The following is a 72,089-nucleotide window of genomic DNA, read 5'->3' on the forward strand; positions in this document are numbered from 1 at the left end:
ATGTGCTCTCGGGTCCTGTTCTGTTTAGTATGTGTATATATTATACAGGTTTGAGGGTTTTCCAGGTGCCCGGCAGGATACCTGGAGCGATAAAAGGTTTTTCCGAGCGATCTGTTATGTCCGAAAACGTCTGGTGTATTCCTATCCGGGTTTTATTTACTTTGAGCGGACTAAAGTATTTTCTATTATAGTCTTCTTTTGTACATTATTTTTTATGTTATTTCTTTTAGCTCGCAACAGTGTTATAACTTACGAGTAAGGCAGGACAGACCCATATAATGTAGGGTATTTTTAAAAATGGACCCTGTATTTAGGGACAAAAATTTGTCGGTATTTTTAATGACATCTTTGGTCAATGAACAGGTAGTAAGGTAGAAAATATGTGAGTGGGCATCGTGTTATTATTGTTATTATCCTCGGACCATTTGGAATCCTAGAGTAGCTTTTAAAATTGCTTCCGTCGAAATTCTTTTCAAATTTCAGAGTCCACCTGACTATGACGGTATTAATGTTTGGTGGATGTGTGAGTGTAGAAATCCCTTGAGTTTTATCTGCTTGAAGTTATGTTGGTTTAATTTGCGGGGATCGAATAAATTGACCGTGAGGGAGGCTACCCTCCATACCAATGGGACTTAGGGAGTAAAGTTATTAATGTGATTAAATTTGTTTATTCTGCTACTTTTCAGGGGAATAATTAGACTTATTTCTTGAAGAAGGAGAAGATTTTTTTTTTACGTAAAAAAATGAATGAAACGCGAAGAAAAGAACGTGACAGAAAGAATTATGAGGAAGACTATAAATACGAATGTTTGATCAATGGCTTTAGAAATATGTGTATGAACTGTAGCAATTGTCTTTTGGCAAATAATATTTGTTTCAAGTTTTTGCATAAAAAAATTTTTGAAAATGAAAATCGTTTTGAAATGTTGAATTTTTTAACTTTGAATTTATATTCTGTCCTAAATATGAAAGATACGAAAAAATTGTAAGTGATCATTAGGAAAGAAAATTTATTAATTTTCTACAAAAAACCTCAGTTACAATTTTTTCATATTTTCACGGAAAAAAGAAAACTCGAAAAATTACAGTATAAAATGTAAAATCGGTCCCGTCGTAATCAAAACTAGAAAAATTACAGTTTGAAATAACATTTTTCTAAATTCAATTTTTGAATTTAATTTTCAGAGCTTTCAATGTAAATATTACACTTTACAATGTAATTCTTATAAAATCTGTAATAATTACAATCTGAAACTGTAATTTCTCGAGTTTTATTTTTTCCGTGTTCAATATCTCATTCGAAATTTTGATTTCAAACTTAAAAATGACATCTTAAACTAAATGATCATTTTTAAATATTTTGTTTTTATAACTTTGAATTAAAATTCTATCTAAGATATTTAAGATACAAAAAAATCATAAAAGACTAATTTTATAGCGAATTAATTTTTCTAAAATAATTATCTCGTGCAAAATCACAATTTTAAATTTGTACAATATTTATTTTAAAAAATTAAGAGCTTAATGGAATGATTTCACAATTAATTGAAATATTCTCTCAAAATCACGAAACAAATATGCAAATTCAAAAATTTTCTTATGCAATATGTTGTAAATCTCGCTCCATTGTTCATTGCATGACCAATAAGACAAACACTTCCATTGAGTCCCCCAAAAATAAATAAACTAATCTAACATAAAATTAAAAAAAAAAATTACTTACTCTGCGCAGAGAAGACAAAGTTGAAGAGTAGTAAAACAAGTAGCATGTTGAATTCTATTGTCTTACAACAATAACAATCTAACAATTCTAATAACACTCAGCACTTAAATTTAACCGCAAAAACACAATTATGTTAAATGTTAAAGCCACTCGTTGGATAAATAATGTAACTGCATTCCTTATTAACCCACAGTACTGTAAAATGAGGATTTATTTTATTAACTATAACTGCCCGTCTAACAAGTTTAAGTAGCCGGCAAACGTCTAGACGTCGCGGAAAACTCGCGAGTTATTTCTACTCCTTGGCTGCATTAAAATTGATATGTCTGATATGAGAATGTTGAATAATAAATAATTTAATTTTTTATAAAATGTAAAAAAAAAACATCCAAAGAATTAATTGTAAGGAAGAGGACACGGGCGTAACTATAAGCCTACGACGTGAAACGGAGCGTGTAGAACTTTCCACAGTACAACGTTGTGTGGTTAATATATCTTCTGAATTATATTATGAGAAGACGATAGTTAAGTAAATAAGTACCGTTTTTTATAAGTCACTTAATTGTTCTACTGTCTTTCACTGGGTAATTGCCGCTGTCTTGGAAAATTACTCCGTTGACAGTCGAATTATTTTGTTATTTTTATAATTTTAATTTTTTAACAACACACATGGATTGTGTAAAAATGATTAATTAAATAATTATGTTAATAGGCAGATAAGATAAGATAGCTATCTACCTATTGGTGTTGATGTTACACTGATGCACAATCCACCTGCGATGAAAGATAGACCTCACGGTGTTGAGGCTCGCGAGTGAATGCCGATCGACGAAAACGTGAATGAAGTTGCCAGCCGGCAGCCGGCAGCGGCGTGTGGTAGGTGTAAGAGGGAAGAAGCTAGTATTGGGGGTAGGGATGCTCTAGAGTGTGTACATGGTAGTTTCGCGGTGGTCCCCACCAACACGTGCTAGGTAGACGTAATCCAAGTATGTATGAGTAAAGGTTTATTGTATCTGGAGCACTGTACACTACTATGCACCGTAGGGTGGATTTTTAGTTTATAGAATGGAAGACCTGGAACTACGAGTATATTGGGAGAGAAATGTCCTAGACAGAGTGACAGATAGATTGGATGACAGTGTGACAGTATGAGAATAGCGGAACGCCTTCATCCCTCTGGAGCGTGCGCATTGTTATTTCGAAAAGAGGATTGTGGGTGTTTAGCAGCAATTGAGCATGGATTTACGAATTCGTTTTCATTTTTTGGTCATGTGTTACTTTGCGTACGAGTATTTTTGGAGAGAAAATTGGGAAAGTGTTTCTGAATTAACAGCTCTCCAAAAAAATGCAAATTTTCATAATACTAAAGTTAGCCGACGTTTTTAATTTTTTGATATTTTTTTCATTTATTAAATAATAACTAAAAAATATTTTTTATAAATTGCACTTACAGTTTTTCAAGTTTTTTTTACAAGTGAAAATATTTTTTTATTATTTTGTAATAAGTTTGTCAATAAAAAAAATTCTAAAAATTTTTAGATGTCGGCAAACTTAATTTTCATAAATTTTCACTTTTTTTTTTTGAATTGAGGTTTATATAGAAGATACATATGAAAAAAGTAATTTTTCTGTGCCATTGATTTCAGATAAAAATTGTGGCTTCTAATATCGTGTACACCAACTGCTAAGTCGGATGACAACTTACGATATCAGCTGATATCTCCGCTACTTTTCAAGTTATATTGTTATAAAATATGAAAAAATACTTTTAAATATATATAAAATACCCTAATAGTTTAAATAAATAACATTAATTTTTTATTCCTTACAAAAATTAATGAAAATCAGCATAAAAACGTCTACAAGTATTTTCCCTCTTAATAGCTTGAACATATTTTGTAAGATTGTTATGTTATTAATGTTCTGGAGCTTTTGAAATAAAATAAAATTATTTTGTAAAATTATGATATTATTTGTACATTTTTTAAACTTTTAGATGGAAAATGTTTTGAGAAATTACGATATTATTTTGTAATACTAAAATTAGCAGATATTTAACGATATTAAAAAGATTTTTTTTTATTAATTAAATAACATCTAAAAAAATAGTTTTAAAAAATTTCACGTAAAGTGAAATGAAGACTGTATTATCTGGCTGAAGACTGTATTATCTGGCTTGTTTATTTTTCAAATTAATAACGACGGGTGAACCGAAATTTCTACGTAGATTATTCATAGAAGAAGATCCTGAAATTAGGCGATCAGATAGGCTGGCAGCTAAGAATAATATTTCCTTTAAGATGCCAAATTTTGCTACTACGTCCTATGAGCATTCATTTGTAATAACAGCTATTCGGTTATGGAACGACTTACCTTCTGAGATTGTAAATGCTCTTAGTTTGGAGACTTTCAAAATTAAATTGTTCGATTTTCTAATGAGTAACGAATAGTTAGAAATTAGTATGCTGGAAAATAACATAATATTGTGATGTATATAAACATTTGGATTTACACTCTTGTTTTAATTGCAATCTGTTTTATGTACTCTATCAATGCTTCAAAATTTATTGTACTTATTTGAACATTATCTTTGTATGTAAAATTTGCCATTCGGCTTAACGCCTTGGCATTAAAACTAAATAAATAAATAAAAAATAAAATAAAGTCGAGTCTCGTTATGAGTCCTATTAGTGTCTCTCTCGTATTAACGCGAGTCTGGTTAAAAAAAAAAAAAAAAAAAACAGAAAACAAATAGGACTCATAACGAGATTCGACTGTATTTTTTTTTAATTTTCGACATGTAGAATTTATTTTTATTTTTTTGTAATAAATTTTATAATAAAAAAAAACTTCTTATTTTTATGAATACTTTTGTAAAACTCTTGAATTAAGTCATTTCTAAATTACTACATCACTTTTGTACAGTTTTTAACTAATTGATAGAAAGAATTTAGTAAAATTGGGATATTACTTTTGTAGAATTTTTAAACTTGTAGATTAAAAGTAATTTGAAAAATTAAAATATTATTGTTTGTAAAATTATTGAATTGATGAAAAGTATTTTGTAAGATTACAATATAATTATTGTAAAATTTTTGAATTGATTGATAAAAAATATATAAATATAAAATCCTCCAACTAATCAATTGAAAATATCCTATAAAATAACTTAAACATTTTATTAAATTTGCGGATGACTATAAAAATATTTTCATTTTATGATTCATGGAGATACTTTCTAAGAGACAAATAAAGTAAATTTTCATTGAAATAAATTCACGGACGAAGATAAATAGAATCCAATAAAAACATATTTAAAAATGAAAAAAAAAAAACCATAGATGATGAAAATTTGATCACGGATTAATACAGTAAATTACTTTTGCATAGATTGATCAGAAAGAAAATTCTCACTCTTAATGTTTTGAATCTTTAGGTGGAATCGTTACCATCGCTCAGAGGGAAGCTCTCTGCATCACAGTTAGAAAGTTCTCAAGGAAGCTAACAGATGATGTGAACATTGATTTCAAACTGTAATAAAAAGACAGAGTTTTGAAAATTTATGGCAAACAAAATTCAATTTTCCACTATTTTTTCAAAAAAAGATTTATAATAAAAATAAATACTACTCATAAATTGATTGAACTGTGAGTTATTAATTTTCACTTTTATTATTACATTTTTTTCAATAATTAATCTTGATCATGAACAAAAATACTTAAATTATACTTATTATTATACAACGAGCAAAAATTATTTATCATCATTAATCATTGTATTGTTATAAAAAACTTACGAAGTTTTAAAAATCAAAGTAAAAAAGAAAATTAAATAGTTTTGAATATAAATATAAATTTTTCATAATCATAGATAGATCAAAATAATCTACATTTCTTCCTCGAGTAATACATTCACATGATTGGCGATAAAAATCAAAGATTGTTGGCGTACAATTGGTAATTTATAAGTCCTGGATATTTCCAATAGTGATAGAACATTCTCAGATGTTAAAAGTCTACTCAACAATACGTCACAGACACGTTTTAAGTCAGATATCAAATACATGTCAGCAGCTTTTACTAATTCCAACAAAATAGCGCTTTTATCACTAGCTTTATCCAATTTACCATAATATAAGAAGTGAAGTAATTCGGTAACAGTATCAGAATCTAATTCTGGAAGATTGATACACTTATCTCTCGATTCTTTCATGTCTGTTGTTAACATTTTCTTAAATACAGAACTGCTTGAAGCTAAAAAGACTTTATGAGCTGGAAATTCTTCATTATTTTTCACTCGAATTTTTACGTCACTAAATTCGACATTTTTCAAATAAGTTTCCATATTTTTATTCATTCTGGCATTCAATAAGTCATCATTAAAACCATACCAAGTTATGTCACCACTTATCGTTACTCTGTATGTATGAAATTTTTTTAGTGATTGGTTACAATAAATATCCGAGCAACCATCGTCTTTAGGACGCACATCATTGTCAAACAAAAGTGAAAAATTTTCAAAGATAACATCGTATGTCCAATTAGTAATATATTGTCTTTTTATTTGACAGTTAATTGTTAATTCAATGAGTGCAGTCGCTGGTTTACTGAATAATTTGGTAACTTTAACGTTAAATATGTGGTCAGTAATTCGTTGAATGGAAAAGTTAAAAACAACTTCTGGACAGCAATCTATTTTGATATATTTAGAAGAAAACCATTCATTTTTCACATTAATATCTATTTTTTCTTCGAAGAACATTTTTTTAAATGATTGGACGATTTCTTCACTCATTTTGACTTCTAGTATCTTTCAGGTTCTGGATTACTAACCTGTAAAATGAAAAATGTAACTAAAAGAAAGCCGATTACTGATTACATTGTATTTACCCGGCAATAAAAATTTTTTCGATCATATTAGAATAAGCAAATAAAGAAATAAAAAAAAATATTTTGACCAAATAGAAGGAAAAACTTTTTGGTTAATGTACGATGATATTTAATTAAATATAAAATAATCGATAATTATATAAATTAAAAATATTCACCTTTCATAAAATATAAAATTGGCTATCTTATATAATGACAACTGATGTTATCTACAATCTTGAAATAATAACGAAAGATGCTTTTTTTTTATATTCTTTAGTATTCAAAGCGTTGTAAAGTTTTATAGGTTAGTTAGTAGTTTTGCGGAATTTTCTTGCAGTTTGACTAAGATCTTATATATTATCTTAAGTTTGACCCACGCGAGCGTAATTTATTAGGGCCGTATTCCCGAGAGCGCATGCTTATCAAATTACATACTACGCATGTCTCAATTTAATTTAAAAATATTTATTCAAGTGATGGGGTCAAAATTCGACATCAAACACTGTGTTGATTTATAGTAAGTTTTTTTTTGTTTTTACCATAAATCATGGGCCAGTTTTTCAATCCAGGATAAAATTTTATCCGAGATAAAAGTACCGGCAATATAATAAAAAAAAATAAATAATTCAGCGACGTGATATTACTCTCAGTTAGTTCTCCATGAATTTGGTCATTTATTTATATAAAAATAAATAAATATATCATAAAAATAATAATAACCTCTTAGTGTCAATTTCAACAATATACTCTTATAACTTAATGTTGAAATTATTATAAAATATTAATATTAAAGTGATTTGCAAAAACGTCAGATGATGCATCACATAAGTAAGAGAGAGACTTTCGCAAAAAACATGAACAGTCTTCTTCGAGCTTATATATCACGGGAGGTAGTTCTAAAATATGTTCCATTGCAGATCTCCAATATTAACGAGACAAAAAAAAATTTTTAAAACATTAAAGTTTTATACTTCGATTGAAGGTGCGTTATTTTACTGTAATTTTTATCAATTTTATCGAATACATGTGTTAACTATTGAAAATTAACTTTTTTAAATTATTTTAGATGTTATAACAAAAAAATTAAGCTCAAATTCCACTCAAGCTGTTGATAAGTCGGAGATATTAAACGCTTTGAAGTTAGCGTTGCGAGAGGCTCGTGATTGAGGTGGACATGGACTTCTTCGAATAATAAATAGAGCCAAGAACTGTGACGGAATAAAAAAAAATGTTAACAAAAAATTTACTTTAGTTATAAAAATGTAACTCTCAAAAGTTATTTTTTATAATGAGAGTTAATAGTCTAATGATTTATTAATTTATTATTTTTCATTATGTTGATAAGCGTATCAGATGAGATTTTAATTTTCTATGATATAATTTTAACTCAAAAAGTTATTTTTTTATAACGGTAAGGCTATTCGGACACTGTGAGTCGTTTCAGCGTGAGGCTAGCGTGAATATTAGAAATTTCACACCATGCTATTGGTTGAAAAAATCTTATATTCACGCTACAGTGTCCGAATAGTCTCTGCTTTTTAATGACAGTTAACTAGTCTGATGATTTAGTCATTTTTCATTTTTTAATTTTATTGCCAAACATATCAAATGGCTTAAAAGGTTATTTTATTACAATTACAGTTAACTAGTCTAATAATTTAATCATTTATTATTTAATATTTAATTAACACAAATGCACCAAATGAAAATAATTTAATGTAATATTCATTTATATCATTTAGACTTTCAATAAGGCTTATAAGATAAGTCAAAAATTGTTCTATGAAGGTTATTTTTAATGATAATTATACATTCAATTAAAATTTCAATAATAATCCCGAAAGTAATTAATATGAACTCAGATTTATAAAGTCTGTTGTACTTACCCGTTTATTAAATAAATGAATAAATAAATAAATAAATTTGTAGATTAAAAGTAATTTGTAGAATTAAATTATTATTATTTGTAAAATTTTTGAATTGATGTAAATCATTTTGTAAAATAAAATTACTAATATTACTTTTGTAAAGTTTTTGAATTATTTGATGAAAAATATTTTTTAAAATTACTATATCGCTTTATAAAATTATTACACTTGTAGATAGACAATAATTTATAAAATGTCTGTAAGGTAGAAGCCCCAATTATTGACGGGGGTCTAAATATTGATACCCTAAATTATCTTTAAATATATTAAATTATCTGTAATAAGAATAACGATCAAATAAAATTTTATTAAATTCTAATTAATTAAAAAATTGAAAAAAAAAACACTTTCAGTTCAAAATATTAGATATTAATTATTAAAAAAAAATAAAGTTAGCACCAGTTCATCAAATCAGCTTACGAGCGTCTATTTTCTTAACAACTACGGTTAGAAAAGTATTTTTTTAACTGTCGAGTTTAAATTAATTTTTTCATGTAATTATATGATCTATTTTTTTTTTAATTAACAGTTCATGAAATATTTATAAAATTAAATAATCGAAATTAATTGTATGCTTTATAATATTTCAATCATGGGAGTCAATAAGTAGTTCATAATTTTTATGGTGAATCCCATATTGACAGCCAGTCGACAGCGCTATGAGGCCTTTTTTTTTTAAGTATAAAATACGTTACGCGATTATATACAAGGCTTTTAACTGTCAAATAACTCGGCGTGTTTTGGTGTTAAATAAGTTTTTGAATAAAATAATATTATGTGTCATTGATTGGCAATGTCATTAATTTTTAACCAATTATTACGGTATACGTGGTATACCACACCAACTTCTGAAAAATTACTTGAGCAATAGAACACAATGTGTTAAATTAAATAACTATAAAAGTGAAACTAAAACTATTAAAGTTGGGGTTCCGCAAGGCACGATTCTTGGGCCTTTGCTGTTTTTATTATACATAAATGATATTTTTAAAGTGATACCAAGCAATGCTATAGTTTCCTATGCTGACGACACAGCTATTTCTTGTACTGGAAATAGCTGGAATGAAGTCCAATATAAATTAACTGAGTGGCATAATAAAATAGATATATGGCTCAGGGAAAACCAACTATCTCTTAATGTAGAAAAATCTACTTTTATTACCTTTGGAAGCTACATAGACAGTATTCCAAATAAGTTTGATTTACAAAGAAATGGTAAGCCTCTGAGAAGAGTTGATAATTGTAAATATTTAGGGATATATTTTGATAAACACTTGAAGTGGGATAAACATGCCTACGAATTATCTAAGAAGCTTAACTATTTCACTTTCCTTTTTTACAAGCTTAGCCAGGTACTTAATTCTTCTATTTTAAAAACTATTTATCATGGACTGTTTGAAAGCATAATAAACTATGGCATTGTTGCATGGGGAGGAGCCTATAACAATTCAATTAAACCTGCCACATCTCTTCAACATAAAATAATTAAAAAGCTATGTAAAAATAATTACAACAATATCCCCTTGACAATTAGAAACTCATTTATAATAAATGCATTAACTTACTACTATCAAGAATGTAAAAGCCTATTCTATGAAAAATGTACAAATACAAGATCTAAGTTGTTAGTTCTACCAAAAATAAACAAAACTATTAGTACTCAGAATGCTTATTATGTAGTAATTAAATATTATAACAAACTCCCTGCTGATATGAAAACTATAGTCTGTAGTAAAAAATTGTTAAAAAAAAAGTTAAGTTACTGGATAAGAAACCTTAATGGTTAACATGCTTAAAAAATGTAATGGAAAATGCGAGTATTTGATTGGATATTTCTTTTTATGATAATTATCTATAATTATGTATTTCTTTCTATGTAAATTTATTACTTTTGTACTTATTATCTCTTTGCATTGTATTATCGACAAAAATTTTGTAAAAATTATATGTATTGTAAAATTGGTATTTTTGTACTGGTTCTATAAACAGGTGTCTTTACACCTCGATAGAATTCTTGACCAGATAAATAAATAAATAAATAAATAAAATAAATAAATGTTTTAATTAATTAATAAAAATTTGGTTTTTGATGATTTTGTGTAGGAATATTGCAGTAAAGAAAAATAAAAAGTAATGTAATTATAAATATATTTATAGATGATAAGAATTTGATCACAGATTAATATATTAAATTACTTTTGCATAGATTGATCAAAAAGAAAATTCTCAGTCTTAATGTTCTGAATCTTTAGGTGGAATCGTTACCATCGCTCAGAGGGAAGCTCTCTGCATCACAGTTAGAAAGTTCTCAAGGGAGCTAACAGATGATGTGAACATTGATTTCAAACTGTAATAAAAAGTCAGAGTTTTGAAAATTTATGGCAAACAAAATTCAATTTTCCACTATTTTTTCAAAAAAAGATTTATAATAAAAATAAATACTACTCATAAATTGATTGAACCGTGAGTTACTAATTTTCACTTATATTATTGCATTTTTTTCAATAATTAATCTTGATCATGAACAAAAATACTTAAATTATACTTATTATTATACAACGAGCAAAAATTATTTATCATCATTAATCATTGTATTGTTATAAAAAACTTACGAAGTTTTAAAAATCAAAGTAAAAAAGAAAATTAAATAGTTTTGAATATAAATATAAATTTTTCATAATCATAGATAGATCAAAATAATCTACATTTCTTCCTCGAGTAATACATTCACATGATTGGCGATAAAAATCAAAGATTGTTGGCGTACAATTGGTAATTTATAAGTCCTGGATATTTCCAATAGTGATAGAACATTCTCAGATGTTAAAAGTCTACTCAACAATACGTCACAGACACGTTTTAAGTCAGATATCAAATACATGTCAGCAGCTTTTACTAATTCCAACAAAATAGCGCTTTTATCACTAGCTTTATCCAATTTACCATAATATAAGAAGTGAAGTAATTCGGTAACAGTATCAGAATCTAATTCTGGAAGATTGATACACTTATCTCTCGATTCTTTCATGTCTGTTGTTAACATTTTCTTAAATACAGAACTGCTTGAAGCTAAAAAGACTTTATTAGCTGGAAATTCTTCATTATTTTTCACTCGAATTTTTACGTCACTAAATTCGACATTTTTCAAATAAGTTTCCATATTTTTATTCATTCTGGCATTCAATAAGTCATCATTAAAACCATACCAAGTTATGTCACCACTTATCGTTACTCTGTATGTAAGAAATTTTTTTAGTGATTGGTTACAATAAATATCCAAGCAACCATCGTCTTTAGGACGCACATCATTCTCAAACAAAAGTGAAAAATTTTCAAAGATAACATCGGATGTCCAATTAGTAATATATTGTCTTTTTATTTGACAGTTAATTGTTAATTCAATGAGTGCAGTCGCTGGTTTACTGAATAATTTGGTAACTTTAACGTTAAATATGTGGTCAGTAATTCGTTGAATGGAAAAGTTAAAAACAACTTCTGGACAGCAATCTAATTTGATATATTCAGAAGAAAACCATTTATATTTCTCATCAATATCTATTTTTTCTTCGAAGAACATTTTTTTAAATGATTGGACGATTTCTTCACTCATTTTGACTTCTAGTATCTTTCAGGTTCTGAATTACTAACCTGTTAAATGAAAAATGTAACTAAAAGAAAGCCGATTACTGATTACATTTTATTTACCCGGCAATAAAAATTTTTTCGATCATATTAGAATAAGCAAATAAAGAAATAAAAAAAAATATTTTGACCAAATAGAAGGAAAAACTTTTTGGTTAATGTACGATGATATTTAATTAAATATAAAATAATCGATAATTATATAAATTAAAAATATTCACCTTTCATAAAATATAAAATTGGCTATCTTATATAATGACAACTGATGTTATCTACAATCTTGAAATAATAACGAAAGATGCTTTTTTTTTATATTCTTTAGTATTCAAAGCGTTGTAAAGTTTTATAGGTTAGTTAGTAGTTTTGCGGAATTTTCTTGCAGTTTGACTAAGATAATATATAAGAAGGTATTCCAATCCTGCAATGCATGATGGGAAATGTGTCAATCGGTCGCGCCACCACGAGTGTGTCAGACACACTAACCGGCAACTAAAGTATTTTCATGCTAACTCTCGCAATAATAATAAATTTTATGTAATAAATAATCATTGCATAAAAAAATTATTTTCACCCTCTAACAATAATAATAAATAATAATAATTAAATAAAAACCTTTAAATAGCTTTTTTATTGCATTCGTAAATTCTCCGGTTTAACCGGTTTTTCCTAAATGCAGTTTATAATTTGCCTCTTATATTAATTCGTTAAGTTCTATTGTGGTGTCTATATTTTTTGATAACTTTACATTTACCAAGTCCGGGTTCGAAACTCGGCAATTCTAAATTTTTTTTTTTTTTTTTTTTTTTTACAATTATTCTATAGTTTTATTATAATTTTTACTATTCCAATAGATTGTCAGGTCTTATACTGAATGTATTATTATTATTTATTAATTAATAGTAAAAATAATTAGATTAGAGCTCGTCTAATAACAGGTAAGTAATTAGTATGTACACAGTCATTTTAATTTATTGAAATTTTTATCAAAATGTTATAATAAATATAATGAACAATATCGGGTTATATTAACAATAAAATTTTTCACAATTCAAATGCTACTGGTGGGAAATTTGGAATTCAACGTTACCCTTATGAGGTATCTGATTGTACTTATTAATTGCAAATTATTTCTTATCCTAATTAATTTATATTTTTATAGAAATTATAATGACAATTATTTATTCTTAAAAATATTTTGTAACGGGGTGGTTAGCCCTGTCCAATTGGTCACCCCTTTCCTCTTTGAAAAGGGCGCCACTGGGATTTTATACTCGGTGTCCCAGAAACCGGGGAGCATGAGAAGGAAAGATCGGGTCGTGAGAAGTTGAGAAAGGCTGAAAAATTAATACTGAGAAACAATTATTAACAATTAACAATTCAATTATTTATTTAATATAAACAATTTAATTTTAACAAAATTCCTTAATAATATTACCCTTAAAATTAACTTATCAATTACTTAATTGTGAGGACCTCTCACCTACGCAGGCACTTGCCAAAACTTACAACTAAATATCCTTAAATTCTTTCAACTATAGATCATTACGCATCTAGATTCCTAAATTCTAAATTTAATCATAGACCATTACGCATCTAGATTCCTAATTTCTAAATTTAATCATAGACCATTACGCATCTAGATTCTTAATTTCTTAAACCCTCGTCCAACTGACGGAATAACAAACAACATATTTTACCCAATAAAAACTTCTTAATTATTCAATTATCTGAACTAATTTCACATAAACAACCTCGTCTACCTGACGGAATACCATATAATCTTACTAAATTCCATATAAAATCATCCACCGGACGTTAACTTCATTTCTCAAATTTTCTTAAATAAAATTTTAACCAATTTTCCTTAAATAAATTTAATCTCCAGATTAACTAAATTTACCAAATTCACCAAATTTTCTTATCGAATTTATCTAATAAATTATCCTTAATTCAATCAATTATTTAATAATTGATTTAGCACTTTTCTAACTTAAACAATTCAATTACATTTATCCACCGGCCTAAATTTAATTTTCCAAAACTTTACAATACTATCATAATCTACTAAATTTTACGCCAACACTTGTTTACTGCAAATAAATTTTACTACATTACATAATCACTAAATTTCTGTACTAGTTCACTTACTAAATTTTCTACTAATATTTTCAATTAATAAATTCTACTGAATTTATTACAGGATTTACTAATTTTAATCTTCCTAAACAAAATTCTAAACATCAACTATTCGAATCCTAAGCGTCTCAATACAACTCTTAACTACATACATTCTAGAATGACCTTCACTGACTTAATTACGCATTTTCATTTCTTATTCAAATTTACTTTTCTTTATATCCCGAAAATTATTAACTAAATTAATTTATTATAGCCAGCAGGCCTATAATAAATTACTGATTAAATTATCTACAGTAAATTCACAAATAAACTATTAATCTCATTCTTTTAAAATAAATATCCAATAACAAAACTAGCTAAATGACCTTGGCGCATGAATCTCTAAAGTACAAAACTTGCTAATATAAAAATGACCGCTCGAGAAATTAATTTAAATTATTTCAGCCTCTTAATTAAATTAATAATCAATTTTGGCCTAAATTAATCGAAAATACCTAGAGACTCAATTATTGTTTTATCCAACGACGACTGATACTCCGGTCCAACTTGGCTGGCTCCGCCGCTTGGCGTCTTGTCGTCTCAAACCACTATGTTAGCTTCCGGTCAGGGCTTGTCCAATTCCAAATACCGTAATAAACTCCTCAGTAGTTGCTTTCTATCGTTGGCGTTCAAAACTGCACTCTCTTGACTTATCTAATCTCAACAAGGTCACTGATTCACAAAAGGCAAAAGGCCACTGGCTTCCAGAAGGGAAAAAGCCTCGATGTTTTTCGTGCTCGCTCTTTTATAACCCTCAGCTCAGGCTCTCGAACTTTCCTATTGTTACGCCCCGCTTCATTTTCCGGGAACAGTAGTGGGGAATCTTGATTAGCACGCCCGGTGACAAGTCGAAACTCTTGTCAAAAATCGAAAAGTAAGGGAAAACCCTTACCTACCGTGCGTCAATTATCGGGGTCGATAATGACCCCGGGAAGTTCGATTTTCCCTGTTACAATTTATTTATGTATGTGTATAGTCAAATGAAAATTTTTAATTTATTTGATAGATACAAGTAGTATAGAATTTCGCGATTGTCATTTTTTTAAAAATGTCAATTTGTTTTTTCTTAACGTTTTGTTGTTGAAAGTGTGTATTGAAGAGCTAAATTAAGTAAGTATGGTTATTTATTTTTAATAAATCTGCATTTGGATAACTTTTTATTGTATGTAACAATATCTAAACTAATATTTATTAACGCAGATCATGGGTGGATGTAGCTTTCCTGACTGTCATAACAGCAGTGAAAAGGGTTTTAAAATGCTGAGGTTTTCTCGTTCAGTTGAGATGAGAAGTAAATGGGCATCTACTTGTAAAATTTCAAAACCCATTACTGAGAATTCTCGTTTGTGTGAGGTATTTACCACCATGATAAAAAAAAGTAACTTGCCTGACGAAAAAAAATCTTGAACCAAAAAAGAAATCTATTTGGAAAAGAATAATTTTTCTAAGTGAAGAGAAAAAATTTTTAATCTAAGATAATACTCTTCGTTTCAGTACATTTTTCTAAATTCAAAAAATTTTTCCCATTTTTGTTAATATTACCCACGTTCGACAGCTTGTAGAGTACCAATCACTTGGTGGACCTGTTCTAATAAAAGGTCTCACCACTGCTATTTTAGACCCACCACAGTTCGATAAAATGCACGTTGGACTGGCTAGAAAAATTTTTAGCTATGAAATGGGACATGCATTAATTCTAGCGGCGCAAACTGGTCTTCTTCCGCAAACAGCTATGACCACTGGGTGGTTTATTTTATTATGTAGTCAGTGGTATGAGTTCATGGTTTGTCGGCACAAAAGTAACTCACGGAACTTATGGCGCATCGTTAGAACGAGTAGAGTTTCTGCAGAGCTTTATTGAGATTTTCAGAGAACTACAAGTTAGCTCTGATAATAGATGGAAACCGATACAACGGGGCATCATTCTGGCTATTACTACTGCGTTAAAATTACGAGAAGATCTAGTTCTGACAAAAAAATTGGAGTACCTTCTTACGGGGCGTCAGACTTCTAGTTCTGGAGAAAATTTATTTTCTCAGGTTCGAGCTGGTGGTGATATTCACCCTAAACTTCGCCAATATTACGCTACCGAATGCGCTTGATTGCAGTGGCTCAGTATTTATGTGTCCCTGCGTCTGTATCATATGAAGACGATGATGAGCCGTACTACATTGAATTTCTCAAGCAAAAAAAAACTGAACTCCAAACTACTAATGATGATTCACAAAATTTCCTTGAAATTCCGGTAAATTGTAAATTATCCGAAATACAAAACTATGGGCTTTATTACCTTTGTGGTTGGGCAGTGTTTACTTGTGCGAACGGTTGTAATGATTGTGAGGCAGCAATAATCTCTTCAGTTCCTTTGCCTAACGCGAGTACGGCTTGGACGGATGCAATAAATCGAGGAAACTTGAAACATCCGACAGAGGCAGTATATACACTTTTGAAGACTGCGGAAGAAGTTTTTGCTACTTACAGAAAATCTCTTCTCCATTTGCAATCTGTGCATGAAAAAGTAATGAAGAGTGTCCTGGAAACTGCCGATCAATCATTAGTCTTCCCAAAATGTCATGGTATTCGCGACAAAATACTCGGAAAATTTATCTCATTGCGACTCCATGTTCTCGCAAAAGACATTACAGTGCAACCTGATAATCCCAATGTTGCAGTCTTCAGCTCTAAGAGCGCATATATGCGCACGTCAACAAAACCGTCCGTAAATAAGTTAATTATACTACATTATTTATTCTTTCTTTCTCAATAAAATTGAGGCTTTCAATTTTAAAAGTTACTTGTTGGTGACAATATTTTATACATATATTAGTCCTTGGAATAAATATATTTTATCTATATATACTGTCCATCATATTTTCTATTGTAATACGTTGAATTTGTTGATTTGATCAATAATAATTTCATATATTTTACACAATAAACTTAAAAAAAAGTACTTGTTTCAATAAATTAAAATGACTGTATACATACTAATTACTTACCTGTTATTAGACGAGCTCTAATCTAATTATTTTTACTAATAATTAATAAATAATAATAATACATTCAGTATAAGACCTGAGAATCTATTGGAATAATAAAAATTATAATAAAAATATAGAATAATTGTAAAAAAAAAAAAAAAAAAAAAAAAAAATTAGAATTGTCGAGTTTCGAACCCGGACTTGGTAAATGAAAAGTTATCAAAAAGTGTCGGCGCCACAATAGAGCTTAACGTACTGATGTGAGAGGTAAATCATAAACTGCGTTTAAGAAAAACCGGTTTAACCGGAGAATTTACGGATGCAATAAAAAAAGTTATTTAAAGGTTTTTATTTAATTATGATTATTTATTATTATTGTTAGAGGGTGAAAATAATTTTTTTATGCAATGATTATTTATTAAATAAAATTTATTATTATTGCGAGAGTTAGCATGAAAATACTTTAGTTGCCGGTTAGTGTGTCTGACACACTCGTGGTGGCGCGACCGCTTGACACATTTCCCATCATGCATTGTAGGATTGGAATACCTTCTTATATATTGGCTGCGTTCAGGTTTACTAAGTTCTGAGCAGGGCTAACTTTATCTACCAAAAAATTAATTTTAGACATACTTAAATAAATATACCTTCCATTGTTTTATTATAGATTAAAAAAAAAAATAATATAGTTACTTTAAGTTGCTGCTACAAGACATGCTAAGATCTGCCAAGAACTTAGTAAACTTGAACGCAGCCATTATCTTAAGTTTGACCCACGCGAGCGTAATTTATTAGGGCCGTATTCCCGAGAGCGCATGCTTATCAAATTACATACTACGCATGTCTCAATTTAATTTAAAAATATTTATTCAAGTGATGTGGTCAAAATTCGACATCAAACACTGTGTTGATTTATAGTAAGTTTTTTTTTGTTTTTACCATAAATCATGGGCCAGTTTTTCAATCCAGGATAAAATTTTATCCGAGATAAAAGTACCGGCAATATAATAAAAAAAAATAAATAATTCAGCGACGTGATATTACTCTCAGTTAGTTCTCCATGAATTTGGTCATTTATTTATATAAAAATAAATAAATATATCATAAAAATAATAATAACCTCTTAGTGTCAATTTCAACAATATACTCTTATAACTTAATGTTGAAATTATTATAAAATATTAATATTAAAGTGATTTGCAAAAACGTCAGATGATGCATCACATAAGTAAGAGAGAGACTTTCGCAAAAAACATAATAATAATTTTATTTCATTGCATGTCCTTACAGGATATTTGCAATTTGCAATAATACACAGAGTTACATTTTATCTTATTCCCTAAGATAACAACAGAACATACATTAAATATCAACGCTCATCTTACATTTTGACAGGACACTCATTTACAGTCTTTTAATTTATTTTCAATCACTCTTATAAACGTACATAATTCTTCAATTATTTCACCTCTCAGTGTTTTTACAAGCAAACTACGCATCTCACTATCTATCCGATTACCTTTCCATGTTTCCATAAAACATTTGGTTTCATCTGTTTGTAGTCTCCAAGCTTCACTACAGGTGCAGATGTGTGCTAAAGTTTCCTCCCCTCCCCCACATAGTCTACAGCTCCAATCTTTATATCCCTTTTTGCCAGCCCTGCCTATGTTTCCACATCTAATTCTTGCCCATGTTTCTTTGTCCATTTTCCGCTTAACTTTCATGCTCAAGTACGCTGCTCCGTTTGCACCCGGTAGGATCTCTTTATACAGTCTGTTATACTTTGATTCTACTATTTTGCTCCATTCCGCCTCCAATTCTTTTTCCCACCAGTTGTTTAGACTTTCCATGAGCTTAATATGGACTTCCTCGTCTCTGCCACCCTTCCAAATCCACTCACAAACTTCTTCTGCTTTCCAGTTCTGTAGGATTCCCGCCATCTGAGCACCCCACTTTGATGGGTTGCCATTTATCACAGCTCTCATCTCTTCAGCCAGGCATATTCGCGGCCACCTGTCTTCTTCCATGTTTAGGATGTCCTTCACATAGCTGATCGCTCTTTTCCTAATGGTATATTGAATACTCTCCACTCCCATTTCACCTCTCCATATGTACATCGGGGTGTTTCTAGCGACACCTAAAGCCATTTTTACATATCTCCCCTGCATCTTCACCATATTATCTACATTGTCCCACCCCCAAACTTCTACACCATATAGTGCCACTGATCTCACCAACGAATTCATTAGACCAACTCTATCTTTTCTCATATCTCGTCCAGCTCTTTTTATCAGGCCCCATGCCGCATTTGCTGCCTTTTGCGCTTTTTCGCAAAAAACATGAACAGTCTTCTTTGAGCTTATATATCACGGGAGGTAGTTCTAAAATATGTTCCATTGCAGATCTCCAATGTTAACGAGACAAAAAAAAAAATTTTTTAAACATTAAAGTCTTATACTTCGATTGAAGGTGCGTTATTTTACTGTAATTTTTATCAATTTTATCGAATACATGTGTTAACTATTGAAAATTAACTTTTTTAAATTATTTTAGATGTTATAACAAAAAAATTAAGCTCAAATTCCACTCAAGCTGTTGATAAGTCGGAGATATTAAACGCTTTGAAGTTAGCGTTGCGAGAGGCTCGTGATTGAGGTGGACATGGACTTCTTCGAATAATAAATAGAGCCAAGAACTGTGACGGAATAAAAAAAAATGTTAACAAAAAATTTACTTTAGTTATAAAAATGTAACTCTCAAAAGTTATTTTTTATAATGAGAGTTAATAGTCTAATGATTTAATAATTTATTATTTTTCATTATGTTGATAAGCGTATCAGATGAGATTTTAATTTTCTATGAGATAATTTTAACTCAAAAAGTTATTTTTTTATAACGGTAAGGCTATTCGGACACTGTGAGTCGTTTCAGCGTGAGGCTAGCGTGAATATTAGAAATTTCACACCACGCTATTGGTTGAAAAAATCATATATTCACGCTACAGTGTCCGAATAGTCTCTGCTTTTTAATGACAGTTAACTAGTCTGATGATTTAGTCATTTTTCATTTTTTAATTTTATTGCCAAACATATCAAATGACTTAAAAGGTTATTTTATTACAATTACAGTTAACTAGCCTAATAATTTAATCATTTATTATTTAATATTTAATTAACACAAATGCACCAAATGAAAATAATTTAATGTAATATTCATTTATATCATTTAGACTTTCAATAAGGCTTATAAGATAAGTCAAAAATTGTTCTATGAAGGTTATTTTTAATGATAATTATACGTTCAATTAAAATTTCAATAATAATCCCGAAAGTAATTAATATGAACTCAGATTTATAAAGTCTGTTGTACTTACCCGTTTATTAAATAAATGAATAAATAAATAAATAAATTTGTAGATTAAAAGTAATTTGTAGAATTAAATTATTATTATTTGTAAAATTTTTGAATTGATGTAAATCATTTTGTAAAATAAAATTACTAATATTACTTTTGTAAAGTTTTTGAATTATTTGATGAAAAATATTTTTTAAAATTACTATATCGCTTTATAAAATTATTACACTTGTAGATAGACAATAATTTATAAAATGTCTGTAAGGTAGAAGCCCCAATTATTGACGGGGGTCTAAATATTGATACCCTAAATTATCTTTAAATATATTAAATTATCTGTAATAAGAATAACGATCAAATAAAATTTTATTAAATTCTAATTAATTAAAAAATTGAAAAAAAAAACACTTTCAGTTCAAAATATTAGATATTAATTATTAAAAAAAAATAAAGTTAGCACCAGTTCATCAAATCAGCTTACGAGCGTCTATTTTCTTAACAACTACGGTTAGAAAAGTATTTTTTTAACTGTCGAGTTTAAATTAATTTTTTCATGTAATTATATGATCTATTTTTTTTTTAATTAACAGTTCATGAAATATTTATAAAATTAAATAATCGAAATTAATTGTATGCTTTATAATATTTCAATCATGGGAGTCAATAAGTAGTTCATAATTTTTATGGTGAATCCCATATTGACAGCCAGTCGACAGCGCTATGAGGCCTTTTTTTTTTAAGTATAAAATACGTTACGCGATTATATACAAGGCTTTTAACTGTCAAATAACTCGGCGTGTTTTGGTGTTAAATAAGTTTTTGAATAAAATAATATTATGTGTCATTGATTGGCAATGTCATTAATTTTTAACCAATTATTACGGTATACGTGGTATACCACACCAACTTCTGAAAAATTACTTGAGCAATAGAACACAATGTGTTAAATTAAATAACTATAAAAGTGAAACTAAAACTATTAAAGTTGGGGTTCCGCAAGGCACGATTCTTGGGCCTTTGCTGTTTTTATTATACATAAATGATATTTTTAAAGTGATACCAAGCAATGCTATAGTTTCCTATGCTGACGCCCCAGCTATTTCTTTGTACTGGAAATAGCTGGAATGAAGTCCAATATAAATTAACTGAGTGGCTTAATAAAATAGATATATGGCTCAGGGAAAACCAACTATCTCTTAATGTAGAAAAATCTACTTTTATTACCTTTGGAAGCTACATAGACAGTATTCCAAATAAGTTTGATTTACAAAGAAATGGTAAGCCTCTGAGAAGAGTTGATAATTGTAAATATTTAGGGATATATTTTGATAAACACTTGAAGTGGGATAAACATGCCTACGAATTATCTAAGAAGCTTAACTATTTCACTTTCCTTTTTTACAAGCTTAGCCAGGTACTTAATTCTTCTATTTTAAAAACTATTTATCATGGACTGTTTGAAAGCATAATAAACTATGGCATTGTTGCATGGGGAGGAGCCTATAACAATTCAATTAAACCTGCCACATCTCTTCAACATAAAATAATTAAAAAGCTATGTAAAAATAATTACAACAATATCCCCTTGATAATTAGAAACTCATTTATAATAAATGCATTAACTTACTACTATCAAGAATGTAAAAGCCTATTCTATGAAAAATGTACAAATACAAGATCTAAGTTGTTAGTTCTACCAAAAATAAACAAAACTATTAGTACTCAGAATGCTTATTATGTAGCAATTAAATATTATAACAAACTCCCTGCTGATATGAAAACTATAGTCTGTAGTAAAAAATTGTTAAAAAAAAAGTTAAGTTACTGGATAAGAAACCTTAATGGTTAACATGCTTAAAAAATGTAATGGAAAATGCGAGTATTTGATTGGATATTTCTTTTTATGATAATTATCTATAATTTTGTATTTCTTTCTATGTAAATTTATTACTTTTGTACTTATTATCTCTTTGCATTGTATTATCGACAAAAATTTTGTAAAAATTATATGTATTGTAAAATTGGTATTTTTGTACTGGTTCTATAAACAGGTGTCTTTACACCTCGATAGAATTCTTGACCAGATAAATAAATAAATAAATAAAATAAATAAATGTTTTAATTAATTAATAAAAATTTGGTTTTTGATGATTTTGTGTAGGAATATTGCAGTAAAGAAAAATAAAAAGTAATGTAATTATAAATATATTTATAGATGATAAGAATTTGATCACAGATTAATATATTAAATTACTTTTGCATAGATTGATCAAAAAGAAAATTCTCAGTCTTAATGTTCTGAATCTTTAGGTGGAATCGTTACCATCGCTCAGAGGGAAGCTCTCTGCATCACAGTTAGAAAGTTCTCAAGGGAGCTAACAGATGATGTGAACATTGATTTCAAACTGTAATAAAAAGTCAGAGTTTTGAAAATTTATGGCAAACAAAATTCAATTTTCCACTATTTTTTCAAAAAAAGATTTATAATAAAAATAAATACTACTCATAAATTGATTGAACCGTGAGTTACTAATTTTCACTTATATTATTGCATTTTTTTCAATAATTAATCTTGATCATGAACAAAAATACTTAAATTATACTTATTATTATACAACGAGCAAAAATTATTTATCATCATTAATCATTGTATTGTTATAAAAAACTTACGAAGTTTTAAAAATCAAAGTAAAAAAGAAAATTAAATAGTTTTGAATGTAAATATAAATTTTTCATAATCATAGATAGATCAAAATAATCTAAATTTCTTCCTCGAATAATACATCCACATGATTGGCGATAAAAATCAAAGATTGTTGGCGTACAATTGGTAATTTATAAGTCCCGGATATTTCCAATAGTGATATTACATTCTCAGATGTTAAAAGTCTACTCAACAATACGTCACAGACACGTTTTAAGTCAGATATCAAATACATGTCAGCAGCTTTTACTAATTCGAACAAAATAGCGCCGTTATCACTAGCTTTATCCAATTTACCATAATATAAGAAATGAAGTAATTCGTTAACAGTATCAGAATCTAATTCTGGAAGATTGATACACTTATCTCTCGATTCTTTCATGTCTGTTGTTAACATTTTCTTAAATACAGAACTGCTTGAAGCTAAAAAGACTTTATGAGCTGGAAATTCTTCATTATTTTTCACTCGAATTTTTACGTCACTAAATTCGACATTTTTTAAATAAGTTTCCATATTTTTATTCATTTTGGCATTCAATAAGTCATCATTAAAACCATACCAAGTTATGTCACCACTTATCGTTACTCTGTATGTACGAATTCTTGATTGGTAACGATAATTATTCAAGAAACCCTCTTTTTGAGGACGCACATCATTGTCAAACGAAAGTGAAAAATTTTCAAAGATAACATCGTCTGTCCAATTAGTAATGTATTGTCTTCTTATTTGAGAGTTAATTGTTAATTCAATGAGTGCAGTCGCTGGTTTAGTGAAAAATTTGGTAACTTTAACGTTAAATATGTAGTCAGTAATTCGTTGAATGGAAATGTTAAAAATAACTTCTGGACAGCAATCTATTTTGAGATATTTAGAAGAAAACCATTTATTTTTCACATTAATATCTATTTTTTCTTCGAACATTTTTTTAAATGATTGGACGATTTCTTCACTCATTTTGACTTCTAGTATCTTTCAGGTTCTGGATTACTAACCTGTAAAATGAAAAATGTAACTAAAAGAAAGCCGATTACTGATTACATTTTATTTACCCGGCAATAAAAATTTTTTCGATCATATTAGAATAAGCAAATAAAGAAATAAAAAAAAATATTTTGACCAAATAGAAGGAAAAACTTTTTGGTTAATGTACGATGATATTTAATTAAATATGAAATAATCGATAATTATATAAATTAAAAATATTCACCTTTCATAAAATATAAAATTGGCTATCTTATATAATGACAACTGATGTTATCTACAATCTTGAAATAATAACGAAAGATGCTTTTTTTTATATTCTTTATAATATTTTATATTCGTTGTAAAGTTTTATAGGTTAGTAGTTTTGCGGAATTTTCTTGCAGTTTGACCACGAAGCCTGAATAGAGTCTATCTAGGCTTCGTGAGTTTGACCCACGCGAGCGTAATTTATTAGGGCCGTATTCCTGAGAGCGCATGCTTATCAAATTACATACTACGCATGTCTCAATTTAATTTTAAAATATTTATTCAAGTGATGGGGTCAAAATTCGACATCAAACACTGTGTTGATTTATAGTAAGTTTTTTTTTGTTTTTACCATAAATCATGGGCCAGTTTTTCAATCCAGGATAAAATTCTATCCGAGATAAAAGTACCGGCAATATAATAAAAAAAAATGAGTGAGCCTCACAGACATAAGGTCACAATAGAAGTGAAACTTTTTTAAGCCACTTTAAATAAATAAACAGATCAATATATATAAATATATATTATAGCATTTCATTTATTCTCAAACAAAATAAATTTATTGGATTAATTATTCGGTTTTTAAGAATTAAAACAATTACACATTTTTTAATTAAAATTTAAATGAATTTATTTCTAAGAATATTATGTTTACAACAAATGTAAGTTTTATTTTTCCTTTTATTTTTAGAATTATCATCTTATTTATTCTTTATTATTACTTGAATTATCAACAAATGTTATCAGCGGCTTGTGATAGCTAAAATGTGAAATAAATATTTTTGTCTGTATTCTATTTAAGTATCTCGAAAAAACCGCATCTATTGTTGTCCCATGTTTTGTCGTTGGTTCATTTGGATTATTATTTATCGCTAAATCAAATTTGGTCTTTAAAAAATCAACCAAAACGGCCGATGACTCCGATGAAAAATTTACGTTAAAATCTCCACTAAGGATTATAGGTTTTTTTTCTAAGTCTTGATTAAGTTCTTCCGCAACAGCAGCCGAAAATGGTAGTAGTGCACGATGAATAAATTTTATTATGTCTGTGATATACTTATTCGGTGATATATAAATTGATACTAGTAAAATTGACTGGCCATTTTCCGTTGTACATTCAGCGGCACAGATTTCTGCTACTGCACTGAGTTGTATTCCAAGTGCCTGTATATTATGTACTGAAATGTCCATTGATGGTGTTACAATGTGTGTTGTATCGTTATCATTTTGATAAATAGCTCCACCTCCAGATCTTATATTAGGGTGTTTATATTTAACTACACAATTAAAATTAGGAATGGAAATGTCTTCATCATTATGAGTCCACGTTTCAGACAAAAGTAGAATATTTGAATTAGCAGCTACTTTGTCGATAATGTCATTGTTATGGGCTTGTAAACTTTGAATATTCAAACTATAAATTGACAAACCAGGCTTTTTAGTGATAAATTCAAGTAATTGTGATTCTAATGTCACTAATGGGTTTAATGACAGTCTTTGAAGCTCAAGTTTTAACGGACGAAGTGCAGCTGGCTCTGTTCGCCCATGATAAAAAGTAGCCGTATTATTTTTTGTAACGATATATAATTTTTCAATCGTAGTAACTCTCGATAAAGCAACCTACAATAATTATCATTTACTTACCAGGATTAAGAAAATATAATGATGAAATTATTAACACGAATGTATAAACAGGAATTGAGAAATTTATATTTGAGTCAACACGTGTAAATATATATACACCCCACTATACCCCAAAACTATTTACACAAAATAATTAAAAAATATAATGAAAAATAATTTTCCAGGAATAAATTTTAATAAATATATCAAATAAAGGTATTTTTCATGTATTTATAAGTATTTACGTATTAATTTAATCATATACCTGTACTAAAACGTTTTAAATAAGAACGGTTTGCGACAGCTGATATACGCATATACATATAGCTGATATACGCATATACATATAATATATACACACATTATATATATATATATATATATATATATATATATATATATATATATATATATATATAAGTAACGTGGTGGAATTACGACGCACGCGCACTGCACTCGTCCACTCTACTTGACTCTCCTTAACTCTCCCCACTCTTTAAAATATATAAGGCTTGCTCGGCTTGCTATACAAGCGATTCCCCCACTCGCCTACTCTAAACTTTCACTCAATGCTTCTCCTCTAGCGCTACTTCCCCTTTTCCGCCTCAAATCGTTCAATTTTACCCTCCGTAAAGAAGTTTCACTTCAAAAATAAATAATTCAGCGACGTGATGTTACTCTCAGTTAGTTCTCCATGAATTTGGTCATTTATTTATATAAAAATAAATAAATATATCATAAAAATAATAATAACCTCTTAGTGTCAATTTCAACAATATACTCTTATAACTTAATGTTGAAATTATTATAAAATATTAATATTAAAGTGATTTGCAAAAACGTCAGATGATACATCACATAAGTAAGAGAGAGACTTTCGCAAAAAACATGAACAGGCCTTTGAGCTTATATATCACGGGAGGTAGCTCTAAAATATGTTCCATTGCAGATCTCCAATGTTAACGAGACAAAAAAAAAATTTTTTAAACATTAAAGTCTTATACTTCGATTGAAGGTGCGTTATTTTACTGTAATTTTTATCAATTTTATCGAATACATGTGTTAACTATTGAAAATTAACTTTTTTAAATTATTTCAGATGTTATAACAAAAAAATTAAGCTCAAATTCCACTCAAGCTGTTGATAAGTCGGAGATATTAAACGCTTTGAAGTTAGCGTTGCGAGAGGCTCGTGATTGAGGTGGACAAGGACTTCTTCGAATAATAAATAGAGCCAAAAACTGTGACGGAATAAAAAAAAATGTTAACAAAAAATTTACTTTAGTTATAAAAATGTAACTCTAAAAAGTTATTTTTTATAATGAGAGTTAATAGTCTAATGATTTAATCATTTATTATTGCACGCCTCTTAGCGCGAAGCGCGTGAGGTTGTGCTTTATACTCGACTAGTCAAGGTCAAGCAATTTTGTGATCTTTAAATGCCTCTATCCCAATCATATTACACTTATACAATGATATAAGTAGATGTACACTGGAAAAACACTTAAATTAAACCATCTTTTACTTTCTAAAATCATTTCATGTTGCTATTTTGGAAAAAAAAACGTTTTGAAAAAAATTTTACGTGGACGTCCGGATGTCACCCCATTTTGGATGTACCAACGATTACTCCCGAACAAATTGATATTTCAAGACCGGACTTTTTTTATTAGTTTAAGAATTCGATTAACTGGGTCCGTATTTCATATCTGGTCTAGTTTACGTATTTTTTTTTAAATTGAATTTTTATTAAAATTCACTACGCGATACAACCGTACAAAGCCAAACGAACTTTTATTATTTGTCACGTGGAAACTATGGCGCCACTTGATCAAGCTAGATTTTTTTAGACTGCGTGCGCATATGACAAGAAAAAAGGGCGCCGATATTTAAAAAAAAAATATAAAATGCTCTGTAAGAAACTACTTAATAATTTTTTTAACTTCCCGCTACGAAAATCGAAGATTTTCAAAAATCGGGAAGTTATTGTTTTCACCCCGTTTTGCAAAAACCGAGTTTTCATCAGATATCGACGTTTGAAGGTCACAGGAAGCTTCCCTGACTATCCCCGCAAGGTTGTCACGGCGTCTGTATGTGTGTGTGTGTGTGTGTGTGTGTGTGTGTGTGTGTGTGTGTGTGTGTGTGTGTGAAAGTATGTGAACCGCTTATAACTTTTGAACGGCTTGACCGATTTCATCGCGGTTGGTGCCATTCGAAAGGGCTTGACCAAACTTAGATTTTAAAAACTATTTGGACCGATTCAGATCAATAGATTTTGAGAAATCTTAAAAAAACTGAAAAAAAATTTTTTTTCAAATGTGGTTTTTTTGGAATAACTTTTAAACGGCTTGATGGTTCAATTCCAAAAACTAATCAGCTCTTAACCTCAAAAAACCACGTCGATCGCCACCAGTCCGGTCAAAATCGGTTGATTCGTTCGAGAGATATCGTGAACGAAAGAAAACCGAAAAAAGTGTTTTTTCGGAATAACTCCGAAATTCCTAGCGCGATCAATTAAAAATTTAAGATTCTTTGTGAGGCTTAAAAAACTGTGTCGAATGCTGCCAACCGCGTGAAAATCGGTTTATTCATTCAAAAGTTATTGCGGTTTAAAAATTCAAAAAATAGTGTCTTATCAAATCTCTATCAGACTTTTGAGCTCGAAGAGCTCAAAAGCATAGGAAAGCAATCTCTTTGAGCTTGGAGAGCTCAAAATAACCCATACATTGTAATTTTACGCTCGAAGAGCTCAAAAACGTCATTGGTGCAATTTTAAGCGCCTAAGTATGGAATCAGCGGGAAGTTGCATGGATGGCCTTCAGGGTCAACCGTTTTTCTAATTTTTATTTTAATCAATTACACAATTAATTTTTTTCTTAAAAAATGAATGAGCGTCATGAGGCGTGCACTTTTGGATTTTCCAAACTTTTTTTCATTATGTTGATAAGCGTATCAGATGAGATTTTAATTTTCTATGATATAATTTTAACTCAAAAAGTTATTTTTTTATAACGGTAAGGCTATTCGGACACTGTGAGTCGTTTCAGCGTGAGGCTAGCGTGAATATTAGAAATTTCACACCATGCTATTGGTTGAAAAAATCTTATATTCACGCTACAGTGTCCGAATAGTCTCTGCTTTTTAATGACAGTTAACTAGTCTGATGATTTAGTCATTTTTCATTTTTTAATTTTATTGCCAAACATATCAAATGACTTAAAAGGTTATTTTATTACAATTATAGTTAACTAGTCTAATAATTTAATCATTTATTATTTAATATTTAATTAACACAAATGCACCAAATGAAAATAATTTAATGTAATATTCATTTATATCATTTAGACTTTCAATAAGGCTTATAAGATAAGTCAAAAATTGTTCTATGAAGGTTATTTTTAATGATAATTATACGTTCAATTAAAATTTTAATAAAAATCCCGAAAGTAATTAATATGAACTCAGATTTGTAAAGTCTGTTGTACTTACCCGTTTATTAAATAAATGAATAAATAAATAAATAAATTTGTAGATTAAAAGTAATTTGTAGAGTTAAATTATTATTATTTGTAAAATTTTTGAATTGATGTAAATCATTTTGTAAAATAAAATTACTAATATTACTTTTGTAAAGTTTTTGAATTATTTGATGAAAAATATTTTTTAAAATTACTATATCGCTTTATAAAATTATTACACTTGTAGATAGACAATAATTTGTAAAATGTCTGTAAGGTAGAAGCCCCAATAATTGACGGGGGTCTAAATATTGACACCCTAAATTATCTTTAAATATATTAAATTATCTGTAATAAGAATAACGATAAAATAAAATTTTATTAAATTCTAATTAATTAAAAAATTGAAAAAAAAACACTTTCAGTTCAAAATATTAGATATTAATTATTAAAAAAAAATAAAGTTAGCACCAGTTCATCAAATCAGCTTATGAGCGTCTATTTTCTTAACAACTTTGATTAGAAAAGTATTTTTTTTTACTGTCGAGTTTAAATTAATTTTTTCATGTAATTATATGATCTATTGTTTTTTAAATTAACAGTACATGAAATATTTATAAAATTAAATAATCGAAATTAATTGTATGCTTTATAATATTTAAATAATGGGAGTCAATAACTAGTTCATAATTTTTATGGTGAATCCCATATTGACAACCAGTCGACAGCGCTATGACGCCTTTTTTTTTTAAGTATAAAATACGTTACGCGATTATATACAAGGCTTTTAACTGTCAAATAACTCGGCGTGTTTTGGTGTTAAATAAGTTTTTGAATAAAATAATATTATGTGTCATTGATTGGTAATGTCATTAATTTTTAACCAATTATGTTTTAATTAATTAATAAAAATTTGGTTTCTGATGATTTTGTGTAAGAATATTGCAGTAAAGAAAAATAAAAAGTAATGTAATTATAAATATATTTATAGATGATAAGAATTTGATCACAGATTAATATATTAAATTACTTTTGCATAGATTGATCAAAAAGAAAATTCTCAGTCTTAATGTTCTGAAACTTTAGGTGGAATCGTTACTATCGCTCAGAGGGAAGCTCTCTGCATCACAGTTAGAAAATTCTCAAGGAAGCTAACAGATGATGTAAACATTGATTTCAAACTGTAATAAAAAGACAGAGTTTTGAAAATTTATGGCAAACAAAATTCAATTTTCCACTATTTTTTCAAAAAAAGATTTATAATAAAAATAAATACTACTCACAAATTGATTGAACTGTGAGTTATTAATGTTCACTTTTATTATTACATTTTTCTTAATAATTAATCTTGATCATGAACAAAAATACTTATATTATACTTATTATTATATAACGAACAAAAATTATTTATCATTATGTTGATATAAAAAATTTATGAAGTTTTAAAAATCAAAGTGATGGAAGTAAGAAAAAAAGTTGAATTGGTTTGAATATAAATATAAATATAAAAATATGTTTATGTGAATATAAATTTTGAATAATTATGGATAGATCAAAATGATCTACATTTCTTCTGAGAATAATAATTCCACATTATTGGCTATAAAAATCAAAGATTATTGGCGTACAATTAGTAAGTTATGAGTCCCGGATATTTCCAATAGTGAGAGAACATTTTTAGATGTTAAAAGTCTACTCAACAATGCGTCACAGACATGTTTTAAGTCAGATATCAAATACATGTCAGCAACTTTTACTAATTCTAACAAAATAGCGCTGTTATCACTAGCTTTATCCAATTTACCATAATATAAGAAGTGAAGCAATTCGTTAACAGTATCAGAATCTAATTCTGGAAGATTGATACAACTTTCTTTCGATTCTTTCATGTCTGTTGTTAACATTTTCTTAAATATAGAACTGTTTGAAGTTAAAACAACTTTATGAGCCGTAAATTCTTCATTATTTTTCACTCGAATTTTTACGTCACTAAATTCGACATTTTTCAAATAAGTTTTTATATTTTTATTTATTCTGGCACTCAATAAGTCATCATTCAAACCATACCAAGTGATGTTACCCTCTATCATTATTCTGTATTTATGAAGTGCGTTTAATGATCGTTCACAATAAAAATCCAAGTAATCATCATCTTTAAGACGCACATCATCGTCAACCGAAATTGAAAAATTTTCAAAGATAACATCGTCTGTCCAATTAGTAATGTATTGTTTTCTTATTTGAGAGTTAATTGTTAATTCAATGAGTGCACTCGCTGGTTAACGGAAATATTTGGTAACTTTAACGTCAAATGTGTCGTTAGCAGTTCGTTGAACGGACATGGTAAAGACAACGTCTGGACAGCAATTTATATTGAGATATTTAGGATTAACCCATTTATTTTTCACATCAATATTTATTATTTTTAAGGACATTTTTTTAAATGATTGGACGATTTCTTCACTCATCTTGACTTATAGTGTCTATCAGGTTCTGGACTACTAATCTGTAAAATGAAAAAATATAACTAAAAGAAAGCTGATTACTGAATACGTTTTATTCACCCGGCGATAAAAATTTGGTAATTATTTACCAAAGTGGAGTCCGCCATTTTCTTTTTCATTTTTTTGAACGTAAATAAGGTAATATAAGGTAAAAGACCTCATTAATGGCACCTTTAACCCCTATTAGTGAGACTTTTTCCTTCAATGAAAAAATGTTCTACTTGGAATAAAAATTAAAAATTTTTTTAATCTAAAGGTCTTAAAGATTAGAAATAATATATTCATTATTAAAATTAATGATTTCATCAATTGAATAAGTACCAAAATCAAAGAAAGTGTCAGTGATAGGGTCCCCGTCACTAATGAAGTCTTTTACCCGATTTGTTTTTTGAAAAATACTTAAAAAATGAACAATAAAAAAAAAAGTTGATTATCACAATTTTAACAAATTTTCAAAAAAATTTATAAATTTAAAAATAAATTGTAATGATCAACTTTTTTTTTTCAAATTGTTTTTCTAAGTACTTTTAAAAAAAATATATATCAAAAATATCATAAAAAGATAAAATAGAAATTTTATCTCAAAACATGAGACCTAAAATTTTTTCCAACTTTTGAAGACAAAAAAGCTATCGAAATAGCTTCATTTTTTTCTTTCACGACATTTTTATCATAAATGTGTCGCAAAAACAAGCAGAACTAAAAAAAAATTAAAAAATGTTCATTTTTCTTCTAAATATGGCCATAAATAGAGTGGACCCAAATTGTAAATAATTTTATCAAAAATTTTTTCAATCACATTAGAATAAGCAAATAAAGAAATAGAAACAAATATTTTGACCAAATAGAAGAAAAATTTTTTAGTTAATGTACGATGATATTTAATTAAACATGGAATTATCGATAATTATATAAACAAAAAAATTTACCTTTCATGAAATATAAAATTCGCTATCTTTTATAATAACAGCTGATGTTATTATAAATGTTTATAATGGACAGCTGATTATATATCTACAATCTTGAAATAATAATGGAAAATGCTTTTTTTTCTGTTCTTTAATGTTTATAATTTAATAAAGCGTTTATTTTTCCACTGTATAAAGTTTTATAGGTTTGTTAGTAGTTTTGCGGGATTTTCTTGCAGTGTGACCAACGCAAGATTAATTTATTATGGCCGCATTCTCGAGAGCGGATGCTCATCAAGTTGTGCAGAAAATTCTGCCTTTCTTTCAGCCTTTCCTTATCACCTTTACCTTTTCTTCTTTCTTTTATGCATTCTCTTATTATTCCATTCTCTCTGGACTTCAGGATTCTTTCTTCATAATTTATTGCTCTCTTAGCGAATTTAAGGTGCATTTTCTCTCTATTTATCTCCCCGTATAGAATAGCATCTGGGGTACAACTCTCTACTCCTAGTGCCCATTTGAAGTATTTCTTCTGGACTTTTTCCAGATCTGGAATCTCCACCCACCCCCATATTTCCGCACCATAAGACATAACTCCTCCTACCAGACTGTCAAATATCTTAGCCCTTCTTTCAAAATTATTTTTAAATATCTCTTCACCCAACCCCCAGGTGTGTCTCATTGCAATATTTGCTTTTTTGACCAGATTCTTAATATGCTCCCTTTTCTTTCCACTACTTACGAAATGATAACCCAAGTATGTAAATTCTTTAACCTCCTCTATGTGGAATCCTTTCCAAAGCCAGTCTATCTTCTTTTTTCTTCCTTCACCTTTTTTGAACACCATGACTTTGGATTTCTCTTCATTAAGGACCAACTTCTTCTTTTCCAAATACCTCTCCAGTCTCTTCATTAACTCTTTCAATTCTCCCTCAGATGTTGCCAATATTGCTATATCGTCTGTGTATGCTAAGCTCCAAAATTTTTCTTTGGCAACAATAACTCCACCTGTTTGACCTTTTTTTAGCTCGTCTTCTAGATCTGAAATTAAAATCGTAAACAGTGTTGGGCTCAGTGGGCACCCCTGACGAACTCCCTCTTTGGTCCAAAACACCTCTGATAACTTATTACCAACTTTCACTATTTCTTGTCTCTTTGTATATTTTTTTTTACTCTTTCAATCAAACCTTTTCTACTTCCAGCCTTCTCCATGGCTCTCCATAACTCGCCCCTGTCAACCGAGTCAAACGCCGCTCTCAAATCAATAAAAAATTAGTATAATTTTCCTTTTTCTTTGATGAGCTCCTTCTCTACTACATGGTTTGAAATATAAATGTTGTCGATGGTGCTTCTCCCCTTTCTGAACCCTGCCTGAGTATCAGGCAGTATCTTTTTGGCTTCCAGGTCTTTACTTATCCTCTCATTTAATATTGAAGCGTACAATTTGTAACCTGTAGAGAGTAGACTAATTCCTCTGTAATTACTGACGCTGTCCCTGTCTCCTTTTTTGTACAGTGGCGATATCAGTGCTTCCTTCCAATCATCAGGGGTTCCTTCTCCTTTCCACACCTGTTTTACCAGGTTGCATAGCTCTTAATCCGTTTGCCCTTGTGCAAAAATCCAAGCTTCGTTTGGAATTCCGTCGATTCCTGGGGCTTTACCTTTTTTCAATTTCCTTATATGTTGTCTGATCTCTTCGTCCGTCATCTCCTCTTCTTCTTCTTCTCTTGCGACCTCTTCCCGTTTCCAGGTCCCCATTATACTGTTTCCATCTCCTTTCAACAGCTTTATAAAATGCTCTTTCCATTCTTCTAGGATATTGCCAGCCTTAAATATTAAGTATATTATTACATTTTTTATTGGTGCATAAAATAATAATTATAAATAAATTTCCTTATAACCTTATATGAAGTTGTCAAAATCAAAACTTATAAAATTGATTAAAAAAAAACTAGTTTTAAGGTAGTTCTTCCATGAAAAGCATATTTCAAGAAACTTATGAAACTTTTTTTATTGAAAAATAAATATATTAATAATTTACTACCAAAATTTCAGATCAATTGACCGCACCGGTTTTGAGTAATCAATTTTTGAAATTGCATCTTTTACACGTATAGGTATAGAGAGATGGTAAAGTAAGTATGAAATCTCCCGTACCACTTGAGTAGGCCAAAGATTTCATACTAACCTTACCATCTTACTATACCTCTACGTGTAAAAGATGCAATTTCGAAAATGAATTACTCAAAATCGGTGCGGTGAATTGATCTGAAATTTTGGTGGTGAATTATTAATATATTTATCTTTCGATAAAAAAAATTCCATAAGTTTCTTGAAGTATGCTTTTCGTGGAGGTACTACCTTAAGTAGAAAAATTAAAAAAAAAAAAAACTTTATCTACCAGAGAATAAAACAATAATTTACTTTTCCTGTGAACATAATGAATTTATATTATTGGCGATGTAAATCAAAGCCCGTTGTTGCAAAATAGGTAATTTATAAGTTTCAGATAATTTCAATAATGACATAACATTATCAATTGATAATTTGTTACTGAGTGATAAGTCACAGACACGCTTTAACTCAGATATGCAGTACATATCAGCAACTTTTACTAACTCCGATAAAATAGCACTGATGTCACCAGCCTTGTCCAATTTTTCGTGATATAAAAAGTAAAGTAACTCCTTAACAATATCAGCATCGAGTTCCAGAAAATTAATACAGTCTTCTTTTTTTTCTTTCATATCTGTTGTTAATATTTGTTTGAATACTGAACTGTTGGAAGCTAAAATAATTTTATGAGCTGGAAATTCTTCATTATTTTTTGCTCGGATTTTCACGTCGTTGAATTCTGAATTTTTGAAATAAGCTTCCATATTTTTGTATAGCTTTGCGTTCAATGTGTCATCGGTAAATGCATGCCAAACTATTGAACAAGTTATTGGTATCTCATATTCATGACACGTTGATTTCTTATTACACATTTCCCAAGTATTTTTTTGACGATTGTTATAACTATTACTTGAAATACACTTATGACAGTTCAATGGGATCATCAAATTTTCAAATATAACATCAGCTGTCCAATTACTAACGTCTTTTCTGATTGGCATCATATCATCTATTGTTAATTCGATGATTGCAATCGCTTATTTAGTAGGAAATTTTGTTACTTTAATGTCTAATCTGGATATTGTATTTTTTCGAGCGGAAATATTGAATTTGAAATCCAAACTTTGTTGAATACTAAAAATCTCAGAAATAGTCCACACATTCATTTCTTGAATGACCAATGTGCATTCGTGGTTGATCTTTTCATTTAGATTAACTACTTCTCCACTCATCTTTAATACAGAATAGTTCTAGGACTTAGATTTCTAACCTATAAGTTGAAAAAATTAAACAATAGAATAGGTATTCAATAAAAAAATATTTAAATCAATCATGTTTGACTAACTCTAATTTCATATGAATGATTCTTATCGTCTCCAAATAATATTTAATATTATAATTTAAAAAAGAAATACTTACATAAAATATAAAACATCTACAGTCTCAAAATGTTTTTTTTTTCCCCAGTTATTTTATCGATTTTCTCCAGAACGTTTTTATTTTTTTCACTCCAACAAAATTTTTTGTTATTTATTTTCTTTAAAAATCAATCAGCTCTGGTTCATCTGTCAATTTATGAAGGCCGTTTTTATGCAACTTCAGTCGCTGGCATGTTCTTACTCATAACACAGTCGCTTGGAATTTTATAGTGCGCATATCGCAGTTCAATTTTTAAATTCAAAAATAATTATTTGAACGCATATGGTTAAAAACAATACTACAGTGTAAATTAATACTAATATAATTAATTACTTCATATTATTATGGTAAACATGATGTACATAAAATTTGTAATTTATTGAAGCAACAAGACCAAAAAAAATATTCAAATAGAATTTGTGTATTTTTTCTAAGCTTGAATAAATATTCATATTTTTGTACACGCTTGGATCAAGCACATGCTAATAAAAGTTTCTTTTATTGATAATCATCATTTATTAATTTTTGACACTAAAATTGACAGAAACTAGATAATTTTTTGATTTTTCTTAAAAATCGAACTAGTTCTAGAAAATTATTTTTAAGAAATTGCATTTATAATTTTTTAGAGCTTGTAAATTGAATTTTTTAAATAGATTTTTTAGGCTATAATTTATATGTTTATATTTCACTCAATTGCAATATCGTATTAATTTTCAAGAAAACTACATTTCAATTTTTTATCAGAGAATTATTTTATATTTAGTCATTATCAGTAACATTTAAAGTATTAATCTTTGCTGTAAAGTTAAAAATTTTATTTTTTAATTTTTCTTTCTTTTTGTTTTTTAATTGAATTTTCAATGAGCCTTGGTAATTAAATTGATTATTTGATGTCGTTGATTCTTCATCCATCTTGAGTGTAAATGTACAACCGCAGTCTCTATCTCTACCCTATAAATAAAAAAAAAGCTTTAACAAAAGCTAGAAAATTTATTATATCGTTGAATTTGTTAACATTTTCGAAAGTTTTGAGGAGGTACTCTGATTAGAAGCTTGAATTTAATAAGTTTTTTAATAAAACTTAGATTATAAAAAATTTTTTTAAATGAAAAAATTAAAAAGTTATAGACAAGAGAAGTAGAGTCTAAAAAAATTCCTAAAGAAAGAATAGTATATTACACACCTAGGGGAGTAAAGTAAGAAATGTCTCAGATCACATGTAATTGTCGGCCGAGGCGAAGCCGAGGTTGACAAACATGTGATCTGAGGCTTTCTTATTTACTTCCCGTGGAGTGTATACTATTTTTTTGCTCGACGAAGGCGGAAAGCGGCAACTTTGTTTAGCGCAGCGGGACGAAAGTTGCCACTTTCCGCCCGGAGGGCAAAAAAGAAAATTTTTTTCCCGCAAAGGCGAATGTTAGAAAAAAAATGGACTTTTTTCACTATTCGAGATTTTTTAAAAATAGCAGTCAAAATTTTGATTTAATTCTGGTAGAGTCAAAAAAGGATCTTTAGAAACAGTTTATACTGTTTCAAATAAATTAGTTAATTAGAACTTGAGATGTCATGTAAACTTTTCGTTAAGAAAAATAGTTTAGAAAAGAAAAACTTTTGAATATAAATACTCGAGTTCCACTCGAACTGGTCTACTTGACGTCGTTAAATCGCTATTATTTTATAAATTATTGAAACTTTAAAAAACCGTAAGAATTTTTTGATATCCTTGATTATGTAAATTTTGAAAATATACAACAAAAAATTTCGATGTTTTTTTTATCTAGGCTAGAATATCTAAGATAAAGTCGGTAGTCAAAAATTTTTTGTTTAATTAAAAATATGTTAAGAATTTCAGTCAAAAATTTTTTACTTCCATGTTTTAAATTTATTTGGAATAAAATAATGATTGCTTATAACTTACTTGTCATTAAATCGGAATAAATTATTTGTCCTGAAGGTAAATTTTGTTCACACTAGTTGTAAATATTGACTTGATTCAATTGTACATAGAGTCTATATCTACATATTGATAGATCAATATTAAAAAATCAACTGCAAACTCAATTGTTATAATCAAGAAAATCAGCCTCTAAATTTTGATCAAAATTACATTTTGTGTAAACTTTAATTTCAAAGAATCATTCTTAATGCAATTAAAGAATCTTATATTATTGTGTATACAAAAGTTGTATCAGAGATAAAATAACGAATGGCAACTAACTGAATTGAACGATAGGAGCTGAATGAAAAGAAGAATGAAGTAATGATAAAGAAAGTGGGGGTAAAAATTAAGTGGGATAGAAATGGCCATGAAAGTTCGTTTTGTCACATCAGAGGATGTTTGCGACACATATATTGGGTATGTTTCGATATATACTGTGACCACTGTGATATCTGACATCAATTTGGTATACTGGGAACTCCTTTCTTTATAACCAGATACACCAGTTACTGTATAATTAAAACGAAACGCACTTTAGTGTGCTGCTTACTAACTCTGCGGTACTACTGCTTTCAAATCAAAATCATTTCACCGTTCAGAGTAACAATTGTATTAAAGATACAGACCTGTAATTTTAAAAATTAAAGTTACATCTATTTTCTTTGAAAAAAATATTCAATTAATAATATCAACCCGTAAATTTAGTCATAAAATATTTATTTTTTATCAAGTACAGATCGGTACGAATCTAGATTGAAAAATTAAGCATAGTCACATACGAGAAGTTTTGTGTAACAATAATTATATATTTTTATAATTAAAAATTAAATATTAAGAATATTGTTACATTTTTTGTTCATACATAAAATAATAATTATATATCAATTTCCTCATAACCTTACATGAAGTTTTGACAATCAAAATTTGTGAAATTAATAAAAAAAAAAAAATAGTTTTGAGGAGAAAAAATAAAAAAAAAAAAATTTATCTGCCAAAGAATGAAACAATAATTTACATTTCCTGTAAACATAATGAATTCACATTATTGGTGATGTAAATCAAAGCTCGTTGTTTCAAAATAAGTAATTTATAAGCTTGGGACACTTCCAATAATGAGATAACATTATCAAGTGATAAATTGTTACTCAGTGATAAGTCACAGACACGCTTCAACTCAGATATGCAGTACATATCAGCAACTTTTACTAATTCCAATAAAATAGCGTTATTCTCACTAGCCTTGTCCAATTTTCCGTGATATAAAAAGTAAAGTAACTCCTTAATAATATCAGCATCGAGTTCCGGAAGATTAATAAAGTTTTCTTTTTTTTCTTTCATATCTATTGTTAACATTTGTTTGAATACTGAACTGTTGGAAGATAAAATAATTTTATGAGCTGGAAATTCTTCATTATTTTTTGCTCGGATTTTCACGTCACTGAATTCTGAATTTTTGAAATAAGCTTCCATATTTTTGTATGACTTTGCGCTCAATGTGTCATCGGTAAATGCTTGCCAAATTATTGAACAATTTATTAGTATATCATATTCATGAAGAGCCGTCGATTCTTTATTACATGTATCCAAATTCCTGAATCTTATCATCGGCGAATTGTTTAACTTGCACCTATGACTGTTCGATGGGATCACTAAATCTTCAAACATAATATCATCTGTCCAATTAGTAATGTCTTTTCTGATTGGTATCATATTATCTATTGTTAATTCGATGATTGCAATCGCTGATTTAGTAAAAAATTTTGTTACTTTAATGTCTAATCTGTATTTTTCATTTTTTCGAGCGGAAATATTGAATTTGAAATCCAGACCATGTTGAATACTAAAAAAATCAGAATTACTTCACTGATTCTTTTCTTGAATGACTAATGAGCATTCGTAGTTGATCTTTTCATTTAGAATAACTGCTTCTTCACTCATCTTGAATACTGAATGGTACTAGGACCTTGATTTCTAATCTATAAGTTGAAAAAATTAAACAATATAATGGATATTCAATTACATAAATATATAAATAAATCATATTTGACTAATTGTAATTTCATATAAATGACTCTTATCGTCTTCAAATAATATTTAATACTATAATTTAAAGAACAAATACTTACATAAAATATAAAACATCTACAATGAGCGTGTTCAGCCAAACTAAGTCCTGAGCAGTGTTGCCGTCAGGATTTAGCTCAAGGTGCGATTTCACGATGACGCTTGACGCCAGCTTCGAGCGTCGAATTCGATCACACTGTATAATTTCGATCAAAGCGCCATCTAGATAAAGAGCAGTGATAAAGCTGAAAATTCTGAGCTTTATTTAATTGACGCTTATGTACTATTTAATTAAATTAAAAATATTATTTATTGTTTATGAAACATTAAAATAAAAAAAATATAATGGATTTCGATGAGGTAAAATCTATAGCTATTCTTTATTTTAACCTATTGATATCTATAAAAATATTAATAAATATTCCAATATTCATTAAATTATAACACTAAAGTTGACAAATGTTATAAATTTTTTTAGAATTTTATAACAGTGAAATTATTATGAAAAAAATTTAATAAAAAAATACCGCATGTGAAAATTGAAAAAAGTTATTAGCGGAAATTTTTTAAATCATTTTTTTTGTTGTGATTGATTTGTCATAAAAATTATGTGTTGTTGTTGTTGTTGTTGTTATTGTTGATCCAAATAGGTTAGGGTATAACATAGGCTGATAAGTAAACTTTCGATTTTTCTTACTTGTAAAACTAGGGTCGTTTATTTCGTCAAAATGACGCTTGACGCTAAAAGTTTGACGCTGCTTTTTATCTAGATGGCACTCTAATCGAAATTATACAGTGTGATCAAATTTGACGCTCGAAGCTGGCGTCAAGCGTCGTCGTGAAATCGCACCTTCACATTCCCACAAGCAAAGATAAAATTCCCCACATTTCCCACTAGTAATTTAAAAAATTCCCACTCATTCCCTAATCTCTATAATAGCGCGATAATTCAAATTTAACAGTATTATCAACTTAATTTAACGAAAAATAATGATACTCATTAAAGAAATAAAATAAAGATGTTGATAACTATTAATTATTTTATTAAGAACAATTAAATTGTTACAAAATGTGACAAAATAAATTTAATTAAAAAAATATTATAATATAACTTATTTTGGAATCTTACAATTAATCATTTTTTTTGATGGTTCAAATTTAACGCAACCGCTATTTTTTAAAAGACTATTCTTAGTTATCATAAGAGTACTAACAGTTTCGGTATTTAATTTATTTCTGTTATCTGTCTTGATGTTTTTTAAATTACTAAATACGCGTTCTACAGAAGCGTTAGAGAACGGGAGGGACAACAATGCAGTAATTACAAATTTGATGTTTGGAAATAAACAGACATTACTTTTGTTTTTTAAATTAAATACATCGGTCCAATATTCATCTGCTGGTTTTTATGCATCTAAATTTAATTCATCGTAGTTTAATAAAGCATGATCTCGCCATTCTACATCCACTTGTTGTTGGTCAACATTATTACATAAAATCGGAAATCAATCAAAAACACCATTTAATGATTTTACTTCAAATTTTTGAGCCACTTTTGGATTAACTATCTTTATTATATCAAATATAGAATCGCTAAAATCAAATCTAACTACGCAATATCCGTAACAAGTTCTATATAAAATGCGCGGCAAGTTCTCAAAAAATCTACGATAGATGAATCAGGTATATTTGAATTTTCTCTAATCTCTTTCAAACTATTATCAGCCTGTATTCCTAAATATATATTTTTGATATCGATAAAATTATCTAAATTTGTAAAATCAGCTTTTAGAATTTCGGCTTTAAAATGTGCAAAAGAGGCTTTTCTGACTGAAATAAGGTATTAAAATCAGTTGTTAGTCCAAGAACATAAGACATAAATTCTAGATATATTATTGTAAATTTATTCTCCATGGTAGATAACATATCTTCCGTCGTTTTTGATGGATCATCAAAAACAGTTTGTCTTAAATAATGATTTAATGGAAGATATTGTTCCAAGAGACGATCAACACAGCCTTTAACCGATATAGCCAGCGAGTTTGTGCTAATGTCAGGATTTTATGAATTTTCACTCCAAAAAATTCTTGGAATTCTTTAAACGCATCAATCCGCTTTGCACTTCTATTAAAGTGAGATCCAAGATTCCGAATAAGATCTTCAACAGAACGTGGGAGCTTTAAGCATGCTTTATTTGCAGATAGATTGATCATACGACAGGAAAACTTAATGCATGCTATATGAGGTAAATCCTGTTTTAGTAAAGAGAATACAGAATGATTTACTCCTGTCATTGTATTACATATATCAGAAGAAAAGCCTATCATGTTAGTTAATGGTATTTTCCGAATCGACATTTTTTTCAGCGCTTCATAAAGTTCATTAGCAGTACCACCTGGTAATTCAATCATATCTAAAAAATGAGTTTGAACTTCCATTTTTTCTTGATTGAAAAAAATTATTGTGAAAGCGCACTGCTTTTTTACACTTTTATCGGTAGTTTCGTCCATAATTATTGAATAATAAAGTCCTTGTGCACATAGTAAATTTACAATTTCATTTGAAAATGCTTCACTTAAAATATTTTTTACAATTGACGTAGCTTTAGTTCGTCCCGAGATCATTTTCTGAGTAATTTTGGAGTCTGTGAAGACATTGGCACACAGTGGAACCAATGTATCGACGAGAAGAAATGGTAAGTCGCTCGAAGCCAACAATGCTGCAATTTTGATTTCAGCCCGACGTGTTTGAGTTTCTAAATCAGACATTTCCGAGATTGATGTTAATTTGCTTGACGAATTGACATCTTTCCAACATTTTTTATGCTGATCAGACTCTAGATGACGAATTAAGTCGCTTTTGTGGGCTGATAGTGTTTTTATACAAACAGTACATTCAGCTAGATAGTGGCCATTTTTTAATTCTGAATGTTTCTTCTTCAGCTATCTCTTAAATTGACTCTGATTCAACCAGTTTTCATTAAATTTGTTAAGTCGTTTTGGTGTTTTTCTTTTTTTGACTTCAACGGATGTTTCTTTGCTTGTACTAGTACTGCTACGTAGAACTTAATTACTGACCGCATTATTGTCCATTACCACCGACTAGAAAATATAAATAAATTAATTAAATTGGAAAAAAATTGAGTTGTAAGAAATACATTTATCTGATATAAAATTTCATTAAAAAAATTAAATATTTACACTTGCATGTATATATATTTAAAATAAAAAAAAAAAAATTATTAATTATTTACAAATATTTTAGTTAAAATTAAATCACTAATAGTTTATAATCTCTGTGCTTAATAAATAAATTTTACTTATTTATCACCAACGAATTTATTGAATATATATTATTGACTTACCTCATCATCTTTATCGTCGGGTTTATGTCGTTTTTTTTTGCAACCAATTATCCATACTTAAAAGCCAGTAAGAATAATTTTATTTCTAGAATTAATTTCTACCAAATGTATATTTTTGTAATTTAAAATACACTATGAATACCGTATGTAAAATCGTGAAAAAAATTAAAGACAAAAAACTTTTTATTCTCTCCGACTCGAATATACGCAATTTATTGTAAGCTAAAAATTAAAACAATTGAACAGCGGCAGAACATACACAGTAAAAAATTTTGCATCATTGCGTCAAAAAATTTTGTGTTAAAAATTTTTATGTTAAATATTTAACACTTTTTTTGTGTTAATTTAACATTTATTGTGTTAAATTAATACAGAAAAATGTTAAATTAACACAAAAAAGTGTTAAATATTTAACATAAAAATTTTTAACACAACATTTTTTGACGCAATGACGCAAAATTTTTTACTGTGTATGATCAGCATTTACAATACAACAATAAAGTAGCGTACGTTCGCATTATTGATAACAATTGCTGTTAAAAGTTAAAAAAAAATTATTAGAGTGATTATAATTAAAATTAAAAATAAAAGAAAAGTAAAATAAATATTTAGGATATTCAAGTAATAGCAGTATATCTTGTAGCAACAACTTAAAGTAACTATATTGTTTTTTAAAAAAATCTATAATAAAACAATGCAAGGTATATTTATTTAAGTGTGTCTAAATATTAATTTTTTGGTAGATTAAGTCAGCCCTACTTAGAACTTAGTAAACCTGAACGCAGCCAATGTCAACTCGAAAAATGTATTTTATCATTAAAAACTATTGAAAATTCCGGTTTTTGGTGCTAATTTATTTATTGTTTTTTTTTTAATCTTCTTTTAAATATGCATTATTTTATATTTTTATTCTGTGATCAGTATTTGTACCATATATTTTTCAAATTTGATGTTAATACTTCTTTCCAATTTTTCTGTAGACAATCATTTTATTATACTGAATTATAATTATTATTTCTCGATTTTGGAGGTGTTGCACCATACGAGGTAATATTTTTCCTTGAATCACTATCTATTATGTTCCCCTTCCTTTTTAATAGAAATAATGCGTCATTTTGTATCAAAATAATGAACATAGTTTGGACTACCTACTACTTATACCATTTTTATTTTTCTGTGCATATTCACAGCGAACAGGCGTTAAGTCTACTGTTGATTTTATTAGCTCTAAACAGAAAGACACACACTTATAGAAATATAGTTATCGACTAAAAAGTTAAAATGTCTAAAAGTGATATTATATACCTACTAATTTTTTTTTGTATTCAACTTGTAACTATCGATGTCAACGCAGTAAGTATACATTTATTACTTCACTTTAATAAATGTACATTAATCAATTAAGAAAAATGGTTAAAGAAATTATTCAATTATTAGTTTCACGTTTTTTCATTTTTTTTAGAGTATGAATTTTTTAGGTTCTTACTTCTTGGTAAACATTAAAACTTGAGAAAAATTTAATTTAAGAAAATTCTTTCATTTTTCATGTTCTCATCTAATTTCTGCAAAGAGCAGTAATTAAAATCACTTATCAATATTGTTTCATTTAATTATATAAGAGATCTATCTGTTCTTGATCTGCGACAATTTAATTAAATATATCAGATTTAACAGGCGAGACCATCTTTTTCTCGCTTTGCTCTCACGGAGTTCAACGGAACTATCTCTGTCACACTCCTAACAGCAGAGCAATTGCAGTTTCGATTGATTTGACGAAACGAATGAAATTTTTGAAAAAACCGCTTTGTGGTGAAATAGTTTATTAAAATATCAATTATCTCTAAAAACGTTTTTTCAAAATTTCCATTCGTTTCGCTAAGACGATTGAAACTGCAATCACTGGTCTCGGCTGTTAAAGTAGTTGATATATTAAGGTAGTTGTTGCGTGATAAGCATTTCAACAGAAAATTATGAAATTTTTTTTATTGAAAGATAAATATATTAATAAGTCACTACCAAAATTTCAGATCAATTGACCGCACCGTTTTTGAGTAATTAATTTTCGAAATCGCATCTTTTACACGTAAAGGTATAGAGAGATGGTAAAGTTATTATGAAATCTTCCGTACCACTCGAGTAGGCCAAATAATTTCATACTAACTTTACCATCTCTCTATACCTCTACGTGTAAAAGATGCGATTTCGAAAATTAATTACTCAAAAACGGTGCGGTCAATTGATCTGAAATTTTGGTAGTGACTTATGAATATATTTATCTTTCAATAAAAAAAATTTCATGATTTTCTGTTGAAATGCTTATCACGCAACAACTACCTTAAACGGAGACGTGAATGATTTTCATTTTTTCATTAACCTGTTGGACGCGAGATGGTGTCCAACTCTAATAATGTTATGCTTCCATCTAGTGGATGTTATTTTTATTTATTGAAAACTTTACTTACTGTAGTTCTTTCGCCCGGGAGTATTAAAATACTCGGTTTCAGTGCGGGAAAGGAATCATTTTTAATAAAAGAATTCTATTTAGACGTTATTTAATTTTGATCAAAATTATTTAGTTGGTTTCAATTTATTATTCAAGTTGACAAAATATTAAAAAGCTTCAAAATATAAAATTAAGGTTTACAATGACGTGATCTTAGCAATCTAAGCTCTCGGTGAGAAGTGTCGTTACATAGTTTTTCCGAAGAGCTTCAAACTCCGTTCTTCTCCCACCATAACTTCCATACATACTTCCACTCTAAGGAATACATAAGCACACACATTTTCTACTACATATATATGATCCTTATATACTAACATGTATTTTCTCTATATCTATATATATTTATTTCAGCCTATCGGCCTGAAAGTTAGACTTCACTAATATACACTTTTAGCAATACAGTCATTATGTTTATTTAATTATTTTTATTAATTTAACAGACCCTTTTAAAATCTATTTATAATAAAATTAACTTATAATTAACTTGAAATTAAATTACAATAAAAATTATAATAAACTATAACATGAAAATATATATATTATATTGCTTATAATATGTTGGATTAATGTTTGAGTTTGACTAATTAATAACTTGAATTAAATATTATTTCTATTATTTTACAATCGGATTTTCTAATAAAATTATAAGTCAATTTAATTATTATCATGTATAAAAGAATAGACATTATCGTTTAATTATAAATTAAATAATAATTATTAATTATAAATTAAATACAAGATAATAATTATTAATTATTTTAACTTAATTTTGCTCAACTTCAATATTTTATAAAGTTAGATTTTAATAGTAAATTTTATTTAACAATCTTATTTTTTTTTAGTTACATATGGTTTTATTATTCTTTGTTACTTTTAGAACAAGGGTTTATTGAGTTTCACACGTGTCTTTTACGACTTTTTCTCATAGGGTTTTAAATTCCATGTGGCGAGAAATAGTCCTTGAATTACTCAAGTACCTTTTATGGGTTCTGAAAATTCGGTTACAATGTCCTTTTGTACCGAAATATGTTTTTCCCTTATTTTATTTTATTTTCTTTTGTAAATAAAACAGAGTTAACCAAAAGATGTTTATTACAACTGGTAAGAGTAAAAGCATGAAATAAATGATTTGAATATTTACTTCGAATATAAAATTTAACTGATTTTAATCATTTAATATTTACTAATTTGAATATTTCTTTTGAATTCACGCTCTCATAATAGATAGCGCTCTAATAACAGGTAGCGTCACCTGTTGGATGCACTAGGTGCATCACAATAAATATGGATATCATTCGCGGGAACATTCAGGCAGACTTCAAAATTGAGTTGAAAATAGAATTAATTTTTTTTAATTGATTCGTTCTAGAGTTCACAGTGCGCAATTCTTTTTTCATTGACGTTTCATATAAAATTGTTAAAAAATTTTTAATAATTTCGGATTTTTAGTGCAAAGATGTCGTATCTTATAGAAAAAATTTATAACATAAAAAAACTTGCAAAAATATTTTATTTACCAGCAACCTGCAGTCACTACGCGACTGCCGAAATTTACGGATTATGAATAAGAAAACTTTGGCTTAATGATTTTTTGATATTTCTAATCACATTATACATAGTTTGGGTACTTTCCAAATAAATTAAAAAAATAATAGTGCTATCACAGGACCAATTACAAATAATTTAATGGACAAATGTGACGGAATTCTACGGAATTCCAATTGTTATCAATTATGTAGAATTAACAAACTATTCAAAACTGCTCCAAAAACTTAACATAAAAAATTGACTATCACTCAAAAATATATGAAACCATGAAAAGGCACTAATTCTTATCAAGACCTTTCTGATTATTCTGAATTTAATTATAAAAATTCTTTTCAAAACAATAGTATGCTTGCTGCAAAATTTTCCTTACTCTCTCAATAGTCTCAATTATTTAAATCAAAAATGACTATCGCCGAAAAAAAATGTAAACCAATTTACAACAAATAAGATATCCCCGTGACAAAATTTTTCTTAGCCTTTCAATTATACAAATTAATTTGTGACGTACAACCTAATTAACATGAACAAAACAATATAACTATATAAATGAATGACATTTATCGCAAAATTCGAATCCATTTAGAACTACTTCGAAAACTTATCATAATAAATTAACTATTGCTGAAAAGCATGTGAAACATTGAAAAGGTACAAATTCAGGTCAAGACCTTTATAATGATATTAAATTTAATTTAAAAAATTCATTTTATCATATAAATACGCTGGAGACAAAAATTTTCTTATTCTCTTTATTATATAGAAAATATTTCATAAATGACCCTATAAAACCATAATGCACTATTGTAATGGAATCGTCTGTGTTTTATTTAGTAATTTATACTTCTGTGGTCTATTTAATCGTTTCATTAGTCAAATTACCTTATTTTTTACTCAAAATTGTCAAGAGCACTTAGGGCCAGTTTTTCAATTAAAGGTTAAAATTAAATTATCATTGTGAATATATCTATATATTTGATGTGTATAGATATATTAACAATGATAATTAAATTTTAATCACTGATTGAAAAATTGGCCCTCAGTGTAATATTAATAATAGTTAATGCATTTCAATGGAAATTATTTTTAAAGTTATTTTTTATTGTCTTAATTAATATAATGGATTGATTATAATATGATAACGTAATTAATGTTGATTTTTTTAGTCACCGGTATCAAATAATGAAAAATATCCTCAAGTTTTGGAAGAAAATTGTCCAGATTTAAAGGAATTATTGCTTGACCAGATACTAAATGGAAAAAATTTTGTCCTTAATAATATGACAACAGAAATCAGAGAAGAATATTATCACAACCAAACATGTCTTTATCAATCTATAGGAGCAGTAAGATATTTATTATAATTTTCAATAACAAGATCCTTTTAATTAGTAATAATGTAACATTACCGTAACATAATAGATAAAAGACGATAATTCCATTGATTTGACATCCTATTTGGGCCTTGACGTATATGGTATTAGAGTGTGGCCAGCGAATTCTCCTATATTAGAATTCATAAAAGTTTTTGGAAGCTGCTTTCCAATAGGTAAAATTATTACTCTTCATTTTATTACTTTTACCTACATTTAAATACACAATATAATTTCTAATAGTATCCTGGGAACACCCTTAAAATTTCATGTCAACGATTTCTAAAAAATTTTTTCATAGCTAATTAAATTTTTAATCTAAGTTAGATATGGCTATTAAAAAATTAATATTTTAAGAAATTTGTATCTTTTTTTTGGCTGGATAAAAAAATTAAAAAAAATTCTAAGAACAGTAATCTGTGAGTGAGAAAAAAAAAAGTTGGAAAAATTTTAGCGAAATCGAAAGAAGTCGTATTCAAAAGTAGTCGATTTGACATGAATGAAGAGCTCACAATTCTATAATTAATACATCAACATTTTTTTTTTGCAGAAAGTCACCGTACTGCAAAAGAATCAATGAAAAAACTATTAATTTGTATGAATGCAAACAGTGAGATGTATCAGTGCCCTAACCCTAATAACAGTTTTGAAGAAAATCGCTACAATTAATGGTATACAAGACTTATTAATTCAGAAATTATTTTGAACTATAATTCTTCTGATATGAAACTCACACTATTACAAATTTATTGATTTTAAGAAGGTACAAGAGTCATAATATTTAATAATGGTTTTAATTTTTAGTACTGATGGAATGATAATGATATTCACATACACGAATCCCAAATTGGCAAAATTATAGCTTTGCTCTGACCACCATCATAGCTGTATACTAGCAAACTTCATGAGCATTTGTCTACCGTTACTGCAAAATATTATTTAGAAATAATTTATATTGTTCTTTGTGTCTTTGTTTTATTCGACAATTTATATTTTGATAATAAATAAACTTCTCTCCAAGTAATACGGTTATAGAGTTGTCATGAGCATTTAATATATGGGGCATTTCACACCAAATCGACTACTTTTGACCCTGATCCCTTTCAATTTGATTAAAATTTTTTTATCCTACCCTAATAGAAATAGCATACCTGATCTTTACTGATTGTTATGATTAATAATTATATTTATCAACAAATTTTTGCAAATGAAAAAAAAATTGAATTGGTCAAGGTTTATTCACTATCCATGTTTACATACTAATCTATGTAAAAACTGAGATAAAAAAATTTGGAAAACGGTTGAACCTGAAGGCCATCTCGGCAACTTTCCGCTAATTCCATACTTAAGCGCTCAAAATTGCACTTATTACGTTTTTGAGGTTTTTGAGCGAAAAGTTATTTTTTATAATGACATTTAATAGTCTAATAATGATTTAATGATTTATTATTTTTTTATTATATTGACAAGCGTATCAGATGAGATTTTAATTTTCTATGGGATAATTATAACTTAAAAAGTTTTTTTTTTATAATGACAGTTAACTAGTCTGATGATTTAGTCATTTTTAATTTTTTAATTTCATTGACAAACATACCGAATGAGATTTTAAATATTAATGAGATAAGTATAACTTAAAAGGTTATTTTATTACAATGACAGTTAACTAGTCTAATAATTTAATCATTTAATTTATTATTTAATATTTAATTAACAAATGCACCAAATCATAATAAGTTAATGTGATATTCATTTATGTCATTTAGACTTTCAATAAGGCTGATAAGATAAGTCAAAAATTGTTCTATGAAGGTTATTTTCAATGATAATTATACGTTCAATTAAAGTGTCAATAATAATCCCTAAAGTAATTAATATAAACTCAGGTTTGTAAAGTCTATTGTACTTACCCGTTTTGCCTGAACGGCTTGCTCGCTTTAAGTCCTCTTGTAGGGGAAAGCGGGATTTTTTAAGAATTTTTCATTTTTGATAATAAACAGTTATTAAGAAAAAAATAGGGCAATACTCATTTTTTACTTTGAAGTTCAAGATCCCTCCTAGGAAACAAATCGAAACTGATTATGGTAAAAGCCCAAAAACTACGATTTTTCGAAATTTATCGTTAACCTACTCGCTTTAGGCCACTCTCCCCTACATTAAACTTCAACCTTAAATAACTTTTAAATTTGTTGGCTTGGCAAAAATTCGATTCACGCCTTTTTTGTAAATTCATCAATTATCATCTACAAGAGTATGGATTGATTTTTATGATACGTTTGTTCGTTATTAAGTAATAAAATTCTAAACTAAGATAAACAATTTTTGTTATGTTATTTAAATGAGAAATTTAAAATCGCAAATAGGCATTTATTAATATTAATACTACACTGATAAAAAGTTAACGTAATTAAAGAGAAAAAAATCTTAAACTAAGAATACCATATTTTGGAGAAAATTATTTTTCTGAGACAAGAAAAAAAATTACTGAGCCAAGAAATTATTCTTGAGTTAAGTAAATGTTTCTTGGCTCAAAAATTTTTTCTCGTGACTCAAGATAATTATTTTCTTCGAAATGGTATTCTTGGTTCAAGATTTCTTCTTTTGAATCAAATTAACTTTTTTATCAGTGTAAGAGATCAAACATTGACAGAAATTTTATTTGTCATTTTAAAAAATATTTTCATGAGTAATTAAAGGAAGAAAAATAATGAAGCGAAAAATGATCTAAGCCAATTGCAATGATCAATCAGCAATTATTAAAAAAAATAATGAAAGTAAATTATCCATTTAAATTAGTACTATAAAGACTGAAATTGTTTTGGACGAAGTAAAAATTCTTTACAAGCCAAGTCAAGCTTTATCAAAATAAACGTTTCTGCGCAAGACTACTTGAATTTAGAATATAAATATTTATAAATTTTTTCTTAATCAGTTATTGCGTAGTTAAGAATAGTATTTATGATCTTAGACGCAGTATTACAGTGACCCTTGTTTATAATTTTCGAGATACTAAAAATAAGACGTAAACCAGCTCAAGATAGAGGATCCCATTCTGGATTTGTGCGTTGAACGTTTAAAAGCTAATTTTCAATAGATCCGTTTTTTTGGTTAGTAGTTAATTAATAAAAATGTTTAAGTTACTAGTGCCATTAATTATCGCCGTAGTATTAGTTGATTCAAGTGCGGATCAAAAATTCATTGACAGTTCTGGTCTAGATGAACGTACGATGTACGGATGGGAAGTTAACATTGCTTCAGATTTTTCAGCTAGCACTTCTTGTTATGGCATTTTTATTGGGCCACGGGTATTCCTCACTCACTCTGAGTGTGTTAAAGAGTAAGATATTTCGTTAATAATTTAAATATTTACAGCCTTACCTCCATAAAAATCAAATTAATAAACTTCTAAATTATAACAGCCTACTTAATTTTTATTTTTTTACAGAAGTGGAATGTCCGCTTCTATTCAGATCGTTAATACTATATACAATTCTGAAATGATGAAGACACAATTATCAGTCAAGCACCGAAATGTATATACTGGCAATAACATAAAAAAAGGAACTGTCGTTTTTGACCGAAAAGTTGCGTTGCTGATAACAGATGAACCAGTCATTCCTTTGGATGAAATCACTGCAAATAGTTTCGTTAAATTGCCCGAAGACATCAATGACGTTGATTTTTCAAAATGCTTCATGCCAGAAGTATCAATTCCACCAATGATTGTAAAACGCTCATGCCAATTGAGCGAAGATGGCTTAACCGAAGAATCTGTCACAGAATTTACGTGCACTCACGACCTTCAGGGGGTAAGTATATCAAAAATAAATTAATTTCAACGAAGGAGCTTTTCTTCTAGTGACAATTTATGTCAAGTTTTTAGTCTAGGTCAAGATTGTCGACCAAGAGACTTGTAAAATTTTTACCGTAGACTTGACGAAGTATTGTTTGATACTCTGCTTCCAAATCTAATATCTTGCTCAAGTCTGATGCAAGTCTGGATGCACAGTAAAGAATTTTGCAACAGAAAATTTTATGTTAAAATTTTTAACTTCCCGCTAAGGAAATTGAAAATTTTCAAAAATCGGGAAGTTATTGGTTTTACCCCGTTTTTCGAAAATCGAGTTCTCATCAGATCTTGACGTTTTGAGGTCCTAGGAAGCTTCCTTGAATATTTTCGCGATGATGTCCGTATGTGTGTGTGTGTGTTTGTGTGTGTGTGTGTGTGTGTGTGTGTGTGTGTGTGTGTGTGTGTGTGTGTGTGTGTGTGTGTGTGTGTGTGTGTGTGTGTGTGTGGCCGTATGTAAACCTCTCATAACTTTTAAACGGCTTGACTGATTTCATCGCGGTTGGTGCCATTCGAAAGGGCTTAACCAAACTTAGATTTTTAATACTATTTGGACCGATTTGAATCAGTAGATTTTGAGAAATCTTAAAAAAACTACAAAAAAAATTTTTTGAAATGTGGTTTTTTTGGAATTACTTTTAAATGGCTTTACCGATCAATTCCAAAATCTAATCAGCTCTTAAGATAAAAAAAACCACGTCGATCACCGCAAGCCCGGTCAAAATCGGTTGATTCGTTCGTGAGTTATCGTTGTCGAAAAAAAAACCGAAAAAAGTGTTTTTTCGGAATTACTTCGAAATTACTGGCTCGATCAATTTAAACTCAATGATAATTCATGGGGCTTTGAAAACTGCGTCGAATGCCGTCAACCGCGTGAAAATCGGTTCATTCATTCAAAAGTTATTGCCGTTTGAAAATCCACAAAATTGTGTTTTATTAAACTGCTATTAGAGTTTTGAGCTCGGAGCTCAAAATGACACAATAATCATATTTTTGAGCTCGAAGAGCTCAAAAACGTAATGTGTAACTTTGAGCACTTAAGTACAAAATGAGCGGGAAGTTGCAGGGATGGCCTTTAGAGTCAACCGTCATCCTAATTTTCTTTATTAAATATTTAAAACTATTACGTGAAAATTTTCTTACATCAGCACAAAAAGTGTTACATATTTAACACAAAATATTTTTGACGCAATGACGCAAAATTTTTTGCTGTGTACAGAATCTTGATTAATTGTTTGGTTCAAAGTTGTCAAATTCTTTACAAAAAATTTTGTCAAGTGCTCTGGTCAAAAAAACTTGTCCAAGTTCAATGTCACTGTAGTCTTTAGCTTAATATTTGTTTTTTGAAATTAATATTGTCAATGCAATTCATTTTATAGATGTGGTACGGTAGTGGGCTGTTCTGTCAATTAAAGGAGAATTCTGGGGCTAATGTACTAGCAGGATACGTTGGAAATGAATTTCTCAGTTTCTTAAGCTACTTCCGGTCTCATGAAACTGTTATCAATCTATCTGGATTAAATATTAAAGTAATGAATCTATAATAGTAATCATCAATTATCATTACTCAATGTAAGAATACATTGTAAAAAGAGCGGTGTTAAAAATGGACTTATTTTAACACCGGCGTAACTTTTCCGGTGTTAAAATACCGGTGTTTAATCGGTGTAAAACGGAGTAATACCAGTGTAAAAGAGAAGTAACCATTCTATTTAAAATATCAAGATTATAAAATCTATAAAACATAATAAAATTTAGTTTTTAAATTAAAAAAATAAATATAAAATATATTAAAGTAGTATTCATTACACTGGCCCACAAAAAAAAGTGGTCTGTACTTTTAACCAGACCTATCTTTATGTATTTTGACGCGCTAAATCCGAATCTGAAGTCAGTTTTGCCCGTACACCCTCAAAATTATGAGTAAAATGCAAAAAAAAAACCCAAAAAAAGCAAAAAATTGCGAAAAACTGCAGTCACAGCGATGAATAAATTTTTGTGAACCCAGATCAAGTATGATTTTTATGTACGTCAATTCACTGAATTTAAATCTAAACGTTAAGTAGCCCCTTGATCCGTCAAAATTTGAAAAAATTGCAAAAACGAAAAAAAGGCAAGAAATTATAAAAAATCGAAATTATCGAGATGAAAAAAATTTTTTGAATTCAGATTGAGTATGATTTTTATGTACTTTGTTCCACTGAATTTGAATCTGAAGTTTTATTGTCCTATTGACGTTTTAAAATTTAAAAAAAATCTCAAAAAATAAAAAAAATCGAGAAAATTGCAGTTTTAAATATGAGAAAAAATCTATTAATCACGATTGTTAATGACTCAGGTGCATTTCAATGGATGAAATATGATCTTAGAATTGAAATATTCACAAAATTTTAAAATCTATAAAAAATGAAGTATAAGTAGAATGAAGAAAACGATGACTGCAGTTTTTTCGCAATTTTTTTTGGCGGTTTTTTGCATTTTACTCATAATTTTGAGGGTGTGCGGGCAAAACTGACTTCAGATTCGGATTCAGTACGTCGAAATACATAAAGATAGGTAGGTCCAGTCAAAAGTACAGACCACTTTTTTTTTGTGGGCCGGTGTAATTTTTATGATTTTTACTGAAATAAACAAAATTGTGCCTATAAAAGTTAAGAAAAAAATGTATGACATAAAAAAATATAAAAAGTCTATGAGTATCATCCAGAACAAATTTTAATTTCGGTTTGTAGTTATTTAAATTGTTACCTATGTAATACAGACTTTGTTTAAAAATTATACAATTTTACACCTACCATTTCAATAATTAATAGTTTTATGAATTAATGAATATACTGCCCAATAGTAGTAATTTAGTGAATAAAAATATTCACAGAGTAAAATATCTTCAACATCAAAAAATATTTTAACACCGGAAAAAAATATTTACACCGGCAGCGGTGTTATTTTAACACCACTTTCGGTGTTGGAATTTAACACCGCAAATTTTAACACCTACACCGCTTTGGACTTACCCCGGTTTTTTTTACAGTGTAGTTGGTTTATCATGAAATTTTATGAGTTATATAATTCATACTCCTCTGCAAGTATAAGAAAGTATTTTTGTGTTTATTTGTATTCTAATCTCTGAAATGTAGAAAAATAAATATCAATGTTTACTAAAAGTTTTATAGATGTTAAATTTTTATCTACTTAATCCGTCGAGTTAATGGCCTTACATGTAATATTGTCATGGATTATTTAAGAAAACAGAAAGTAAAGATGAAAGCATGTTGTTTTATTACAGATAATTTTAAGTTTTTTTTTTTTATATTTAAAATTATATTATCAACTATTAGATGTTTTTATATGCGCATGATTTATTTTTTTCCAAAGGAAAAAAAGAAAAATTTAATGAAATAAATTTTCACGGCTCATAAAGGATAAAATATAAAATTAATATGATTGTATAACCGTCTACAGTAGAATTTAATTGAGAAACTAAATTAACTTAGTCAAAGCACGTCAATTGAAAAAAAAAAAAAAAAAAAAGAAAAAAAAATAGAAGTAAAAAAAATAAGACTTTTGCAAATTATCGTGTCAGACACATCACAATATTTTAATAGTCATTTTAATTAATTTTAAGGGAAATATGAACAGCTATTTTTGTACAAAATAATTTTCTTACTGTGTTGTCAGCGTTTTGTTGTCTTTACACAAAAATAGTTGTTCATATTTCTCTTAAAATTAATCAAATATAAGATGGACAGAAGTAACAACAGTATTCAATTTATTTTAATCTTTGAGACAATTTCACCTTCTTAAACATTTTCTTTGCTTCAAATTATACTTTCTTCCGAAGATAAGGTCAATATTCAAGTATATTCCATCAAATTGATGTCTGGAGATAACCAACGCTTTTTTAGAAAGTAGTTGACTTTCAGCACTTACAGTTAACTGAACATCAAGTAATTGCGGTAATTCTTCACTGAATAACAGTTGTAAGAAAATTGACGAAAATCGACAGCCGCAATTTAAATAGCAGTTAACAATTAAACTTGTAGGCAAATTTCTTTTCAACTTGACTACAATTGGACGTCAATACTTGCTGTGCAAGTATTGACGTCAAATTTCAGAGCAACTTAGAGACAACTTAACTGAAACCGCTTGCTATTCCAAATCCACGGAGCTTAGATAGATCCATCTAAGCTCCGTGTCCAAATCTTTCCGTCAAGTTAGCTTCAAATTGTGGCAGTAGATTGACGGCAAGTTTTAGTTAAGGTGGCTATCAACGTGTTTACTACCAAAAAACTTGCTTATATAGTACTTTGATATCATCATCTAATATTATATCAACAGATCAACGCTTATCTATCATTCCGACAGCTGGTCATATCAATCTCTAATACCAACAGTCACTGAATTGCAATTCATTATAATAAATTTATGAACTTTTTTATGAGCATTCGCTTGTAAAATAGAACTTATAATATTAAATAAAAATTTTTTTACCTTCAAGCCAAAATTATTAAAATTTTTATTGTTTAATTAAAAATTTTGAATTTTCATTAGTGACTTTAATTTCGTTCTAGCCGATAGCCGAACCTAAACCCATGACTTTTCCCGTTTCACTATTTACCATAACAATTTGTATATGATATAGTCATCAAAAAAAAATATTGCCGATGAGGAATTAAATAATTCATGCTGAAAAATAAAAAAAACGAAGTTGATTATATTACGCTGTTTATGTTCCGATACAAAAATATGAAAATATCGTTCGGCGAAAATGACTATAAAAATATGATTCGTAAACTCTGGACACGTTTTTCGGTGTACCTCAGGTGTCTCGAGTGAAGAAAACTTTAGGACGTGCTTTAAATTACAAAATTGTGACCTCGATCGCTTACACCAAGATTCTCAAGCACTCTATGATCGACAACTGCTTTATACTACGAAAATATCTAGCCTCAACACTCGACAAAAATATTAATGCACAACACTGAATGCATTATTTTTATATCTTCCAACTCCCACCATATAGATATATTTTCCTCTCTTGGATTTTATTTTTACAACTTACAGTCGAAACATAAATTTTTTTATTCTTTAACGGATTTAGAGCTAACGCGAGCGAGAGTATGGACGATATATATCAGATACAATATATATATAATATACGAAAAGTTCCTTTTTTTAGTTTATCTATCATCACATTTATTTTACGTCTTGTGTCATCTCATGTTTTTAGATTTTATTATTTTTAAAAAATAATAACTCATAAACACAGATAGAATATATAATATATACTTGTATAAAACGGACAAGTTAAAAAGTCAATTACCAACACTTTATACTTTGCCAACAGTTTATGTCAGTTTCCTTGCACGTTCCACGTCGTAACGATGTTTCCTCTGCTTGGTGAACGAGATGCGAAGTAATAAACAGCCTAGTTGCTCCTGTTTGCTGGTTAGGTTTATATTATGGAGGTGTAGAGTTACAAACTTCCAATTGTCAATTTAATTGAAGGTTGTACTGTAAACAAAATTTTGTATGCATTATACATTATTATAAAGCTTTATTTTGTTAACATCAGTGAGAAACTTCATTTCACGGTTGTAAAGTAACTAGCAGCCTTAAATATACATAAGTAATTCAAATTTAACAACTAACTTTAGTTAAACCATTTCATATAAATTTTTAGTTTTATTATTTATTCCAGTTTGTGATTTCACTAGATAAAATTTTATTTAAACAAAAAAGTTAGTTTTCTTCTATTTTTATTATTAATAGTTCTGAGGAAAAATTTGTTCATTTATAGTTGACAGTTACTTTCGTTAGTTTTGACAAAATCTACAAAGGAGACTGCTGAGTTTTATTTTTTTATTCTTTTTTAATTAAAAACGTATTTTATGAAAAGTTTTATGTGTGTTTATCATCAACTTAAATCAAAGTAAAGGAAAGCTTACTTTTTTATGAAAAAATAACTTTTTTTTGTATATTTAAATAAAAGTTTTTCAATATTTGAAGAAAATTATAATTTTTAATTGTAAATTGAGTTGGAAGAATTGAATGATTCTTTGAATGAAAATCAATTAATTTTTTATTCTTTTTGTGTTATTTTCAATTTTAGGGTGTTCCTCGTTGAAGACTGATTGAAAAATACGAAACTAGAGAAATTTTGCACTTATTTTTTTCTTGTTTTAAAGATTATTAACTGTTTACGAAATTCATTTAAAACTTGAAAAAATTTTTGAAATGTTACAATAATTCATAACCTTTTTTTGTTTTAAATATTTATTGTAAAATTTCGGAGTCTAAAATTTGTCATTTAATACAAAAAATAATTTATAAATAAAGAATGATTAATTAAAGATAAAAAATTATTTCTTTTTAATAAAATACCCGTGAACTTTAAATAAACTGAAATTTTCATTTTCTAAGTTACCGACAAAAAAATCAACTTGATTGAAGAAAAATCAAGTACATAATTTTGAAAAAGTTTTTGCCCTGAATCAGGCAGAAAAATTCTTGAACTACACGGAAAGAACAAAATGACACTGCATATCCAGTCATATTATACTCAGTGATATCTGTGGTGAAAAAAAATTTAAGAAAATAGCAAATATACTCCAGATTATACTAAATTATTTTTGGATTATGCTCCGTGTAATTTCCGATTTAATCGAGTAATTTTTCTGGTTATATAGTGTAAGATTACACGGGATATAATCCGAAAAAATATCCCGTATAATTTGAACTATACTCGGTAGAAATTTTGATTATTTCCATGATAACTCCGTCATAATAATTGGTATTGCATAAAAATAAAAATTAAAAAATGAAATATTAACAATATAAAACTCAAGCGTGACTAAAGAATTTTCGTTTCATGTAAGTTTTAATTAATTCAATAATTTCTCTACTTTATCAATTATAAAGAAATTTTTCAAAATGATATCGAAGATTCAAAATTTTTTCACGAATTAACTTAATTATTTCATCGGCTTAGGATATATCATTACAAGCCGTGAAAAATTTTTTACAAAACTTTGGTGAAAATCAATTACAAAAACAATTGGTTATCATTCAATAAGTTAAGTATCAAAGCAATAGAGGAATGTATATTCATGAAATAGAGAGTAAAAAAAATATTGAATCGACTAATAAGAGAAGTCGGTAGTATTATTATTATTGCGGTTAGTCATCATCTTTACAATACCATACTCGAGCAGTAGAATGAGCAGAAGATAGGAGATATAATAGTAGAAAGATGGAAGACAGGGACGGCAGTCTGTTAGCAATGTGAAATGTTAGTAAGAGTAAATTGAAGTTGGAAGAAGTTTGCGTAACTCTCGACTGGAGTTTAGGGGTGAAGAGACAAAAAGACATAAGACATCACTCGAACACCGAGAGTATCTCGTTCGGTTCTCGGCAAAGAAGAAAAATAGCAGTATTCGACAGCCAAAAAAAATATAAACTCAACTGAAAACTAAAGTAAAATAAAGTCGAGCTAAATAAATAAAAATAAAGCACGCTGATGATAAAGACGTTGGACATATATTTCAAAAATACTTTCTAACTAAAAGTTTCCCGTTCTATCCCATTCCAGAATATTATTGAATTATTTAACGAGCTTTACTGTTTCTCCTCTGTGTAACTGTTACAGTCGTAAAACTTTTAGATGAATTGACTGCAATCGATTCTCCTGATCCTGATGGGGAAACAATATACACATTTACGCAGTCAATGTTGTGCAACGCTGCTTAACAACATCCCCTTCACTTTTTCTTATTCGTAAAATATTTGTCCAAGTTCACACGGTCAAAAACTTTTATCTAGTAATCATTGACCATCTTTGTGGAAACTTCACGACTCCTTGTTATTTTTAATTTTTTTTTCTGGGCTATTCTCTTGACTCAAAAAAATCATTTTCTTCAAAATTATATTCTTGGTTCAAAATTTTGGCTCTTGAGTCAAGTTAATTTTTTTTCATATAACCTGCATTGAAAATGTGAGTTTCAATGCCTGTTGAGCCAACCGAAACTAGACAATTTCAGACCAATGCGACTGTGCCGGGCAGGTATCAATTATTTCTTCCCGGCGGACAGAAAATGACGATTTTCTGTCCGCGAGGTGAAGTCGCAGCTTTATTTTCAATCCTATCAATTGTTTGTTTATTTTATACCTTTATAATTGTCATTCTAACCGTTAACTGTACTGACATATTATAATTTTGTTATTAAGCATAAATAAGAATGATAAAAGAAAACTTGTCAATTTACGAATAATGTTTGGTAAAAAATAAACTATTACTTTCTATTTTATTATAAGTTTCATAATAAAATGGTATTTTCGCTGTTCGTCTGAAACTATCTAGTTCTGGTTGGTTCCAGACATTGAAACTAGCATTTTTAATGCAACTTATATGAAAAATATAATGTGTGACGCGGGATGAAACACGACTTCAGACCGAGTAATGCCAGCCCTCGCTTCGCTCGGGCAGGCAACTTCACTGGTCTGAAATCGTTTTGTTTCATCCCTAGTCACACAATATACTATTATCAGTGTAGTTATTATGTTTCTTATGAGTCTTATTATTAAGTGATATCATTGATTTCTTGGGTTACAACTTTGTATATTAATAAATTAAATATTAATTACGCCAGAAATAATCACAGATAATTTATATACATGTTGGTATATATAGCCGTTTTTACAAATATCATATGTATGAAAAATTCACGTAGGTACTCAAATGAAAGAGTTCAATAAGTGTAACATCGGAATGAGCTTATATCATTAAAAATGTCAATAGTTAAGAAATGACATTGTATTTTGTCAGTTAATGATATTTTTTAAAATATAAGCTCATTCCGACGTTACTCTCATCGAGACTTTTCATTCAAGTACCCACGTGAGTTTCTCAATCTTTAATACACATGATATTTGTGAAATATCAATTAAATTTTCCTACGCCAAAATTGGAGAAATACCTATGCAATTATAGGAAATATACCTATTTTTTGTCTCCGAGTATAAACAAAATTTTATCATAGAGCGAATCGACTGATTAAGATACATGATACTGCGTTTTAAGAAGCTTATTGAAACTTAAATCTAATCAGATTTTTAAGCCAATCGGTTGAGCAAGTCCATCAAAACATAAAAATAAAAAAAACTATCGTAAATTTTTAAAATTTAATTTTCAAAAAGTTGTGATATTATTTTTACTATAAAAGATTTGATTTGTTAGATCATTAATCAAATCACGTGATAGAAACATGAGAGATAATTCTGTCTTGGATAATTCGTCTACAGTACACTAACAAATTATTTTTAAAAATCTAATCATCGAGTAATTAAATAAAAAGAAATTAATTTTTTATTTTATTGACTCAAAGTAATAAATTGTCTTTGCCTGCAGGGCGATTCATAGGAAAAGTTTTTGGAATTATCATGATTTTTAATGTATTAATAAATTTAAGACTTCCTATGACTGCAAGTAATCGTTAAATTAATAACGAATTATTATAAATGATACATAATTTCTATCTTCAAGTAATAAAAATAAAATGTTAAATAACGATCAATTTTTTCAGCAAAGATAAAATTTTGTTATTCAGCGAACATTTAAAGGTGAATGTTAATTATTTTATTATAAGTAAATTATGTAAAAAAATATCATTAAAATTGTCACCTACAGCAATATTGATAATTTTAATGAAAAGAAATAAAATTTGTTTGGCAAATAAATGAATTAGGAAATATTTAGAGAATTAAGAAGCGTATCATTTAATTTCTAAATTTAAAATATTACGAGTTTACTTAGGTAATAAAAAATCAATTATTATTATATTACCTTCAAGGTGATCAAAATGTGTATACGTGACAAAATAGTTAGCTGAAAAAAGTTACGTAGATTTTTTTGTCTAATTATAACACTGAAGATTGTGATTTAGGAAAAAAAGAAGGGGAATATTACAAGTATTTAATGGTCGGAATCAAAAAAATCGTCAGAGCAGTAAACAAAGGCACGACCGTAAGAATTAATTATCACGTTTCTCTGTTCTGTAAGTATTCAAGTTTTTTGACTTCCCGCTAAGAAAATCGAAGAATTTCAAAAATCGGGAAGTTATTGTTTTCACCCCGTTTTGCAAAAATCGAGTTTTCATCAGATCTCGACGTTTGAAGGTCATAGGAAGCTTCCCTGACTACTCCCGCGAGGTTGTCACGGTGTCTGTATGTATGTATGTGTGTGTATGTGTATGTGTGTGTGTGTGTGTGTGTGTTTTTTGTTTTAAGGGGGGGAATCCTTTTTACGGATTCTAGGCATAGTTGTTTGGCCTGGATATGTGGCGACTCGACGCAGTGTCATACTAAAACTTGACGCTAGCGCCCCCTACCCACTAAACCCTAAACCCCTTTTCCTCTTTCCCCTAATCCCTCATGGAAACCGCCGTTAGGCATTACTTCGTGAGGGGAGGATCTAGCTACTGCTCTTTCTTCTGGTAGCTAAGGTGTTATTTTACCTTTCTTCTAGTTGTTGTCATTTGCTCTTCTTCTTTCGATGGAACGCAAGTCTATGAGGACTTCTGTTGCAAATGTGCTGATGGCGTTCCAGGAGGCTCTTGATGACAACATTGCTTCTACTATTGTCTCTGGTTGGATTTTCGTCTTTAGGATCATCTCCAGCTCATCTCGCTGTGGGTAAAATCGTGGGCACTCAAAGAAAACGTGCTCCGCGTCTTCATTGATTCCTGGGCAGGACGGGCACTCCGGCGAATCATCATGCTTGAAGCGGTGAAGATACGTCCGAAAACATCCATGTCCTGACAACAACTGCGTCAGATAGTACTTGACCTCGCCATGACTTTGGTTTAGCCAAACGTCGATCTTCGGTATGAGACGGTGTGTCCATCTCCCTGTTGTCGCGGCGTCCCACTGCGATTGCGATCGTGCGATGCTGTTCTGCCGTTCTTTAGCTCTGAGTTCCTCGGCACTTAGCGTGGTTGTCCTCTTTCGTTGGTAAAGGTTCCGTCTTTCCTCAGCTAGGACTCTGAGCGGCAAAGTTCCGGAAATAACACACACTGCTTCCTTTGATATTGTTCGAAAGGCGCTGGCTACTCTTAGCGCGCTCAGTCGGTAAACTGGACATGCTTTCCTCCATGATTCTTGGATCTCAAGTGCGTCGGCCCAAATGGATATACCATATGTGAGGACCGATGTAACTACTGATGATAGCAATGACCTCCTCGTCTGCTTCGGGCCACCGATGTTGGGCATCAATCGTACTAGGTTAGCTACTACTGCTGATGCTTTGGCGGTCACGTGTTCAACTTGTTGTTTGAAGTTAAGTTGGGCATCGAGCATCACTCCCAGATATCGAATGAATGGTTGGGATGTGATTTCTTGGTCTCCGACGTTTAGATTGATCGTTTCCACCACTTTTCTGCTAGTGATAAGTACAGCCTCGGTCTTCTGTTTAGCCAGTTGTAGATTTACTGTGTCCATCCACTGGTTAATTCGCTCAAAGGTGATAGCGAACATATGTTTTATTTCATCAAGATGCTTGGCGACGATTACTACGGCTACGTCGTCCGCGTACGCTACCAGTTTGACATTTCTTGGTAGTTTCAGTCTCAGCAATCCGTTGTACATGACATTCCAGAGAAGTGGACCGAGAACAGAACCCTGCGGTACACCTCCAGTAACATCATACTCCTTTGGACCATTCTTCGTGTCATATCTCAGGACTCTATCTGTGAAGTAGCTAGCGACTAACCTTCGTAGGTATCCTGGTACGTTGGAGGAAATCATGGAGGAAAGCATGTCCAGTTTACCGACTGAGCGTGCTAAGAGTAGCCAGCGCCTTTCGAACAATATCAAAGGAAGCAGTGTGTGTTATTTCCGGAACTTTGCCGCTCAGAGTCCTAGCTGAGGAAAGACGGAACCTTTACCAACGAAAGAGGACAACCACGCTAAGTGCCGAGGAACTCAGAGCTAAAGAACGGCAGAACAGCATCGCACGATCGCAATCGCAGTGGGACGCCGCGACAACAGGGAGATGGACACACCGTCTCATACCGAAGATCGACGTTTGGCTAAACCAAAGTCATGGCGAGGTCAAGTACTATCTGACGCAGTTGTTGTCAGGACATGGATGTTTTCGGACGTATCTTCACCGCTTCAAGCATGATGATTCGCCGGAGTGCCCGTCCTGCCCAGGAATCAATGAAGACGCGGAGCACGTTTTCTTTGAGTGCCCACGATTTTACCCACAGCGAGATGAGCTGGAGATGATCCTAAAGACGAAAATCCAACCAGAGACAATAGTAGAAGCAATGTTGTCATCAAGAGCCTCCTGGAACGCCATCAGCACATTTGCAACAGAAGTCCTCATAGACTTGCGTTCCATCGAAAGAAGAAGAGCAAATGACAACAACTAGAAGAAAGGTAAAATAACACCTTAGCTACCAGAAGAAAGAGCAGTAGCTAGATCCTCCCTACGAAGTAATGCCTAACGGCGGTTTCCATGAGGGATTAGGGGAAAGAGGAAAAGGGGTTTAGGGTTTAGTGGGTAGGGGGCGCTAGCGTCAAGTTTTAGTATGACACTGCGTCGAGTCGCCACATATCCAGGCCAAACAACTATGCCTAGAATCCGTAAAAAGGATTCCCCCCCTTAAAACAAAAAACACACATACACACACACACACATACACATACACACACATACATACATACAGACACCGTGACAACCTCGCGGGAGTAGTCAGGGAAGCTTCCTATGACCTTCAAACGTCGAGATCTGATGAAAACTCGATTTTTGCAAAACGGGGTGAAAACAATAACTTCCCGATTTTTGAAATTCTTCGATTTTCTTAGCGGGAAGTTAAAAATCATTTTTGAAAGTGGTTTTTTTGGAATATCTTTTAAACGGCTCTATCGATCAACTTCAAAAACTAATCCGCCCTTAAGCTTGAAAAACCACGCCGATCGTCGCTAATCCGGTCAAAATCAGTTGATTCGTTCGAGAGATATTACGTGCGTGTATAGCTCTTTTGAGCCCAGGAAACGGCCTCTTCGGAGGTAGGCGAAAGCCTCACAATATATTCTTCTTCGAGAGATATCGTGAACGAAAGAAAACCGAAAAAAGTGTTTTTTTGACATTACTTCGTTATTTCTTCTCGGATCGTTTTTGATGATATAGAATAATTCTCGATAAAATATTTGAAAACAAGTGTTTTTTCAACATAACTCCGACATTTTTTGGAATAACTTTTAAACAGCTGCACTGATCGATTTCAAAAACTAATCAGCTATTTGCATGAAAAAATTACGTCGATCGCCGTCAAGCCGGTCAAAATTGTTTAATTCGTTCAAGAAATATCATGAACGAAAGAAAACCAAAAAAAATTTTCTTTTGGAATTACTCCAAATTTCCTAGTTTTATCAATTCAAACTTGAAAATTCGTCATGAAACTAAAAAAATTGCGTCAAATACTGCCAACCGCGTGAAAATCGGTTGATTCATTTAAAAGTTAGTGCGGTTTGAAAATTTAAAAAATATTGTTCTATGATACTTCTATCAGACTTTTGAGCTCGAAGAGCTCAAAAACGTCATTAGTGCAGTTTTATGCACCTACACGGCGAAAATTTTATAGTAGAGTTTACTATCTAGTTATGATAAAATCTATTAACCGAATTCGATAGTAGTAAATATTATTTAAATAATTATGCAAACCATCTGAATTGTAGTAGTTACCATACTGACGGTATAAAAAAAAATTTTTTAAAAAACATAATTTTCAAAAAATCTAAGATTTTCAAAAAAAAATGTTGAATACAATGAAGCTTTAAACTAATTATTAATCATAATTATCTAATTATTTAAATTAAATTTTTCCCTTTAACAATTGCAATTAAAGAGAGCATACTCTTTGCTCTAGTTGATGGTTTCGTAACTTGAAATGCACCGAATCAGCTTGACTACATGTAATTTTTCTTCTGCATTGAATTAAATGATATTCTTAAAGCTAGTAGATGAAATAAACTCATTGACCTGTTCAAGTTAGGCATTCTGTTGAAGAAATTCAATGCACAAATTATCGAAACTAGCAACCTGCAGTCCCTATATGACTGCCAAGAATTGCGAACTATAATAAATAAAATTTTGCTTAATTGTATAATGATTTTCGTTAAAGTCTACTTTACTTTCTTAACTATTGACATTTATAAAGATATAAGCTCATCCCGATATTACAATCATAACGAGCTTTCATTTGAGTACCCACTTGCATTTTTGATATATATATATATATATATATATATATATATATATATATATATATATATATATATATATATATATAAATATATAAAAAATTCATGTGGGTACTCAAATGAAAGGTCTCGATGAGTATAATGTTGGAGTGAGCTTATATCTGTAAAAATGTCAATAATTCACAAGATATAAGATCATTTATTGATTATGAATCTAGAGATAGAGTTTTTTTCTCTCAGTGATATTCTCATAATAATATAGATTATAGGATAACAATTAATTCAATTATAATGGAACCATCAAATAATGTTTCATTATTTTATCTTGTGAAAAAATATTAATAATTGATTATAATAAGACTTTTTTAGTAACCCAAATTATGGAAGATTGCTATTTTGATAATCATAGTCAATCATTCAAAATAATCAATAACAGCTCTAATATTTGGAAATTTTTATCATATATGGATTTAAATGATTGTGTTATTATTTGTTTTAATATTTCAAACGAAAAAATGTTCATAACTAAAATATGGATGCAAATAAAGAATTAAATAAAATAAATTTATATTATTTTTTCTTTCAGAATTTTTACAATCTGAGATGGTTACAGTTACCTTCTTCGATTATATCAGTTATAATTTTTAATAATTACAATTATCATTTTCGATAGTAATCGTTACCGTTATTAATAGTAACTAGTACAATTGTCAATGATAACACCTATTATTTTGTGACTAATTAATTTTATTAACATTTCAGATAGTAGGAGTTAATATTTTCGTATAGTAAATACTATTATTAATTTTTCTCCGTGTAGGTATGGAATTAGCGGGAAGTTGCACGGATGGCCTTCAGGGTCTACCGTTTTTCTAATTTTTTTTTTTAATTAAATTTCAAGTGAAAAAATTTAAAGCAAGCAACATTTTAATAAAAACTTACTTAAATTTTTTACTTTCTAATTTTGATTTCATAATAGCACATTTTTAAAAAAAATTATTTAATTACAGAATAGTTTATTCAAAAATTCAAACATGTCAAAGCTGTTGATAATTTTGGAAATTGTTGGAGTATTTGTGGTCTTGAGCAGAGCGAGTGTGATCAAAGAGAGCTGCTCAGCTGAAGGATCTCTCGTATGTATACAAAGAGATATAATTATAATTAATTACTATAAATAAAATTATTTTTTTGAGCCGGTATTAATTTTAATTTTTTTTTTATTTAAAGTGTGTATTAGGAAGTAATTGCTGTGGTGATTTGGTATGTAATCCTGGTTTCTTTATCTTTGGATTGTGTGATACAATTTACCAAAATTACTGGCTTTAAATTATTCAATTTACAAAGAAGAAAAAATAACTGTCTTTCTATTGGCTGTTTTGGTGTTCAAAATGGTAAATAAAAAATGATGGAGTTGTAATAAAATTAGCGTTTAATGAATTTAATGTATTATTATTTATACGATTTGAAATTTAAAAATTTGTAAATAATTGTCATGAAAATTTGGATTTGTGATAAAAGTTACAACGGATCACATTTGTATTTCATAAACATATCACTGGCCTGAAAATAAATAAAATACCATCTCTTGAAAATTTGATGACTTTATTACTTTACTCCGCTCATATTTTAAGTAAAGAACTAATCTGATAAAAAAATTAATTTGATCCAAGAGAAAAAATTTTCAACCAAGAAGAAACATCTTGAATCTGAACCAAAAAATTTAAGATTAAGTAAAATTTACTTTTTTTTTTTTTTTTTTTTTTTTGTGACTGAAACTCTTGAAAATTATTGTCTTGGTTCAAGAGTTTTTTTTCATTAATCAAGTTAATTTGTTTTAGTATAGAACATTCGCTCTGAATTTCAGCATTCAAAGATTTTTTTCATTGAGGTTATGTTACAAATTTTATCAAAATTAAAAGGAAATATCGTCTCGAAGTTTTAGACATAATAAAAAAGTTCAATCGAACATTCATCTTAAAAAAATTTGTGTTGAAAATTTTTGAGTTAAATATTTAACGCTAACTTCTTTAAGGCAGTCACAGAAAATATTGTACTGTGTACCTTTTTGGAAAAAATTTTTATCTAATATATATGTTGAAGTGTAAAAAATATAAAAAATAAGTGAATAAAATACATTAAAAATAGTATAACAAAAAGTTTAGCAAATCAAAATGTGCAGCCTTAAGCGCTCATGTTATGCGTAAATTTATTAAAGTAGTTGAAATATAATAAAAATAATAAAATAATAATAAGGAAAAAATTTTAAAGTTATCTTAGAAAATATATTTTTTATACATATTTTATGGTGCCCGTTATGAACAACTCCGTCCAGTACAACTCCGGTCAAAACAACTCACCCAATATAACTCCAGTCAAAACAACTACTGTCCAAAACGACTCTGTGCCAAAATAACTCCGGACAAAACAACTCCGGACGAAATAACTCCTGACATAATAACTCTATGCCAAAAAAACTCGGTACAAAACAACTCATGACAAAAATAAATCCGGAAGAAAATTACTCCTGACATAAAAGAAATAATTTCTGGGGGTCCAGGGATGAAGCCCCAGCGGAGGTTGGGGGCGGAGCCGCCCATTTTAATTTATTAACTTTTATTAATTAATTAATTTTATATATTAACATTAATTATTTTAATTAAAAATTTCTTGGGGTTCAGGAGCGTAGCCCCGGCGGGGGTTGGTGTTGGTTTTACAAATTTAAATAATGCTGTGAAGCAGGAAAGAATAGGAGTTACGGTAATTATTACGTGAAGCGTTCCTCATTCACGTAACAGGATAATTGGGAGGAAAGGATTGAGAAAGGATTGTGGAGAGGATCATCTTAATGTGAGTTTATAGAATATGCGAGAAAAAATTATTAGATAGTTCGGACTGGGATTCGAACCCAGAACCTTCCGAAGACATGTCGGCTACTCTACCATTTGAGCTATCCAGTCTATACTAAATCTCCTTTCACTTATTCTATATACATTAAGCCACACCGTCCATCTTACGGCAAGCATTTTTTACAAATTTAAATAATGCTGTGAAGCGGAAAAGAATAGGAGTTACGGTAATTATTATATGATGATATTGATGTTGATGATGATGATGATGATTGATGATGATGATGATGATCATCATCATCATCATAATTGATTATGATGATGATCATCATCATGATGATCATGATATTGATGATGATGATATTAATGAGTATGATGATGATGATTGATGATGACGATATTATTACTGAGTTTATGCTCTGAGTCGTTTTGTTCGGAGTTATTTTGGATGTAAGTTGTTTCGTCTGGAGTTGTTTTAGTCCTAAGTCATTTCGTCCGGAGTTGTTTTGGTCTGGAGTTGTTTCGTCCGGAGTTGTTTTGGTCTTGAGTTGTTTTGTCCGGAGTTGTTTTGTCCGGAGTTATTAAAGTCAGAGTTGTATTGTCTGAGTTGTTTTGACCTAGCACCATATTTTATGTGTTATTAATTAATTCTTAATATAACTTTGACATAAATTATTTTCAATAAGATATACAAACTCATTTTTGTTCCGCACATTTCTTTATTAATTTATATTATTTCCAACTTATTTACAGAATTTATTTGAAAAGATCAAAATTAGGTGACTGATGGTATGGTATTTTAATTACTTCAAAATCAATTAATTAATTATTTCAAGAATAGAACATGACTTAAAGTATTCACAAATGTAAAAAAAAAAAAAAGAAATAATCTTATGATGTCGAGAAGTAAATCAAGGTAATGATTGTGGTATGTGGAAGCAAAAATACTAGAGAGTCTCGACATTTTTCCTCGTAAGCATTTATTTCTTGATTTCTTCTCCTATCCATGTATATAAATATAGATAGAATAGAGTTAGCAGTAAAGCATTACACAGGATCGTCCTTTTGTTTTATATATTTTTTTCTTATTCTCTGGGTTGTCAAATCCCCAAGCATTTTACACGTTGCCTAGCTCTGGTACTACCGCGGGGATCTCTTTTCCCTTGACTAACGAAGCGGGTAATTCACGTGCTTTATCTTATCCCTTATCCCGTCTCCCTTTTGCTTACTCGATAGCGCAGGAAACTGGATGATAGGGGGAGGGGACACTATGTTCTTCTACACAATGTGTATATATTTGTATATATATATATATATATATATATATATATATATATATATATATATATATATATATATATATATATATATATATATATATATATATATAATTATATATGATCGCAAATCAAGGTACGATAGTATTAGAAATTTGACAGTTGAATGAAAGGATCTGTGAAACCAAATAAAATTTAGAATACAAAAAATTTGAAAAATTTGACAAAATTTATTGATAAACTTAATAGTTTTGTCAAAAAATTGGAAAAAAATGAGAAAATATTATAAATTATATTTTAAAGTTGAATATCTTCGAAACGCATCGGTTTATCGAAAAATTATAAGAGAGCTTTTTTTGTAGAGCGTTTAATTCTCTACAAAAATATGTTCTGACTCAACTTGTCCGATGACTTGTTAAAGAGTTAC

General features: G+C 29.0%; 9 protein-coding genes and 2 long non-coding RNA genes across 11 annotated transcripts in view; 3 read left to right on the forward strand and 8 right to left on the reverse strand.

The window, feature by feature from the left end:
- Nucleotides 1-2,976, reverse strand: part of LOC123268992 — a 53,235-nt gene extending 50,259 nt beyond the window's left edge. Inside the window, exon 1 of the mRNA XM_044734467.1 lies at nt 1,724-2,976. Within this exon, the coding sequence (XP_044590402.1) occupies nt 1,724-1,769 (46 nt within the window). The 5' untranslated portion in view covers nt 1,770-2,976. The remainder of the gene's footprint in view (nt 1-1,723) is intronic.
- Nucleotides 2,977-5,608: 2,632 nt separating this feature from the next.
- On the reverse strand, nt 5,609-6,079 carry LOC123269041 (ARM REPEAT PROTEIN INTERACTING WITH ABF2-like). Its single transcript, XM_044734540.1, has one exon. The coding sequence runs from the start codon at nt 6,077-6,079 to the stop codon at nt 5,609-5,611; it is 471 nt and encodes a 156-aa protein (XP_044590475.1).
- Nucleotides 6,080-23,393: 17,314 nt separating this feature from the next.
- LOC123269525 lies at nt 23,394-24,696 on the reverse strand. Its single transcript, XM_044735278.1, has 2 exons — nt 24,590-24,696; nt 23,394-24,374 (listed from the first exon to the last, which is right to left on the reverse strand). Exon 2 carries the CDS (start codon nt 24,334-24,336, stop codon nt 23,437-23,439), a length of 900 nt encoding a protein of 299 aa, XP_044591213.1. The 5' UTR covers nt 24,337-24,374; nt 24,590-24,696; the 3' UTR covers nt 23,394-23,436.
- Nucleotides 24,697-31,309: 6,613 nt separating this feature from the next.
- LOC123269044 (BTB/POZ domain-containing protein At1g01640-like) lies at nt 31,310-31,783 on the reverse strand. The gene has a single exon (XM_044734544.1). The coding sequence runs from the start codon at nt 31,781-31,783 to the stop codon at nt 31,310-31,312; it is 474 nt and encodes a 157-aa protein (XP_044590479.1).
- A 181-nt stretch (nt 31,784-31,964) lies between these two features.
- LOC123269264 lies at nt 31,965-34,266 on the reverse strand. The gene is made up of 2 exons (XM_044734860.1): nt 33,127-34,266; nt 31,965-32,199 (listed from the first exon to the last, which is right to left on the reverse strand). Exon 1 carries the CDS (start codon nt 34,016-34,018, stop codon nt 33,317-33,319), a length of 702 nt encoding a protein of 233 aa, XP_044590795.1. The 5' UTR covers nt 34,019-34,266; the 3' UTR covers nt 31,965-32,199; nt 33,127-33,316.
- A 1,091-nt stretch (nt 34,267-35,357) lies between these two features.
- On the reverse strand, nt 35,358-36,967 carry LOC123269263 (protein maternal effect lethal 26-like). Its single transcript, XM_044734859.1, has 2 exons — nt 36,640-36,967; nt 35,358-36,490 (listed from the first exon to the last, which is right to left on the reverse strand). The coding sequence occupies exon 2, from the start codon at nt 36,222-36,224 to the stop codon at nt 35,526-35,528; it is 699 nt and encodes a 232-aa protein (XP_044590794.1). The 5' UTR covers nt 36,225-36,490; nt 36,640-36,967; the 3' UTR covers nt 35,358-35,525.
- A 510-nt stretch (nt 36,968-37,477) lies between these two features.
- On the reverse strand, nt 37,478-39,161 carry LOC123269265. Its single transcript, XR_006510367.1, has 2 exons — nt 38,561-39,161; nt 37,478-37,593 (listed from the first exon to the last, which is right to left on the reverse strand). It is a non-coding gene; the product is annotated as an uncharacterized LOC123269265 (long non-coding RNA).
- A 263-nt stretch (nt 39,162-39,424) lies between these two features.
- Nucleotides 39,425-40,974, reverse strand: LOC123269262 (speckle-type POZ protein B-like). Its single transcript, XM_044734858.1, has 2 exons — nt 40,708-40,974; nt 39,425-40,557 (listed from the first exon to the last, which is right to left on the reverse strand). The coding sequence occupies exon 2, from the start codon at nt 40,289-40,291 to the stop codon at nt 39,593-39,595; it is 699 nt and encodes a 232-aa protein (XP_044590793.1). The 5' UTR covers nt 40,292-40,557; nt 40,708-40,974; the 3' UTR covers nt 39,425-39,592.
- A 4,154-nt stretch (nt 40,975-45,128) lies between these two features.
- Nucleotides 45,129-50,462, forward strand: LOC123269513. Its single transcript, XM_044735254.1, has 5 exons — nt 45,129-45,362; nt 49,224-49,403; nt 49,480-49,606; nt 49,981-50,101; nt 50,235-50,462. The coding sequence occupies exons 1-4, from the start codon at nt 45,291-45,293 to the stop codon at nt 50,097-50,099; spliced, it is 498 nt and encodes a 165-aa protein (XP_044591189.1). The 5' UTR covers nt 45,129-45,290; the 3' UTR covers nt 50,100-50,101; nt 50,235-50,462.
- Nucleotides 50,463-52,449: 1,987 nt separating this feature from the next.
- Nucleotides 52,450-54,870, forward strand: LOC123268747. Its single transcript, XM_044734099.1, has 3 exons — nt 52,450-52,767; nt 52,876-53,239; nt 54,657-54,870. The coding sequence occupies exons 1-3, from the start codon at nt 52,559-52,561 to the stop codon at nt 54,819-54,821; spliced, it is 738 nt and encodes a 245-aa protein (XP_044590034.1). The 5' UTR covers nt 52,450-52,558; the 3' UTR covers nt 54,822-54,870.
- Nucleotides 54,871-63,239: 8,369 nt separating this feature from the next.
- Nucleotides 63,240-68,843, forward strand: LOC123269333. Its single transcript, XR_006510384.1, has 3 exons — nt 63,240-63,329; nt 68,550-68,672; nt 68,767-68,843. It is a non-coding gene; the product is annotated as an uncharacterized LOC123269333 (long non-coding RNA).
- Nucleotides 68,844-72,089: the final 3,246 nt, after the last annotated feature.

The sequence above is a fragment of the Cotesia glomerata genome, linkage group LG7, assembly GCF_020080835.1.
Source record: "Cotesia glomerata isolate CgM1 linkage group LG7, MPM_Cglom_v2.3, whole genome shotgun sequence".
Taxonomy (NCBI): Eukaryota; Metazoa; Arthropoda; class Insecta; order Hymenoptera; family Braconidae; genus Cotesia; species Cotesia glomerata.

Coding starts and splice junctions, on each gene's coding strand:
- LOC123269513 (XM_044735254.1), top strand. CDS start 45,291: ATGTCTAAAAGTGATATTATATACCTACTAATTTTTTTTTGTATTCAA. Junction 49,404..49,479: donor TTTATCAATCTATAGGAGCA/GTAAGATATTTA, acceptor GTAACATAATAG/ATAAAAGACGATAATTCCAT. Junction 49,607..49,980: donor TGGAAGCTGCTTTCCAATAG/GTAAAATTATTA, acceptor TTTTTTTTGCAG/AAAGTCACCGTACTGCAAAA.
- LOC123269262 (XM_044734858.1), bottom strand. CDS start 40,291: ATGATACCAATCAGAAAAGACATTACTAATTGGACAGATGATATTATG.
- LOC123268747 (XM_044734099.1), top strand. CDS start 52,559: ATGTTTAAGTTACTAGTGCCATTAATTATCGCCGTAGTATTAGTTGAT. Junction 52,768..52,875: donor CACTCTGAGTGTGTTAAAGA/GTAAGATATTTC, acceptor ATTTTTTTACAG/AAGTGGAATGTCCGCTTCTA. Junction 53,240..54,656: donor GCACTCACGACCTTCAGGGG/GTAAGTATATCA, acceptor TTCATTTTATAG/ATGTGGTACGGTAGTGGGCT.
- LOC123269263 (XM_044734859.1), bottom strand. CDS start 36,224: ATGATGCCAATCAGAAAAGACGTTAGTAATTGGACAGCTGATGTTATA.
- LOC123269525 (XM_044735278.1), bottom strand. CDS start 24,336: ATGAGTGAAGAAATCGTCCAATCATTTAAAAAAATGTTCGAAGAAAAA.
- LOC123269264 (XM_044734860.1), bottom strand. CDS start 34,018: ATGAAGAGACTGGAGAGGTATTTGGAAAAGAAGAAGTTGGTCCTTAAT.
- LOC123269041 (XM_044734540.1), bottom strand. CDS start 6,079: ATGAATAAAAATATGGAAACTTATTTGAAAAATGTCGAATTTAGTGAC.
- LOC123269044 (XM_044734544.1), bottom strand. CDS start 31,783: ATGATAGAGGGTAACATCACTTGGTATGGTTTGAATGATGACTTATTG.